Source organism: Lolium perenne, chromosome 1 (assembly GCF_019359855.2).
Source record: "Lolium perenne isolate Kyuss_39 chromosome 1, Kyuss_2.0, whole genome shotgun sequence".
NCBI classification, from domain to species: Eukaryota; Viridiplantae; Streptophyta; class Magnoliopsida; order Poales; family Poaceae; genus Lolium; species Lolium perenne.
This window is the reverse complement of record NC_067244.2, coordinates 171,607,492-171,677,898: the sequence shown is the minus strand read 5'-3', so window position 1 is coordinate 171,677,898 and position 70,407 is coordinate 171,607,492. Positions and strand designations below refer to the sequence as shown.

General features: G+C 44.7%; 7 protein-coding genes across 9 annotated transcripts; 4 read left to right on the top strand and 3 right to left on the bottom strand.

The window, feature by feature from the left end:
- Nucleotides 1-22,981: 22,981 nt before the first annotated feature.
- Nucleotides 22,982-23,944, top strand: LOC127303850 (uncharacterized). Its single transcript, XM_051334587.2, has one exon. It carries the CDS (start codon nucleotides 23,305-23,307, stop codon nucleotides 23,800-23,802), a length of 498 nt encoding a protein of 165 aa, XP_051190547.1. The 5' UTR covers nucleotides 22,982-23,304; the 3' UTR covers nucleotides 23,803-23,944.
- Nucleotides 23,945-28,157: 4,213 nt separating this feature from the next.
- On the bottom strand, nucleotides 28,158-29,261 carry LOC127312734 (probable calcium-binding protein CML11). The gene has a single exon (XM_051343281.2). It carries the CDS (start codon nucleotides 29,040-29,042, stop codon nucleotides 28,452-28,454), a length of 591 nt encoding a protein of 196 aa, XP_051199241.1. The 5' UTR covers nucleotides 29,043-29,261; the 3' UTR covers nucleotides 28,158-28,451.
- Nucleotides 29,262-33,850: 4,589 nt separating this feature from the next.
- LOC139833322 (uncharacterized) lies at nucleotides 33,851-37,844 on the top strand. Its single transcript, XM_071823565.1, has 6 exons — nucleotides 33,851-34,348; nucleotides 34,456-34,962; nucleotides 35,068-35,697; nucleotides 35,983-36,093; nucleotides 36,931-37,395; nucleotides 37,725-37,844. Exons 1-6 carry the CDS (start codon nucleotides 33,851-33,853, stop codon nucleotides 37,842-37,844), a joined length of 2,331 nt encoding a protein of 776 aa, XP_071679666.1.
- A 583-nt stretch (nucleotides 37,845-38,427) lies between these two features.
- LOC127312708 (uncharacterized) lies at nucleotides 38,428-39,390 on the top strand. Its single transcript, XM_051343250.2, has 3 exons — nucleotides 38,428-38,722; nucleotides 38,805-38,852; nucleotides 38,948-39,390. Exons 1-3 carry the CDS (start codon nucleotides 38,524-38,526, stop codon nucleotides 39,046-39,048), a joined length of 348 nt encoding a protein of 115 aa, XP_051199210.1. The 5' UTR covers nucleotides 38,428-38,523; the 3' UTR covers nucleotides 39,049-39,390.
- A 4,418-nt stretch (nucleotides 39,391-43,808) lies between these two features.
- On the bottom strand, nucleotides 43,809-44,676 carry LOC127312717 (uncharacterized). Of its 2 annotated transcripts, none has more exons than XM_051343262.2 (3): nucleotides 44,499-44,676; nucleotides 44,279-44,389; nucleotides 43,809-44,156 (listed from the first exon to the last, which is right to left on the bottom strand). In XM_051343262.2, exons 1-3 carry the CDS (start codon nucleotides 44,620-44,622, stop codon nucleotides 44,044-44,046), a joined length of 348 nt encoding a protein of 115 aa, XP_051199222.1. In that variant the 5' UTR covers nucleotides 44,623-44,676; the 3' UTR covers nucleotides 43,809-44,043. The 2 variants fall into 2 exon arrangements, with proteins under 2 accessions (XP_051199222.1, XP_051199225.1); XM_051343265.1 differs by having other exon boundaries at nucleotides 43,809-44,117; nucleotides 44,499-44,673.
- A 103-nt stretch (nucleotides 44,677-44,779) lies between these two features.
- On the top strand, nucleotides 44,780-46,733 carry LOC127312720 (NADH dehydrogenase [ubiquinone] 1 beta subcomplex subunit 10-B). Of its 2 annotated transcripts, none has more exons than XM_051343268.2 (3): nucleotides 44,780-45,168; nucleotides 45,263-45,333; nucleotides 46,482-46,733. In XM_051343268.2, the coding sequence occupies exons 1-2, from the start codon at nucleotides 44,883-44,885 to the stop codon at nucleotides 45,292-45,294; spliced, it is 318 nt and encodes a 105-aa protein (XP_051199228.1). In that variant the 5' UTR covers nucleotides 44,780-44,882; the 3' UTR covers nucleotides 45,295-45,333; nucleotides 46,482-46,733. The 2 variants fall into 2 exon arrangements, with proteins under 2 accessions (XP_051199228.1, XP_051199235.1); XM_051343275.2 differs by having other exon boundaries at nucleotides 44,781-45,168; nucleotides 45,263-45,328.
- A 2,610-nt stretch (nucleotides 46,734-49,343) lies between these two features.
- LOC127312697 (inositol-tetrakisphosphate 1-kinase 5) lies at nucleotides 49,344-50,951 on the bottom strand. The gene has a single exon (XM_051343240.2). It carries the CDS (start codon nucleotides 50,884-50,886, stop codon nucleotides 49,840-49,842), a length of 1,047 nt encoding a protein of 348 aa, XP_051199200.1. The 5' UTR covers nucleotides 50,887-50,951; the 3' UTR covers nucleotides 49,344-49,839.
- Nucleotides 50,952-70,407: the final 19,456 nt, after the last annotated feature.

Sequence of the window (70,407 nt, the reverse complement as noted above, 5' to 3'; positions counted from 1 at the left end):
AATGCATCAAAACGATATAAAGTGTGAACAAAACATGTAGGTAATGTCATAAAACTAGCATGGAACATAAGAAATTATAGATACGTTGGAGACGTATCAAGCATCCCCAAGCTTAGTTCCTACTCGCCCTCGAGTAGGTAAACGATAACAAGGATAATTTCTTATGTGACATGCTACCAACATGATCTTGATCATTACTATTGTAAAGCATATGAGATAATGAAGTGATTCAAAGCAATGGTAAAGATAATGACTAAACAACTGAATCATATAGCAAAGACTTTTCATGAATAGTACTTTCAAGACAAGCATCAATAAGTCTTGCATAAGAGTTAACTCATAAAGCAATATATTCAAAGTAGAAGGCATTGAAGCAACACAAAGGATGATTAAGTTTCAGCAATTGCTTTCAACTTGTAACATGTGTATCTCATGGATAGTTGTCAACATAAAGTAATATAACAAGTGCAATAAGTAAACATGTAAGAATCAATACACACAGTTGACACAAGTGTTTGCTTCTAAGATAGAAAGAAGTAGGTAAACTGACTCAACATAAAGTAAAAGAATGGCCCTTCGCAGAGGGAAACATAGAAACAATTTTGTCAATGGTAGTAATAATTCATATGCGTTATGCATAAGACATCCTATAAGTTGCAAGCCTCATGCATAGAATACCAATAGTGCTCGCACCTTGTCCTAATTAGCTTGGATTAACACGGATTATCATTGCATAACATATGTTTCAACCAAGTGTCACAAAGGGGTACCTCTATGCCGCCTGTACAGAGGTCTAAGGAGAAAGTTCGCATTGGATTTCTCGCTTTTGATTATTCTCAACTTAGACATCCATACCGGGACAACATAGACAACAGATAATGGACTCCTCTTTTAATGCTTAAGCATTCAACAACAGATAATATTCTCATAAGAGATTGAGGATTTGTGTACAAACTGAAACTTCCACCATGATTCATGGCTTTAGTTAGCGGCCCAATGTTCTTCTCTAACAATATGCATACTCAAACCATTTGATCATGAAAATCGCCCTTACTTCAGACAAGACGAACATGCATAGCAACTCACATGATATCCAACAAAGGTGTAATAGTTGATGGCGTCCCCAGAAACATGGTTATCGCTCAACAAGCAACTTATAAGAAATAAGATACATAGCAACATATTCAATACCGCAATAGTTTTTTAGGCTATTTTCCCATGAGCTATATATTGCAAAGACAAAGAATAAAATTTTAAAGGTAACACTCAAGTAATGTACTTTGGAATGGCAGAGAAATACCATGTAGTAGGTAGGTATGGTGGACACAAATGGCATAGTTTTTGGCTCAAGGATTTGGATGCACGAGAAGAATTCCCTCTCAGTACAAGGCTTAGGCTAGCAAGGTTGTTTGAAGAAAACACAAGTATGAACCGGTACAACAAAACTTACATAAGAACATATTGCAAGCATTATAAGACTCTACACTATCTTCCTTGTTGTTCAAACACCTTAACCAGAAAATATCTAGACTTAGAGAGACCAATCATGCAAACCAAATTTTAACAAGCTCTATGTAGTTCTTCATTAATAGGTGCAAAGTACATGATGCAAGAGCTTAAACATGATCTATATGAGCACAAAAATTGCCAAGTATCAAATTATTCAAGACATTATACCAATTACCACATGAAGCATTTCCTGTTTCCAACCAAATAGCAATTAATGAAGCGGTTTTCAACTCCGCCATGAACATTAAAGATAGAACTAAGAACACATGTGTTCATATGCAACAGCGGAGCGTGTCTCTCTCCCACACAAAGAATGCTAGGATCTGATTTTATTCAAACAAAAACAAAAACAAAAGCAAACAGACGCTCCAAGTAAAGCACATAAGATGTGACTGAATAAAAATATAGTTTCACTAGAGGTGACCTGATAAGTTATCGATGAAGAAGGGGATGCCTTGGGCATCCCCAAGCTTAGATGCTTGAGTCTTCTTGAAATATGCAGGGATGAACCACGGGGGCATCTCCAAGCTTATACTTTTCACTCTTCTTGATCATAGTATATCATCCTCCTCTCTTGACCCTTGAAAACTTCCTCCACACCAAACTCAAAGCAAACTCATTAGAGGGTTAGTGCATAATCAAAAATTCACATGTTCAGAGGGGACACAATCATTTTTAACACTTCTGGACATTACCCAAAGCCACTGGAAGTTAATGGAACAAAGAAATCCATTCAACATAGCAAAAGAGGCAATGCGAAATAAAAGGCAGAATCTGTCAAAACAGAACAGTCCATAAAGACGAATTTTTATGGGGCACTTAACTTGCTCAGATGAAAAAGCTCAAATTGAATGAAAGTTGCGTACATATCTGAGGATTACGCACGTAAATTGGCAGATTTTTCTGAGTTACCTACAGAGAATTCTACTCAAATTTGTGACAGCAAGAAATCTGTTTCTGCGCAGCATTCCAAATCTAGTATCAACCCTACTATCAAAGACTTTACTTGGCACAACAATGCAATAAAATAAAGATAAGGAGAGGTTGCTACAGTAGTAACAACTTCCAAGACACAACAAAACAATAGCAAAATAAAGACATGGGTTATCTCCCAAAAAGTGCTTTCTTTATAGCCATTAAGATGGGCTCAGTAATTTTAATGATGCTCGCGCAAGAAATAAGAGTTGAAGTAAAAGAGAGCATCAAGAAGCAAATTCAAAACATATTTAAGCCTAACCCACTTCATATGAAAAGTAATCTTGTAAATAAACAAGTCTTGTAAGCATAATGCAACAAGCGTAGGAAGGCAACACAAGCGCAACTTCAAGATTCTCAACACAAAGAGGGGAAACTTAATATTATTAAGATGCATATAACCATGTTTCCCTCTCTCATAATAACTTTCAGTAGCATCATGAACAAACTCAACAATATAACTATCACATGAAACATTCTTATCATTAGCTACATGCATAAAATTATTACTCTCCACATAAGCATAATCAATTTTATTAGTAATAGTGGGAGTAAAACTACCATAACCATCATTGTAATCATCATAAATTGCAGGCATGGTATAATCATAATAACCTTTATCCTCCATAGTAGGTGGCACCAAAATACCACTATCATTATAATCATCATAAATAGGAGGTAAAGTATCATCAAAGAAAATTTTCTCCTCAAAACTTGGGGGACTAAAAATATCATGCTCATCAAAACCAGCTTCCCCAAGCTTAGAATTTTCAATAGCATTAGCAACAATGGTGTTCAAAGCATTCATACTAATAACATTCCCATTAGCATCAATATAAAGTTCCATTGGTTTTTTTAATTCTCTCTTCAAACACATCATGTCCTAATTCAAGATAAAGTTCATAAAGATCTCTTATTTTGTTGTTGTTTTCCATTAAGCCTAACTAGTGAAAACAAGAAACAAAAAGATATAATTGCAGGATCTAAAGGAAATATCTTCGAGCACTCACACACTGGCAACAGTGCTAGGAAATAGCTTAGTAGTCGGAGGATGTGAATACCTTTTACCTTACCTCCCCGGCAATGGCGCCAGAAAATAGCTTGATGTCTACGCACGCTTCTATTCCTGTAGACAGTGTAGGGCCTCCAAGAGCAGAGGTTTGTAGAATAGCAGCAAGTTTCCCTTAAGTGAATCACCCAAGGTTTATCGAGCTCAGGGAGGTAGAGGTCAGAGATATCCCTCTCAAGCAACCCTGCAATTACGATACAAGAAGTCTCTTGTGTCCCCAACACACCTAATACACTTTTCAGATGTATAGGTGCACTAGTTCGGCGAAGAGATAGTAAGATGCAAGTGATATGGATGAATATGAGTGGTAATAGCAATCTGAAATAAAGATGGCAGCGAGTAAACATGCAACAGAACAGTAAATAAACGGAGTTTCAGTGCTTGGAAACAAGGCCTAGGGATCATACTTTCACTAGTGGACACTCTCAACAATGATCACATAAATAAATAAGTTCTTTTCTCTTATGCTACTTTCAAAGACTCTATTGTTGGATAACAAACACCATTCATTGTGTAGGGCTACGAGAGCACCCTCAAGCCGGAGTAAACAAGCTCCACAACGTCATAAAGGAATCACACAAGATGCAAACACTGTCACTGTCACACCATAGAGAGTAATTCCGGAGTTCATATAAAGTAACTCTAGAGTGCATATTAATAGTTAACTTCACAATCTACAAGAGATCACGATCATAACCTACGCCAAGTACTACATGATGCACACACTGTCCACATTACATCATGAAGGAGGAATAGACTACTTTAATAACATCACTAGAGTAACACATAGTAATAGTGATACAAAGCTCATGATCACATAAAGATCACATGGGAGAGAGAGATGAACCACATAGCTACCGGTACAGCCCTTAGCCTCGGGGGAGAAGTACTCCCTCCTCATCATGGGAGACATCAGCGTTGATGAAGATGGCGGTGGTGTCGATGGAGATGACTTCCGGGGGCAATTCCCCGTCCCGGCGGCGTGCCGGAACAGAGACTTCTGTCCCCCGAATCTTGGCTTCGCGATGACGGCGGCTCTGAACTTTTCTCGTATCGTGGCTTATTCCTTTAGGGTTTTCGCGACGGAGGCTTTATATAGGCGAAGAGGCGGAGTCGGAGGAGTCCTGGTGGAGCCACACCATAGGGGGGCGCCCCCCCTTGGCCGCGCCGCCTTATGGGTTGGGGCCCCCTGGCTCCCCTCTGGCCCCTCTTCGGTGCTCTGGAAGCTTCCGGGAAAAATAAGATATTGGGCATTGATTTCGTCCGATTCCGAGAATATTTCCTTTCTAGGATTTCTGAAACCAAAAACAGCAGAAAATAGGAACTGGCACTTCGGCATCTTGTTAATAGGTTAGTTCCGGAAAATGCATCAAAACGATATAAAGTGTGAATAAAACATGTAGGGTCATAAAACTAGCATGGAACATAATAAATTATAGATACGTTGGAGACGTATCACACAACAAAACAGTAGCAAAATAAACACATGGTTTATCTCCCAAGAAGTGCTTTCTTTATAGCCATTAAGATGGGCTCAGTAATTTTAATGATGCTCTCATGAAAATAGAAAATGAAGAAAAAGGAGCATCAAGAAGCAAATTCAAAACAAATTTAATCCTAACCCGCTTCCTATGCATAGGAATCTTGTACACAAATAAATTCATGAAGAACAAAGTGACAAGCATAGGAAGATAAAACACGAGTAACTTCAAAATTTTCATCATGTAGAGAGGTGTTTTAGTACCATGAAAATTTCTACAGCCATATTTTCCTCTCTCATAATAATTTCCAATAGCATCATGAACAAACTCAACAATATAACTATCACATAAAGCATTCTTATTCACAAGCATAAAAGTATCATTACTCTCCACATAAGCATAATCAATTTTATTAGTAATAGTGGGAGTAAAACTATCACAACCATCATTGTAATCATCATAAATTGCAGGCATGGTATAATCATAATAAACTTTATCCTCCATAGTTGGTGGCACCAAAATACCACTATCATTATAATCATCATAAATGGGAGGCAAAGTATCATCAAAGAAAATTTTCTCCTCAAAACTTGGGGGACTAAAAATATCACAACCAGCTTCCCCAAGCTTAAAGTCTTCCATAGCATTAGCAATAATAGTGTTCAAAGAGTTCATGCTAATAACATTGCTACAACTATTTTGCAAACAAAGTTCCATGGGTTTTTTAATTATCTCTTCAAACACATCATGTCCTAATTCAATATAAAGTTTATAAAGATCTCTAATTGTTTTGTTGTTTTCCATTAAGCCTAACTAGTGAAAACAAGAGACAAAAAGATAAAATTGCAGAATCTAAAGGAGATACCTTCGAGCACTCACACACCGGCAACAGTGCTAGGAAATAGCTTAGTAGTCGGAGGATGTGAATACCTTTTACCTTACCTCCCCGGCAACGGCGCCAGAAAATAGCTTGATGTCTACGCACGCTTCTATTCCTGTAGACAGTGTTGGGCCTCCAAGAGCAGAGGTTTGTAGAACAGCAACAAGTTTCCCTTAAGTGGATCACCCAAGGTTTATCGAACTCAGGGAGGTAGAGGTCAGAGATATCCCTCTCAAGCAACCCTGCAATTAAGATACAAGAAGTCTCTTGTGTCCCCAACACACCTAATACACTTGTCAGATGTATAGGTGCACTAGTTCGGCGAAGAGATAGTGAAACACAAGTAATATGGATGATTGTAGGTAGTAATTGCAATCTGAAATAAAAATGGCAGCAAGCAAACATGTAGCAGAACTTGTTAGAAACGGTGTTTCAATGCTTAGAAACAAGGCCTAGGGATCATACTTTCACTAGTGGACACTCTCAACAATGATCACATAACTGAATAAATAAATACTACTCTTAAACACTCTCTTGTTGGATAACAAACACCATTCATTGTGTAGGGCTACAAGAGCACCCTCAAGCCGGAGTAAACAAGCTCCACAACGTCATAAAGGAATCACACACGATGCGCACACTGTCACCGTCACACCGTGGAGAGTGAATCCGGAGTTCATATTAAAGTAACCTCTAGAGTGCATAATAGACCGTTGCAATTTAGACCGAGTACTAACATAGCATACACACTGTCAACAATAGAAAGGGGGAATAGATCACATCAATACTATCATAGTAATAGTTAACTTCATAATCTACAAGAGATTACAATCATAACCTACGCCAAGTACTACATGATGCACACACTGTCAACTTTACATCATGGAGGAGGAATAGACTACTTTAATAACATCCCTAGAGTAGCACATAGATTAATAGTGATACAAAGCTCATGATCACATAAAGATCACACCATGGGAGAGAGAGATGAACCACATAGCTACCGGTAGAGCCCTCAGCCTCGGGGGAGAACTACTCCCTCCTCATCATGGGAGACAGCAACGACGATGAAGATGGCGGTGGTGTCGATGGAGATGACTCCGGGGGCAATTCCCCGTCCCGGCGGCGTGCCGGAACAGAGACTTCTGTCCCCCGAAACTTGTCTTCGCGATGGCGGCGGCTACGGAACTCTTCGTGGAATATGACTTGATGTCTTAGGGTTTTCGCCACTGGAAGAATATATAGGCGGAAGGGCGGCGTCGGAGGGGTCCCGAGGGGCCCACACCATAGGGGGGCGCCCCCCCTCTTGGTCGCGCCGCCAGGTGGGGTGGGCACCTCGTGGCACCTCTCCGTCTCTGCTTCGGTGTTCTGGAACAATCCGTGGAAAATAAGGCCTGGGGCTTTTGTTTCGTGCAATTCCGAGAATATTTCCTGTGTAGAATTTCTGGAACCAAAAACAGCAGAAAACAGGAACTGGCGCTTCGGCATCTTGTTAATAGGTTAGTACCGGAAAATGCATCAAAATGATATAAAGTATGGATAAAACATGTAGATATTGTCATAAAACTAGCATGGAACATAAGAAATTATAGATACGTTTGAGACGTATCAAGCCGTAATGGCAAATCTTGCCATATGTCCTCATACCTTACCCAAGTGGTTTGAAACCTTTAGAAAACTCAATCTAACCCTAAATGGTCCCTAGACCATGCCTAAGTGAAGCAAAGAAAAAGAAAAGAAGAAAATAGGAAAAATGCATTTTTATCACATGCATGTGCTTTTGGTCATTTTGCAAAACTTTGACCTAGTCCATTTTGGCTTGTGCCATTGCTTGTAGAATGATACTAAACACTTAATAAAACTTTTGGAATCAAAGAAACTCAAATCACATCAATTTTGAAATCAAATTGTGCTCACATGCACTAATGGTCAAATCTGCCATTTTTAATCTGATCCCTACTTTGAGCCTCTGTATTAAGAGATTTTCAAACCAAACAAATCTAACTCTTTGCACCTCATCCAAGACCACATCAAAGTGAACAACTTTGGTAAAGACCACCCCTGCAAATTCATCCTAGATCAAAAGTTATGCTCAAGCCAAGATGGGACTTTGAAGCAAATTCAAGATCATCCCATTTTGGAATTTTTGCAAATCTTTTTATTTTTGAATGCACCACCACCAATGTGTGTTGTTGATCATTTGAAACAAGTCCAACCAACCTCATTCAAAATTTTCAAATTGCATTTCATGCGGCCATTTTTGCAAACACTTGGTGAGCAAATCAAATCAAATCCAAATTTCACTATTGGAAATAGTGCCTAGCCCAATTCTGGTTACCACTTGATTTAGCCTTGTCCCCTGGTCCCCTTTCACACCAAGCCAAGGCATTAAAGCCCTAGAGAAGGGCTAGACATGGCCTAGCCATGGCCATGCCGGCCATGTTCCCCATGGACATGCTCCCCCTCTCTCCTCTCACCTCCAACCCTGGCCACCTTGCCAAAACCCTCCACCTCACTCTACTGAACCTACCTAGCATGGACATTGTCGCAGAGGAAGGCCACAGAGGCCAGCACGCGTCGCACCCTCGAGGCCCAGGCATGCCGACGATGGCATGGGCGCCGCCCACGGACACTCCCAGTGCACGTGTCGCCTCGTCGACTCACGCCACCCCCGGACCCCATCTCTCGCCCAGCGCCTCGCCACTGCACCCTGAACACCGCGGACATGCTTAATGCGCCGACCCGCACCCGCCGTCGCCGGAGACGAAGACCGAATCCCGTCACTGCCGCGCAGTACCCCGCGACCGCCCGACCGAGTTTGGCACCGCCCGACCGCGCCGTTGCCGCCAAGAGAACCGCCTAGACACGCAGCACAGTGCCACGCCCTCGCCTACCTCCCTACACCGCTGTAACCCTCGCGCCCTTGTCGACCTCGCCGCACCCCCGCAGACCTCCTCGCCTCTATAAATAGAGCATGCCCCAGCACGAATCCCACAGACCCCTCGCTTCCCCTCTTCCTACTGAGCATCCTCCACTCCTCTCCCATCCACATTGATGACCGGAGCCCGCCAATTCGTTACCGGAGCCCTGCCAGAACACCTGCAAGCCGCCGTCGATTGCGACCACCGCAGCTCCTCCCACGACCACCGCTGAAACCGCCGTCGTCGACAACCTCGAGCACCGTCGACGCCCTGCCTCGCTGATCGCCGGTGAGCTCGCCCACACCAAACCCTCGCCGCCAGTGAGCCCTCTCTCGCTGGAGAAGATGACGCTTCTCGCTCGTCCGATCTACTTCTAATCCAACGGCTCCCACACGCGCGTACCGTTTCGGGTTTTATGACCCGCTAACAGGCGTGCCCCACTGTCAGGCGGCCCGCTCGCGCCAGACGTGTAGTTGGGCCAGCCCAACTCCCTCTCCCCCGTTTTGGCCCGGTAGCTTTCCCGCGCGAGCCCAAGCATTTGAATTCAAATTTTGGATTAAAAAGAAATTGCTTGCAGATGCCTTTTTCAAAATCAAATAACTTGAAATATGCTCCACCAAATTTGATGAATTGCATTTGGTTGGAAAGCTAGAGAAAAGATCTATCCAACCCCACTGGTCTCATCATGATATTCTTTGTAGAATTAAAGTGACAAAAATAACAAGGCAGGGACTTTTGTAACTTCAAACAATTATTAAAAATCAACCAAAAATGATTTTGAGTTGTTTCCAACTCTCATAAATCACATTTCACATACTCTACATCTTTATGCAAAAATATGACATGGTTACTTTGTGTGATCATGGCCTAGTTTAAATAAATGGCTCTATGGCTATTTCTAGTCAATTGATATTGTCCAAAACTATTTAATAAATCATATGAGATGTTCTCCCTTATTTAAATCTTGTCTCAAGTAATTCAATATGAGGTAGTAACCATGTTCTACATAATCTCATATTGACTTAGGTGATGATATTAACTTATGATCAAAGTAGTGTTAAATTGCATGAGGTACTCTACCTCATTTAAATCATTTTCTCAAATGATGATGATGAATGGTTGGCCTTGGTCAACATGGATTCATGCATGATTTGTTGGAGGAAATTAAATCTTAACAAGATTCAATGAGAGGAAATTATTTCCTCAAAGAACTAAAGAGAAGCACTAGTTAATAATTGTAATGAGAGGAAATTATTTTTCTTCAAGTAAGAAAACAAATTCAACCCACATGTTATGTATGTGATGATGCTAGGATAGTTTGTGTGAACCCCTTTTGTGTGCTTAGACTAGGTCTTAAGCTTGTTTGGTGATTGTTATCTCGTATCCGTTTTTAGACGCTAGTACCGAGGAGTACCAGGAGGAGGAGGTCTACTACCAGGAGGAAGAGGACCACTTTGATCAGTACACCAACCAAGGCAAGCTAAATATTCTAGCAAAGTGCAAAGTTCTACCAGAGCAAGGCACACTCACTTATTACTTTATGTTTCATGACCCCATCCCAAGTTTTATTCTTACAAAGATTTTACTTTGATTATTTCAAGCTTCTTTTTATAGTTAACTTTGGTATAAGTATAGAGTACTACAAGAGTATCAAACTTAGCCTAAAGCAATCAAAGCTAGTTAGCACCCCTCATGGCTAGTTGCTAGTGCTAACAATTAAAAATGACTACTCTAGATGGGAACATGTGAAATGAAATGATTTTGAAAGGTTTGAAGGTGAAGGTGACTTGAATGACATGATGAATTTGATAAAAACTGATGGTTGGGTTCGGATGCGATACCATTCCAATTTACAAGTACCACCACTACCTGATTATGGGTAGGGCTTAACTAGAAGTTTATGTGTCTTAGTATGGGTTCCCTCTAAACAAGCGTCATAGGGGTTATGCCGAGGCTGCCTCCGTTGAAAGTGAACTGATGTGAAATGACGTGAAATGAGGTGAATGTCCGGCCCAAGCCCTGTGCAGTTCCCATGCTGACGGTTTGTCTTCACTGGGAGGCCAAGCTCATGGGGAGAGGTGCCTATACTAGGATATGTAAGTGAAAGGTTATGGTTGATGATCCGCATACTGAGTTACGATTATTCAGGGCTACCCCTGACGGATGTAATCAAATGTTGTGGCACAAGTGTGCAACCTCTGCAGAGTGTAAATCTATTCGAATAGCCGTGTCCACGGTTACGGACGATTGGAAAGGCCATACTGTTCCGTCGTCAGATGTTTTCTGAACTGAATGGTGAAATGAATGGTGAACTTGAATTGAATCACAACTGAGTTGTGGGAATGACACTAATGTTCCCACTTGAGTTAGTTAGCAAATGAAGAGTCTTTTATGAAATGCTTATGAACTAAAATTGGCTTTATGCAAATAACCCTAGAGCTTAGCAACCCCTTACTAAAATTGATGGTACTTACATTAGTATTAGTTTGCGAGTACTTTAAAAGTACTCACGGCTGTGTCCCTGGCTATTCAAATGGCCAGACTATGAAGAGGAGCAGCAGTACGAAGATGACGGCCAGCAGGACGTCTACACCAACTAGGAGTTCTTCTAACGTCAAGCGTTGGCCTGTGGACTAGATAGTCCGCTACTACTTCGCTTCCGCTATTTGTGATGTTCGTTGATCAATAGATCAACTATTGTTGTATATTGGATCATGTGATCTACTTTTGTAAGACGATTATGGGTTGTAATGAATGATGACTTATGATATTCAACTGTTATGTCTCGCAACAACAATCATCCTGGGATTGCGATGTATGGCATAATAGGCATCTGGACTTAAAAATCCGGGTGTTGACACTAATGCAACCTCATTGAGACAAGTACTGAAAGAATATTGTGCAAGTTCAGGGCAGATGATAAGTGAGTCAAAATGCAGCAACTTTTTTAGCCCTAATGTTGATGTGAATTTATGGGCAGATATTTGCACAGAACTCAATATTATGATAGAGGCAATAGCTGAAAAATATTTGGGCTTACCATCAATGATTGGTCTTGATAAAAGTGAAAGTTTCTTGTCCTTCTTGAGAGAATTATAGAGAGACTTAAAGGTTGGAAAGAAAAATTCTTGTCACTGGGCGGGAAGGAAATCCTCTTAAAAGCTATTATTCAATCAATCCTGGTCTATGCTATGGGGGTATTTAAAATCCCAAAAAGCCTATGCAAAGAGATGAATGATGCCATGTCTACGTTTTGGTGGGGTGATACGGAAGAACAAAAGAAACTTCATTGGTTTGCTTTGTGGAGAATGTGTATCCCGAAGAAGAGTGGATGAATGGGCTTCAGAGACCTATATTCCTTCAATTTGGCTATGCTCGCCAAGCAGGTCTGGCGATTGGTTACAAATCCGGATTCTCTATGTGCTCAAGTTTTGAAGTCAAAATATTATCCACATGGAGACATTTAAAAGCAGGTCCTAAATAGGGGTCCTCTTATTCTTGGCAAAGTATTATTGCAGGTTTAAAAACTTTCAAACATGGGCATATATGGAGAGTGGGCAATGGAAGTCGAATAAATATATGGGAAGATCATTGGATTTTTGATAATAAATCAAGGAAGGTGTTTTCAAGAAAGGGCCAAAGTATTCTCCGAACAGTTGATGAGCTCATAAACCCTATCACGGGTGAGTGGGATGAAGATATAATCAGAGAAAATCTGCTTGCTATAGATGCTGAAAAAATCTTGCGAATTCCGCTCACTGACTTACTAAATGATGATTTTGTGGCGTGAAATAATACAAGGACGTATACGTTTACTGTTCGATCGGCATACTACACAGAGTGGGAACATCAATTTGGAAATAGAGTCCGCATAACAGATGGACAAGGAGGTGCTAGAAATAACCCAATGTGGGAGAAAGTATGGGAATTGGAAGTACCAAGCAAGATTCGGATTTTTATGTGGAGATCCCTACATGGAGTTGTCCCTGGAAGTTCGATTCTGGCTGACAGACACATGAAAGTAAACCCTGAATGCCCTGTATGCCGAGGTGGAGCTTAGGATATGAGACATCTGTTATTTACTTGCTCTCGGGCTGGGGATGTATGGAAGTCTCTGGGTTTATCTGACTACATGAAACAGGCGGTAACATGTGAATGGTTCGGTTCTACTATTCTGGAGGATTTACTTTGTCGACAAAATTTGAAGTCTCCAATTCTCGGTAATGTAAAGTTAAAGGAAACTATAGCTATCACATGTTGATACTTATGTTGGCAAAGAAGGGAGCTTGTGAAGGGAGAGCGTGTTGCAAAACCTAGGCACACTGCTTTTGCGATCCAGGCTCTAACTTCAAATTTTATTCCTGCAGCTTCTGCATCTAGTGTGGTGCGTGATATTTCATGGAAAAAGCCCTCTCATGGAACTTATAAATTAAATGTCGATGCTGCTTTTCACTCAAATGGTACAGGTGCAACTGGGGCGGTTTTGAGAGACGACCGAGGCGATGCAATTGCCGGCCTAGCATGCCCATTGTCGCATGTACATGATGCAACGGCGGCGGAGGCTCTAGATTTACACAAAGGACTGGTATTTCTTCTTGATATTGGAGCGGCAAGAGTGACAGTTGAGTCTGATTCCCTAGAGGTGATCCAACCTTGTAATGCGGAGGTGGAAGTCTGGAGTCCATACCCGGCCATTCTCTACGATTGCTTCTCAAAGGCGCAAGAATTTGATTTTATTGAATTTACTCATTGTAATAGAGAGGCTAATCATGTGGCACATGAGCTAGCCAGATATGTTTTCACCTCAAATTCTGTAGTTAGATGGGATGAGTCCCCTCCTAGTTTTATTCTGTCTTTTGTTCTGAAAGATGTAACTTTGAACTGATCAGGAGCAGCAGGTACCAGACGCACTCTTTTCCTTCCAGGGTACCTAAGGGGGCTGGAAGGTTTTTAATAAGACGGCCTGCTGGCTCAGTTTATTAATATATATGATGTTAAAAAAAAACCTCCTCCGCGCGCGTGAGGACTCTGCCATACGGGCCTTGGCGCTAGAATTTCTCTTTGGGCCGCGAGCTTGCTAGAATCAGCGAAACTCTGAAGTTCGATCTGCGCTTTCTATTTCCGATAGTCCCACCTTGATCTCTTATATGGATTTTCACCGGTTTATATACCTAGTGTTCGGAATTAACAACATGCAGTTCTTGGGAAATACTCCGTAACAAGCAACAATACCGGGCGGCCCTAGCTGGCGCTCGCGCGCCAGGTTCTTATGGAGCGGTCAGTTTCCAACCACTTTTTTCTTTCCATTTTAGGCAAATTTTGGACTCTAGTGCATGCTATTGAGGGAAAGTTTTGCATGCATACACAAACAGACGAATTTGCTGATGTCAGCTAGAATATTTCCCAATTTCATATATTCAAAACGTTTTATCTCCTAAATGAAAACTTAGATTTAAGATCCGCTTTCACCAACAAATCCGTCTCGACGAGATCTTCAAAACTAGCACCCATGTTAATATGTTTCGACAAACTTTTTTTCTGGCTAATAGTTATCAACCCTCTCTGTTTGAATAATCAACCCCTCCGTACTTAAGTGATCAACGGTGAATGTATAAAATTATCATCCTCTTGCAGGCTATTGAGGGAAAGTTCTGCATGCATGCACAAATAGACGAATCTACTGATATCAGCGGAATCTTTTCCAAATTTGAAAATTCAAAACATTTTAACTTTCAAACGACAACTCCAAATTAAGATTCGCTTTCACCAATAAATCTGTCTCGACGAGATCTTCAAAACTAGCACCCATGTTGATATGTTTCGAGAAACTTTTTTTCGGGCTAAAAGTTATCAACCCTCTCTGTTTGAATAATCAACCCCTCCGTACTTAAGTGATCAACAGTGAATGTATAAAATTATCAACCTGGTGCAGGCTATTGAGGGAAAGTTCTGCATGCATGCACAAATAGACGAATCTGCTGATGTCAGCGGAATCTTTTCCAAATTTGAAAATTCAAAACATTTTAACTTTCAAACGACAACTCCAAATTAAGATTCGCTTTTACCAATAAATCCGTCTCGACGAGATCTTCAAAACTAGCACCAATGTTGATATGTTTCGAGAAACTTTTTTTCGGGCTAAAAGTTATCAACCCTCTCTGTTTGAATAATCAACCCCTCCGTACTTAAGTGATCAACGGTGAATGTATAAAATTATCAGCCTGGTGCAGGCTATTGAGGGAAAGTTCTGCATGCATGCACAAAATAGACGAATCTGCTGATGTCAGCGGAATCTTTTCCAAATTCGAAAATTCAAAACATTTTAACTTTCAAACGACAACTCCAAATTAAGATTCGCTTTCACCAATAAATCCGTCTCGACGAGATCTTCAAAACTAGCACCAATGTTGATATGTTTCGAAAAACTTTTTTTCGGGCTAAAAGTTATCAACCCTCTCTGTTTGAATAATCAACCCCTCCGTACTTAAGTGATCAACGGTGAATGTATAAAATTATCAACCTGGTGCAGGCTATTGAGGAAAAGTTCTGCATGCATGCACAAAATAGATCTGCTGATGTCAGCGGAATCTTTTCCAAATTTGAAAATTCAAAATATTTTAACTTTCAAACGACAACTCCAAATTAAGATTCGCTTTCACCAATAAATCCGTCTCGACGAGATCTTCAAAACTAGCACCCATGTTGATATGTTTCGAGAAACTTTTTTTCGGGCTAAAAGTTATCAACCCTCTCTGTTTGAATAATCAACTCCTCCGTACTTAATTGATCAACGGTGAATGTATAAAATTATCAACCCCAAAGTTAATTTTCTTTTAAACATTTTAGCGAATCTTTTTTAGTTTAGAAGCTATCAACCCGGTGTCCTGTTATTTATCCACAGTAAATATATTTAACTATCAACCCTAAAAATCTAACTTCATTTCGAATATTTTGGCGACTCTTTTTAGTTTACAAGTTATCAACTCGGTGCCCCGTTATTTATCAATGGTAATTATAAAAAACTACCAATCCTAAAAAGTATTTCATTTAGAATATTTTAGCGAACATTTTTTTATTTTACAAGCTATCAACCCGGTGCCTCGTTATTTATCAACGATAAATATAAATAAATAATAACCCTAAAAAGTATTTCATAAATATTTTAGCTGCTCTCTTTTAGTTTAGAAGCTATCAACCCGGTGACCCGCTATTTATCAATGGTAAATATAAATAAAAATCAACCCTAAAATTTTAATTTAATTTAAAATATGTAGCGACTCTTTTTTTGTTTACAAGTTATCAACCCGGTGCCCCGTTATTTATCAACGGTAAATATAAATACCTAGCAACCCTAAAAAGTAATTTTCATTTAGAATATTTTAGCAAGTTTTGTTAGCTTACAACTTAAAATAGTACTTAATTTGAGTAGCAAGTGGTAGTTCATTTGAGTTGCAAGTGGATCTTCCCACCCGTTATTTTCCCCCTTAAAAACCACTGGCCCGAAAAAGGGAATTGCAAAAGGACCCCATTAAAATATGAATTACCGTACGAAAAATAAAACCCAAAAGGAAATTGCAAAAAGAGAATTGAGAGTCTGCCTCGTGCTGAAGAAAAAGAGTGAGATGCTATGTGTATGCATGCAACAACTTATGAAAGAGTGCTGAAAAGTTGGCTCATTAAATGCAAATCCATGAGATGCTCTGTGCATGTGCATGCATGCAGTGTGAACGCTCTTGGCTGCATGCAATTTGCAAAGTAGTAATACAAGCAGTTAGTGTGAACACGTGTGAACGCAATTAAAACACTACGTGATAAAAAGGGAATTGAGTCGCGCTTTCGCGCGAGCGCTCCGCGCCGACAGAAACCGATCGCTCGAGCGAGCGATTGCCAGGGAGGGGATTCGAACAATACCATTGTTTGGCATAAGACCGAGGATTATCAGGAAGGGAAAAAAGGAATTGAGCGCTGCTCTGCCATAAGGGCATCTCCAGCGGCGCGACGCAAACAGACGCTGAGCGACCGTTTGCGTCCGCTTTCACCAAAAATGCAGCGCCATGGGGAGGAAGAACAAGTTCAGCGGCAACAAGAGGGTGCCGCTCCCCGTCACGGTGGGGAGGCTCATGCACGGCAAATGGGTGTCGTGCGATGACGCCTGGTCCGGCGTGCAACTCCCTGGCGGTTGGCGGCTCAGCTGCCACCGGGTGCCCATCCCTCCCGTCCCTGCGCGCGAGCCAGATCGGAACGCGGAGATCTGGCGACGGAGGCGGTACCTGCTGCCGGACCTCCGCGCCGATCCGGCGTACGCCATCGACTCGTCCAGTTGGCGTACCTATCTGTCGACGGACACGGATAGGAGAAGGAGGGCAGGCTTCATGGGCGACAAGGATTTTCCCTTCGCGTCTACACCGCCGGCCCGTCCACGAAGACAGGAGGCGGCGACGCGTCGTCAGCAGGCGGCGACGCGTCGTCAGCAGGCGCAGTACATCGACGACGATGACCGCGACGAGGAGGACGACGACTCCTACGCTGCCTACGACGATGATGACGACTACATTGAGGCCCTCGCCTACCACAATGAGGAGGTGAAGGACGACAGCGACGACTACGTCGCGGCCGTCTTCCACGAATGGCAGCAGGCCATGGCGGAGGGCCGCAACTTCAACTTCCCGGAGAACATGACGGACGAGGAGATGGCGAAGGTCGGCGCCCTGGTCTCCGAGTACGACGCGCCTGTGCAGCCGCCGCTGCCGCGCTACGCCACCGGCGTGATGCCGCCGGGCCTGTCGGAGGATGAAGCGCTTCGGCTGGTGCTACAGGACTCGGTGGCGCCTCCTCCACCGCCACCACAGCCGCAGCCCTGGGCGCCACCACAGACGCAACCCTGGGCGCCACAGCCGCAGCCTCCTCCACCTCCAGCACCGGCGGCGTTCCCGGCGTACGCTCCCCCGGATGGCCACTGGCCGTGGGCGATACCGGAGCTCGTCGTGCTCGACAGCGACGAGGAGCAGCAGTAGGCGTTTAAGGTTTTTTTAATGTTTTAACTATGTAAATTATGTTTCATGTTTAAAAAAAATGATTCGACCAAAAAATGCGTCGCGTCGCTGGAGCCACCCCCGACGCAAACGGACGCGCGGTCAATTTCGACCATTTCGACCGACGCAAACGGACGCGCGCGGATGCTAAAATGCGTCGCGCCGCTGGAGATACGGACGTTTTTCGTCCGTTTGCGTCTGCGCGGACAAAAAATGCCCTCCAGCGGGGCGACGCAAAACGTCCGCAGTGTCCGTCCTGACGCAAATGTGGACCAAATATGCGCCAGGAATGCGTCTCTGCGGACGCGTCCGCGCGTCCGTTTGTGTCCGGTTGGGCTGCATGCAGCCCTCTCTCTCCTCCTTTAATCACGCATGCGCTTATTCCTAGCCACACAAACAGAATCTTTCCCTCTCTCTCCTCTCTAATCACGCATGCGGTCAAATAAATGCGTCTCTGCCGCTGGAGAAGGGGCAGACGCATGCGGACATGCGGACGTTTTTTATGTCCGTGCCCGACGCAAACGGACATAAATATGCGTCGCCCCGCTGGAGATGCCCTAACGCTGGATGGCGTGGGCCTTGGCCTACCTTGTGGTTGCTAGGAATTTTTGTCCGTCCTATTCCTAGCCAAACACACGCGGCCCAAGCCTAACAAAGCAACAACAACAACCTGTCCCTTGCTCGCCCTGGCTACAAACATGAAACAAGGCCGCAAGCTGATATGTACAAACGTTTAGTCTCACCCTACTTCCTTGCAGTGTCCCCCGCTTGTTTATATATGTTTGCAAATAGCCTGGACTATCAGCAAGGAGGCGATGCTCTTAGTTTCCGACCTATATAGGCAACGCTTTGTTCAGTAGCCACGTATGACGCTTTTATCTGCAACTTTTTTATGTGGCGAGCGAGTTCAAGCTCCGGTGGTGCCGTTGCCATGCTGGCCGACATGGGGAGCCTCTCTGATGGGCAAGGACCATTATCGCGGTGATTGTGTTTTTTAGGTTTCTTCCCAATTAATAACATAAAAATAATGAAGACAATGGACAATCTTTTGATTAAAGTGTATGGTAGAATTTTGTTGCTACAGTACAGTAACAATGCAACTGTAGAGGAGTATCCCATAACATGCAATGAGGTTATAATTAGACAAGATTTCCTACGTGGTGTAAAAATAGAGGGAAACGACACAACTATGCAATGTAACCTCGTCAGTGGTGTGCCCTAGCATGAGTTAACCGTAGCGAAGCACCCACATTGTCCTAGTCAATTCTTAAGCATCTATGATGTTTGTAATGAAAAACAACCATCAGATAATCGTGTGAGGTTGCCAATCTCCTTACGAGTTCAATATTTACAGGTTTTGGCGCTGTATTTTTTTTCGTTTTGCAGTCCATTTGGTGGGACAACTTCTACAATTTTCACAAACCTTGGCAGAATGTATCATCTAGAAACTAATGATCATCTGGAAAAAAAATGTTAGATCAAGTTAACATAAAGGGAAACTAATGAGCGCATTTTTCCGGGAGCCGTAAGGGCAACCTGGAGGGCTTCACTCCGTCATCGTACCCCAACGAGGATGGTGGTCACACTGAGACGGCTGAGGATGCAACCTTGTCGATGGGAAGATGAGAAAATCAAGCGCTCTGAAGCTGCTGTGACCGCCCTACGACTCTCTTCAGATTGTTTCTCTAATATGTGTCTGTGATTGTGGGTCACCATAAAACTGCCCTAGTTCTTTTCGTGCAGTTTTGTTGCAGTCTTGCAGATCATGTAGTTCAAATATAATTTGATGTAAAAAATATTTTGCTGCAACACATTTAAAAAATAGACAAATGGATTGTTTCTTCTGCCGAGTAGATTTGATATTTGGTTGCCAATTGAATTATGGCTTTCCAAAAATGTCCAAATGATCGATGTGTATGTACATTGATTTGACTTTCACGGTCCGCTCCTCGTCACGGTCAGAGGCACCACTTCACGGTCCGCTCGGGGCGTCCCCTCCAGGGCGACTAGGGGCGTAACCCTAGCCCCCACCGCCGCCACCTTCCCCTCCCCCTCCCCCCTCCTCCTCGTCACCGGAGGCCGCCGACGGCGAAGCCTAGCGCGACCGGTGATGGGGGCGGCGGGGATCCTCGCGTGGTCCCCTGGTGCGGAGGATGGAGGCTTGCCTCCGCACGGGGGGGGGGAGGGGGATGGACCCAGCTCTTGGAGGATGATGGCGGCGCGGCCTTCTCGCCGGGCGGGCGGTGATGGCGGCGGCGTGGCCCTGGTCTGGTGGCGCGGCTTCTCGCCGCGGCCTAGTCGGGTGGGTGGTGATGGGGGCCTGGCGGCACGGTCCTCCCCTTCCGTCCTCGCCTTGGCATCGCCGGGCAGGCGGTGATGGGGACGATCTCGTACTGCTCCTCCTCAAGGTCTGGGACCACGGCACCAAGGGTGGCGGCCCTGGATGGCGGGGACGGCGTCAACCTGGTGGCAGGTGGCGGGCGTCTGGTGCCGCTGACCGTGGCACCGTGGTGGTGGTCTTCTCTCTCGTTGGAGGAGATCGGCTAGTTGTGTGGCTAGCCGTGGCGGATCTTGCGATACGTCGCCTAGCTCCCGATGGTGAGGCGCAGCTGCCGGTGAAAGCCGGCCCGGACTTCGGTCATGGCGGATGATGGCGGCGTGTTTCGTCGTTACCTTGTTGAAGGCATTGTCTCTGCAGTCTGCGTTCTTCGCCTGGGCTGCTCCAGGGGAAACCCTAGACCCGGGTCTCCCGGATCGGACGATGGCGGCGCGCAACGCCGTTCTCCCTGCTGGGGCATCGTTTTTGGAGCAGACAACGGATGGCGGTGGTGCTGAGGTGGAGCGGTGTGCTTTTGCTGTGTCGGCGTCGTCCTGTCGCTGCGGCATGGTGCAGTGGTGTCTCGGGACGGATGCAGTGTGATGGCCTCGCGCAGGATGGTGGAGTCATCTGGCGCCGTGGCGGCATCGATGGCAGGCCTGGCATGGTCAATGCGATGATCTCTCTTGAAGATGGAGTCGAGAAAGACGGCGGTAGCAACTTCTATGGCGTGTGCGTTGGCGTATGCTGAGAGTCTGCTTGACTGGATGTGCTTCTCATCTGCTATTGGACGGCCTGGGAAGGCATTTGGTTTTTTGTTGATGTGAGTTGGTGAATTGTCACCTCCTTTATCCCTCTGTAGGTTTAGCAAGGTGGCTTCGAGTTTGATCTTTTGTATTGATCTTGTAAGGTGTTGTGAATAATCTAATAAAAAAATCCGTGTATATCCCTTGGATGCAGAAGCTGGGGCGATATTTCCCCCATTTTGAAAAAAAAAACATTGATTTGACTGCCCTGTCTAGATATTGATTTGACAGTCAGATCAATGTACATACACGTTTTTTAATCTTCTTGCTACATCATTTTAACAAGCAACCAATAGCCATCTTTCCAGACATGATTGTGAGTTTTTTTTTTTTTTTTTTTGAAGGGAGTTCGTGTACAACATCAGCAACAAGAACGCACACGCACGAACAGAGGAAGGAAACACACACCACACGGCGAGATCGGAGCCACCACGCCGCACACCTCCTTCGAGCTCCAGCAGCAAGCCACCGGAGAGGAAGAAGGCGAGCTTACCTCGCACCGAAGACGACGGCCCGACCAACCTTGTTGAAAAGCTGCATGATCCAACCGACGCAGGCGCCGGCATCTGAACGGTGAACAACCATCAGCTCGAAGCCGCCGCCAACACCACCCTTCTTCCACAACGCCATCCGAGCCCGCCGTCGAGGAGGAGCTTCCCGCCTGCAACTCCCACAGATCTTGAGCAAAAGCACCGCCTAGCACCGAGGTGAAGGCCGAAGAACCCCACGAGCAAGAGCCAGCTCCGCCGTCACGAACGCCGGCTCGGGGGGAGGCACGCCACGGCTCCAAGAAGCGGCGGACGCGCCGAGGACGACGGATCTGCATCGAGCCTCCACCGGAGCACCTCGAGCAGAGGAGAGAACCGCCGACACCAAAAGCCTCTCCGGCAACGCCACCACCTCCACAGCGCCGCCGGCAAGCACCCCACGCACACCTAACTATGTACACGCCGGGATCCATCGATTCTCCACCCTCCCGCCGCCGGAGCGGCCGCGGAGGGCGAGGAATCAGCCGGATCGCCGGCGGCGAGCTGGGTAGCACGGAGAACGCCCAAAAATCGCCCTTTATCACTGTAGACGGGGATAAGGGAGGAGGTTCCGGTGTTCTGCAGACATGATTGTGAGTTGCTGCAATACTATCTCCACTATGCATCTTCAGAAGATTGATTGTCCTGTTTTGCTTAATTTCCATTCAGAGATATCATGAGAATCATTCAGCGCAACACTTACAAGCATGTCTTCCGGAAGCTATAGCAGCAACGGAAATAATATGTTCATTGCGGACACTGAGTAAGACAGGGAATTTGTCCTTCAAGGGAGTTGATCCACACAGGCATCCTACAATCAGTTCTTTTACCATTCCTACTAATCATCACTCTCCCCTCCCGATATAATTGTTTGACTTACAGCAGGTAGCAGAGATAGAGATAGATCGAGAAAAGGAAAAGTGCGGCTCTTTTCTTCCCCCTAAAACAACAACGGTTTTCTTCTTTTACGAGCTTGTATCACCTTCATAACTTCTTTAAGGAAGACAAAGTCAAGACTGTCAAAAGCGCACTTGACATTTCTACGGTTGGTAACTAAACTTGAACGGCGTGGCCGACAAGCTGCATATGTGCTCCGACTTCCAGTCCGCCGTTGATCCGTTTTGACTCGATGTCTTCCCACCCTATGAGTAATTTTTCAACGAGGGCGACATTAGCACACTGACCGGCATCTGAATCCTGACTTCACCACTGTCTAAGCGTTTAGAGTCAAAGACACTAGGATCGGAGACCATTATAAAACCGCCGGAATCATGTGCACACAACATATAAAATCGAGAACAAGGACGAGCATCGTACTTTCTCCGACTAAAAACAGAGATATATGTTTGATTTTCCAACAGACATCTCCCTATCCCACGCATAAAAAACAGAGAGCCTGACACACCCTCAACAGACCACTCTCGTAGAATCCACCCATAATTAACCACCCTGCACCGACCTGTTACCGGACCAACGATCGAGCTGGAAAACCACGCAGCTCAAACCGTCTAACCATGGTAGCTTAGTATAAATTAAGCAGCTAACCCCTCGCCATGTGGTATATAGTCGTGTGCGGGAGACAAGGGGTGAATATAAATTTCTGCCCAAATCTTGGATACTTTCTACAGGGCTCACCAGCTCAATTGTCCATGATCTTGTCCTACTAATCAGCACCCACACGAGCTCCCTGATTACCAGCTCCATTTTGCAAACAGCTTTCACCTCTCGGGCTACCAAGGCATCAAGAAACCAGATCCAACCAGAGTTCTGCTAGCCAGGCATTCGAGATGCATGGCTACTCCAACCTCGGCTCCTCCTCGCCTCCGGTGGCGGTGGTGGCGGCGACCAATGGCCCCCGAGCCAGGCGATCGCTGGAGCTGACCAACACCAAGGAGACCAATGCGTGGGAAGGGCTGGCCCTGGGCGCGGTGACCCTGGCGAGGACCTTCTCCACCGGGTCCCAGAGGCTCTGCAGGTCCGGTGAGAAAGCCAGGGGCCTACCGGGCGCGATGAGGCGGGCCTTCTCCATGAGGAGGCACCCGGCGGCTCCCGGCAAGGGGGACGGCTACTACTGGAGGATCCACGACATGGACGGGGACAGCGACCACGGCGACGTCGTCGGCAATGCCGTGGTCGAGGAGCGCGACGAGGAGGAGGAGAAGGGAGAGAAGAAGAAGGCGCAGCGTGAAGAAGGTGGTGACAAAGAGGAGGCTAAGGGGAGGACGACAAAGAAGAAGCGAGGTAACAACGTTATCAGGGCGTGCAAGAAGCTTCTCCGGTTGTGATGGCACCTTCCCGATCGATCGATCGATCAAGCTGCTTCTACAGTTCTACTGTAATGCAAGTAGTATGAAAGCTGCTTCTATACTTCTTCTTCGTCTCGTGGTTATTGCGGTGTTCATGTTGCATCAGTTTGGCTGAATTTGATTGACGAGGAGCAAAACCAGGTGATCTCGCGCATACTTCTTTGTGCGTTATGTCGGAACTGTTAGATCTTGATTAGATGGCAATATGGGCCACAGACCGTGTCGCATGGGAATTGCCAGTCCTGATGCCATCAAGTGACGACCACCGTCCACCGGAGACCGGAGTCAAATCGACCCCGGGGGCTCCTGCGCAACCTTTCTCGTCGGGTGGGAACCGCACATGTCGGGCCTGAGTGGTGTATGCATGGGGCATACCATCCGAGAACACCAAGGTCGACCTGACAACGACTTTGAGTTCAGCTTGACATGGGTTGGCCAACCACTGTAGCGAGCGAGCACCGGGTCGGGCCCATTTATCGAGGTTGGTTGTTTTCTAGGTTTTTGTAGTTTTTCGATTTTTCTGGGTTTCTCGGTTTCTGCTGGTTTCCTTGCTATTCACCGGTAGTTTTCTCTTTACATTTTAAAGTTTGAACAAAATTCAATTTTCACATGTTGTCAATTTTAATTTTTAATTTTGAAAATTTTAAAATTTTAAAATTTGAATGGAACCCAAGCCCGAGGAGTTACTCGAAATGCTGCCAAGATATCAGAATTTTTTTATTTTGAAACAATTTGAAAATTTGTCCATTTATGAGTTCAAAAAAATTCGTATTAAAACAAAAAAAAAGAGTACCTTTTGTTGGGCCGCGTTTGGAGCGGCCCATGATGAAATCCCTTTAGGCAGGGTGGATGCTCGCTCCCGCTTAAGGCAGGGCATAGGAGCTTTCACATTTATGAATACTTTTGAACTAATGGACATTTTTGAATCCATGTATATTTCGAAAATTCATGGACATTTTAAAAATCGCGAATTTTTTAAATTTGTAGACATTTTTCAAATTCATGAACATTTTTTATATTTATGTTTTTAAATTCATGAAGATTTTAAAACTCATGGAGTGTTTTAAAAGTTCGTGGACATTATAGTTTGCTAGCATTTAAAATTTGCATACATTTTTCAAATTCATGAACATTTTTATTTTGTTAATCATTTTTAAAATGTGTGAACATTTTTTTATATGTGTGACCGTTTTTTAGATCTAAAAATAATTTGCGATTTCTAATTTCACCGAAATTATAAAAACTAACAGAAAAAACAGTACCTGATCCGACAACAACAAAAAGCGAACAAGAAAAACTGCAAGAACCAACCTAGAGTTACCTAGGCTAGCCCATCTGGGCTAGCGCGTTGGGTTTGTTGTGGATGCAGCGAGCGCTCTATAGGAGTTCCCGCTTCATGCAAACATCGTGCTCGCATGGAGAGAACTATGTTACTATGTCCATTTTACTCGTTAAACTCAATTTGGCTTAAAGCAGGAAGGGATGAGTGCATCTAGATGTATGGATCCTTGGAATAATCCATCAAAAATCTGATTGAGCTCATCCAACAAAATCTAATGGATGCGGGAAACTATCATGTTTCTCTACACTCGTCTTAGTCAGTGAATTGTTTTTCCGCTCTTGCCTTTTCCCAAATTAAACCCCTCATGAATCTTCTCTCTTCTCATCTTGTATATACCGTCTTGGGCGACAATATATCATGGTGTGCGCCTCAAGTGACGGTCAAACCTAGGACAAAAGCTACTTGGTTGTTTCCTCTATCATCTCCTCACTCATGTTTCTCGTATTCTCTCTCTCTCTCCCGTGCATGCTGAAATGGCTTCCAGCAGCGGTAGAGGTTCCACGGTGCGGTGCGACGACGGATGAAGACAATGCCCTACTACAGCAACCCAACAACTCTCTATAAGCTTTGTGCGCTAGAAATTATCTCGAAATCCAAAAGAGTGTTGTAGTCCACACAAAAAGGTGAAAATTAAGGAGTTTTCAACACATCCCACCAACCTATCATTATGATGCGAAAATTGATTCGGGACATAAAACAGTGTACAATAGTCTTATAGACCATAAGAATGGCCAGAAAAGCAAAAAACGGCGATTGTATGTGACTCGCAATACATGTTTTCTAAGATCGACCTGTGCTGCCACGAAAACGAACATAAAACCCAAACCACAAGTGTCCGGGTAACCGTTTACTTGGATCCAGCGGACGTGGCACCTTTTACAAAAAAAAAGCAGAGGAAACATGAAAACAAGGATTTCTCGGGACATCTCTCTAATAGGTTTTGGTTGATCGAATTCCGTTCATTCCAGCACTCTTAAGTAATGTGATTGTCATGATTATATCGATAGCGTAGGTATGTGGAAATCTAACTTAAAGTGTCACCATGCGGGTCGAAGTAAACATCGTTCAAATCAAACAACTTTGTGATTGAGACGAAAAAACTAAGGAAATTATTTAGGAGGTTATTACGTCCACTAGTAGAAAAAGGGTCTTCCGTCTAAGCCTTTAGTACCGGTTTGCTTACGAACCGGTACTAAAGGGTGCATTAGTACCGGTTGCAATGTCCACACCTTTAGTACCGGTTCCAAAGGACTTTTAGTACCGGTTCGTGACACGAACCGGTACTAAAGGGTTAGCGTCAGCCGAAAAACCTTTAGTACCGGTTCGTGACACGAACCGGTACTAAAGGTTTTTCTGCTCCCCCACGCACCTCCACACACACACACACACCCCCCCCCCCGTGGATCGCCTTTTTTAACACTGTAAAATAGAAAAGAAAATGATAGAAAATTCAAAAAATAAAATATTTTCAGATTCTTGTATGTTATGAAACCTACTATTAGGGAAAATTAACAAATTTGAATTTTCACTTTTTTTGCAAAAAAGTTTTGAAAAATGGTATAACCGCAATAACTTTTGCATACGACGTCGAAAAAAAACGTATAATATATCAAAAAAATCCTGGGTACCAGGGTTCACCCGGTTGGCCAATTTTTAGATTCTCAAAATTCCAAATGAAAATATGAAAGCAGGAAGATTTTAGTTTTTTTTCCGGAAATTTAGAATTTTATATATTTTTAAATTTTTAAAAATTTTAAAATAATAATTATAAGATTTTTTAATCCAGAATATTACTATTACTTTTAGCAAATTATAATATTTTCAAATTTTCAGGTTTTAGGTTTGGCAAAAAAATATTAAAAATTTAAAAAATAATTAAAAATAATACAAATTTAAAAAGTTAATTTTATTTATTTATTCAACATTATTATTACATCATTACTTTTGTTTATTAAAAAAATTATTTAGAATTTAAACAATAAAGAAGTGTGACATCGACCAACATGTTAATAGGATTGATATGATACTACTATCACATACATGCGCGCGAAGCACTTGGAAGTGAAACGGGATGGAACTCGGAAGTTAAGCGTGCTAGTGCGGGAGTAGTGTGAGGATGGGTGACCGACCGGGAAGTTTGACCACGGGTAAGTAATTTGACTAAAGATTAAGTGTAGTTAGAGACTAACGGAAATATTAGAAATTGTGAAAAAAAGGAGTGAAAAATAATTAGAAAAAAATGGACAAAAAAAAATAAACGAAATAGCCTTTTTGTGAAAAAAAAAGAAAAAAAAAGAAAAAATAGCCTTTAGTACCGGTTCGTAAGGAACCGGTACTAAAGGTGGGAGGCCTTTAGTACCGGATCTTTAGTACCGGTTCAAAATCCGGTACTAAAGGCCATTTAGAACCGGTACTAAAGGGTGGTTTTTCTACTAGTGGTCCAATTTAGTTGGACAAGGAATAATTCACATTAAAAAAATGTCTTAATTATTGCGGCTACGTGTCATAGTACGAAATAGGGACTGGAAGACAGCTATATATCTAACCAAATCGTAGTGGAGAGTGGAGACACGTTCAACTTTTTCATTTGAAATCTGACCAGGCGATGAGGAACATCCCCAATCTAACGGCAACAGTTGATAACCGTGTTTATCACAAAAAAAAAAAAACTTCAAAAGCTTAAACAAAACCTGATCAAATGCAATGCCTGCCAGCCATGCGATGAATTTTTTTTGGTAGTACGACAAGGTAGACGGCAACACATGAAAAATTGGAGATGCTTTTCATGGATGCTCTGCACATCAGGACGATCGTCTACTCGTCCTAGCGGCAAGGACAACATGAAACGAGTTAATGAACACAACCATTCATGGACAAATTGTCCTTATGGATGTTGACCACTTCATCGTCGTTGTGATCATCGATCAACATAAGATTTAGGACCAGCGATAGACAGGGACAAATTGATCAACGAACACAATGATGTTGCATGTATGATTCCTCCCTAAACTGATCTTGCCATTGATATGTCATTGATTTTTCAAATCTTTTTGTTATTCGCAACACACAACAGCTCATCTCATCAACACCTGCAGCCTAAAAATTATCTGATCACTGACCTTTTTTTTCGAGAATGAATCTGATCACTGACCTCACCCGAGAAGAACACAATCGATCAAGAAGCCTAGGAAATCAAGAGAGCGCGATCGATCGAGCAGCCGATCGACTATGCACGAGATCGACCGAAGCCATGGGTGGATCGCATGCAGGAGCCATGACTCGGTCATCAGGAGAAGACGTTGTCGAAGGCGGCGGCGGTGATGGCGCGTGAGAACTCCTTGAAGTCGATCCTGCCGTCTCCGTCGGTGTCGGCCTCCTTGATCATCCCGGTGAGCTCCTTGGCGGTGAGCGCGTGTCCGAGCTTGGCCATGGAGTGCGCGAGCTCGGCGGCGGTGATGAAGCCGTTGCCGTCGCGGTCGAAGATCTCGAAGAGCCTGCGGAGCTGGTCCTCGGAGTAGGGGGGGCGGTCGTCGATGAGCTCGGGCGCGACGAGGGCGACGAACTCGGAGAACTCGACGAGGCCGTTGGAGTTGACGTCGGCGCGCTGGATGAGGGCGTCGAGCTCGTCGGCGCTGGGCTTGAGGCCGAGGGAGCGGAGGAGGGAGCCCAGCTCCAGCTGCGTCAGGCTGCCGTCCTTGTTGCGGTCGAAGGACCGGAAGATCTGCCGCAGCTCCGACAGCTGGTCCGCGTCGTCGAGCTCCTCAGGCGCCGCCTGCTGTTGCTGCTGCTGCTGCTGCTGCTGCTGATTGTTGGCAGCGGCGGCGTCAGGGTCTTCTCCGGCGGCGGCGGTTGTCGCGGTCGGGGGTGCCTCGCTCATGGCGCGCGGGGATCGATCGAGAGGCTGGGAGGAGGAAGAGGAGGTGGCGATCTGGCCGTTGGGGGTTGTTGGATCGGGAGAATTTTCGATGGTGCGCCCGGAGAAGCCGGGGCACTGGCCAGGAGGACGGTGGCGCCCTGGAAAGGCGGATCGGGGAAGACGAACTCGATCGCAGAGAGGAGAGACCCGATGACGTGCTCCGCATAGTTGAATTTGCCCGGGGTATATGTACCACCGTGCCCAAGAAAGAGGAGGCGCAAAATGGCGGATTCAAATCTGACCCAGTATTTCAAACATTGAAATGCTTCCAATTATACAATACAAAGAGAAAATATTACAACCAGAGGCTAATTAAGGACTTCCTGAAAATCAAGGGTCTTTTTGTAGTCATCCGCATCATTGCGAAATAACGATATAAATGTGTTATATCATGCATTATCTTTTTGTGGTACGGCTAGCAGATAATAATTGCAAGCCCCTAAATATTTGTGGTGATTAATATTTGATAAGATATGCTCGATAGATCCTACGCGGAGCTTGATAGGAGTATCTGGCAAACAAATAAAACCAAACCAAATACTCAACAAAGTAAAAAAAAAATTGATAGATGTCCTAAGAACATATAAGCCCACTTGAAGGAGGAATGATTATGGTAATTGTGAGCCGCATAGTAGGGTCGCACGCACGGTTAATATGGTTAAGTCAGTTTGGCTAATATACTAATGTATTTTTTTAAAAAAATGGCTTTAATACTTTGGTAAATAGAGTTTGTACAAAAAAATGTGGTACGGCTTTTGCTAATAACCAAACTAACCAAAGTTGACAAGATTTTAAATAACACCTTGCCTTAATGACCATATATTTCAGTTTTATATATCATTATACGACCGGTAGAATGAGAAACAAAATACAATGAAAGTGTGGCCAAATAAAACTAGAACATTATTAGGAGTCAAACTCGCGTCCTATGCTAAACTCCATGTCCAAACTATAGCTTTGAATAATATGCAGTGTAAGCTCTACATAAAAGGTTTACATGAAGTTGGACTAGGCCTCGGAAACATGATTCTTTATAGCTAGACACAGCACCAGGACGGTGGCTAGATGGGGAGGCCACCGTCATATTTTCCTGAGTTTCTAAACAAACCTATTAACGTCCCCCAAAGTTATTTGGGACGCGCCTAACAAAAAAATGCTTCCAGCCGTATCTCACAAATCCGTTTTTTGTCCGGCGCGCCCCGATACGGTGTCCGGCGCTCCGAGCCCGTCCCCGCCCCACAGGGGATGCACCGGGGACGCCGGACACAACGAAAAGCGAGGCGAAGCGACGGGGGCCCGACCTGTCAGCGGCACAATAAATTTTAACCTAACCGTCGCCTACCTCGCGACGGAAGTTATTGGCGCGCAGCGACGGTGCAGTTCCCGCAGAGGCGCAGCGACACGTCTCGTCACACCTAGCTCAGCGTGCCGGCGTTAATGAGCGCCACCGCTCCCCCGCCTCCCTCCGGCCTATAAAAAGGGCCGCCTCTCATCGTCCCTCTCACACACAAACCCTAGCGCCTCTCTCCCCAACCCTAGCCGCCACCATCTCAACAAGAGTCGATGCCATGGCTGGGAGAGGCGGAGGCCGAGCTCGTGGTCGTGGTCGTGGTCGTGGCTGCGGCAGAGGTGCACGCTCGCCGTCGCCTGCCACGTCGTCGTCTTCATCGTCGGAGATGGACGTGGAGGGGCCCGTGCAGTTCGAGTTCGTCCTCGTCCTCAAGGGTGACCCACGCGACATCCAGAGGCTCCCTGACTCCTTCGCCGCCTACATCGCCGGCGACGACCGCCCGGGCACGCTGCATCTGCGGGAGGCTGCATGCGGCTACTACCGGTGGATCGTCGACGTGATCTACGACGCGCGCGGCAAGATGTACCTCCACATCGGCTGGGAGAAGTTCACGCGCACCACAACCTCGAAGCCGGCTTCGTCCTCCTCTTCTCCTACTTTAGCGACAGGGACATGAACGTCAAGGTATTCGACGAGACGCGCTGCCGTCGGGACTACCACGGCGACAGCACCGACGAGGAGGACGACTGATGAAGAGTGTTGTTTCTTCGCAGCGAATACGTGCACGGAGGTCTCTGGTTGTTCTTCCTCGGAAGAACCAACAGGGGCACCGTCACCAGCTGGATTTTCCAGTTTGGGTGACTGAGTGTGCCCTCGAGTGTTCTTTCTTGGCAGCGAACACACGAAACTTTCGATGCACGGCCTAGTTAGGTTTAGTTTTTTTTTGCAATATTTTATATTTGTGTCCACCATGGTTCAAACTATGTATTAGTTTATGAAAAACCATGTTCCTAATTATGTCTTCGTGTAAACCACGTTCCCAATTATGTATTAGTTTGTGGAAATTGAAATAAAAATACCAAAAAAAGTATTTTTAATGTTTGGGCGCGGCGTTTGGGGGACGCGGCTGGGAGCGACGTCCCCTAAACGCGGCACGAACGAAACACGTCCCCCAAACGCTCAATCCGACGCGGTTTGGGGGACGCGACTAGAGATGCTCTAAACAAACCAAGAAACATAGCAAAAAAAAAAAAGTCGAACGATTAAGATCGCATGCCCCTGTATTGCACGTGGATTATTTTTTGCAGTGTGCCCACACTCCGGTTATCAATGTTTGTTTGTTTTGAGAATCGGTTACTAATGGGTGGTCGCATAGTCCATTACTTGGGCTGCATCACTTCAATCTTGGGCTTCGTCATGTAGAAAAGGCCCTACTTCAAGTTTGGGTTTCCACATGTAGAAAAGGTATATCGATCACATAAACCCCATCTAACGAGCAACCGGACCTAAACGCTCTCGCGATTAGGGTTTGAGGCGACTTCGACGGCGATCTTCTCCGGCGAAGGTTCTGATCCCGATCTCCACTCCCTTCCCTCCTGCTCCTACTCGGGCTGACCAAGGGGTTGTCTTGCACAACTTCCCAGCCTTGGTGGGTGTTGTTGGGGAGGCTCGAGATCCGATCGGGAGTGCCTGACGAGATGGCGGCTGGATCGTCAAAGGAGGCGAGAGTTTTGGAGGTGGATGAGCTGCTCAGGAAACTCAACCTGAGCGAGGCGGAGAGAGAAGGAGTAGTGCTGCGGAAGGCAGACCAGGGGAACTTGCCGGAGGTGAAGTGGATGGCGGTTGCAAAGCTTCTGACCATTAAGGGATTTAGTGAGGTGTCGCTGGAGAAGACGATGAGGGCGGCATGGAATACAGCGAGGGAGGTGACATTCAGGCCAATTGGGAAGAATCTGTTTGTGATACAAGCCTTCTGCCTTGGGGATTGGAATCGCATCATGGATGAAGGTCCATGGCTGTTCCGTAACTGCGCGTTGATGCTTGAAAAATACGACGGTAGAACCGCCGCGCCATCGGTGGTGCCGAGCAGGGTTGTGGCTTGGATTCAGATACACCGCGTTCCTCATCTGTACAGAACTGAAGAAATTCTCAAGCAGTTAGCTGCGAAGGTTGGGGAGGTGGAGAAAGTTGAGGCGCGTGTGGCTTCATGTGGCAATGGAGAATTTCAGAGGGCTAGGGTGAAATTATTTGCTGATAAACCATTGCCTTGGGTTGTAACATTTTCACCCGAGGGATGTGAGAATATGCTGCTGCTGGTAATGTATGAAAAAATGCCAAAGTTCTGTGCGTTCTGCGGCATGATGGGGCATGAGCATCTGGAATGTGGTACGGGTGAGTATGCAGCAAATGAACTGCAGTTTGGCAAGTGGATGCTGGCTGTTGAGGAGTCATGGCACCCGACTACCCCACGTGTTCGTAAAGGGTATGGTGCGGCGTGGAATGGTGATCGTGGGGGGAGAAGCTTTACAGCGGATCATGGTGGTCGTACGGCTGGGCGTGGTGGTGGCCGCGCACGTCGCGGTGGTGGAAGAGCAGGTGGACGTGAGGCTGTGTGGAGAGAGAAGGAGGGCTAGAATGCAAATAATGGCCCGCGAAAGCGATCGTCGGGCGAGGCTGTTTTGGGGCATGATGGTGATGGCCTAGAAGATACAGCTAGCAGTCCGCTGAAGACTGTGATGGAAGGCACGGGTATCTGTGTGGAGAATCCGGCGGCAAAAAAACAGCTGGACATGGGCGAGGCTGCTGGAGCTATGGCGGAGAGGGTTCCCCCGCCTCCGGCGCCATACGTGAAAGATAAGAAGAAACAGAAGAAGACTCGGAGTGGCAATGGCAAGAATAAGAGTGAAGCGTCCATGGATGATACGACCCCCGGGAGATAGTTAGATCCTGTTTTGGCGGCCTCCTTGTCGGAGGACCGCCGAGGAAAATGAGTTGCCTAAGTTACAACTGTCGTGGGCTGGGAGGCGACGCGACAGTGAGGGAAGTTCGCGATTTAGCGAAAGACTACGCCCCCTCGGTGCTCTGTTTACTTGAAACCCAAATCGATAAGAAGAGGGTGGAAGGTTTAGCACGTACTCTAGGTTTTGATAATTCATTCGCTGTAAGCAGTCAAGGCCGTAGTGGTGGCCTCGGTCTCTTTTGGAATAATGAAATAAACTTGGAGGTTTTACCTTACTCTCACTATCACATTGATGCGATTATTTCCTCTCCTACTATGGAACAGTGGAGATTAACATGTGTTTACGGAGAGGCGCGGGTCAGCGAGCGTTATAAGACGTGGGATTTGCTGAAATTTTTGAGGTCATCGTCACCCCTTCCATGGGTCTGTATGGGTGATTTCAATGAAGTACTCCATAGAGAAGAACATCAAGGCGTTAATGAAAGAAGTTATGCACAGATTATGGAGTTTAGGGAGACAATGGATGTTTGTGGTTTGGCCGATCTAGGCTACACTGGTATCCCTTGGACGTTTGAGAAAAAAGTTGCTGGGGGAACTTACTGCCGTGTTCGCCTTGATAGGGCGCTTGCATCCCCGTGCTGGAGCGCACGGTACCCCATGGCGGAGGTAAAACATCTGGCTAGCACAGCGATGTCTGATCATCTGCCCATTTTGCTGGAGCTAGAACCGCGTGAACCCAGGGAACAGCGCCACCAGCATGTTTTTCGGTACGAGACGATGTGGGAGTCGCACAGTGACTTTGATCGCATGCTCGCACAAGCTTGGGCTGTACAGACTGAGGGAGAGCCGTTACAAGCACTCCAATCTAAAATGTTGGATGTCTCAGGAGCTCTCTCGGTATGGGGTAAGGAGACGTTTGGACATGTCCGAAGTGAGATAAAGAAACTTAAACGTGAGCTTGATCGTATGAGAACTGAGCCAACAAGGGTTGGTCCTTCGTACGAGGAAACAAAAGTGGTATGTCGATTAGCGGAGCTTCACCATCGGGAAGAGACAATGTGGAAGCAACGATCTCGTGTCCAGTGGTTGTCCGAGGGTGTTAAGAACACACATTTTTTCATCAGCGTGCTAATCGTAGGAGAAAGAAGAATAAAATAGAGAAGCTAAAGAAATCAGATGGTAGTATGACTGAAGATGTGCAGGAGCTCAAAACTCTCTCGCGGAACTTCTATATTGACCTGTACACTTCGGAAGAAACGACGGGGATGGAGGAGGTTCTGGCTGCGGTCGATCCTTCGGTCACCCCGGAGATGAATGCTAGATTACTGGCACCTTTTGACGGGGCGGAGATAAAAACTGCATTATTCCAGATGTTCCCGACAAAGGCACCAGGCCCTGACGGTTTTCCTGCGTATTTTTTCCAGCGTCATTGGGATTTATGCGGCGAGGAAGTTACTAAAGTTGTCCTAAAAATTCTTAATGGAGAGGACAGCCCTGAAATTATTAACAACACCTTCATCGTGCTCATACCTAAGGTGGCACGCCCAGAGGAGCTGGGCCAGTTTCGTCCTATCAGCCTTTGCAACGTCATTTATAAGATTGCGTCTAAGGTACTGGCCAATAGGCCGAAGGTAATTTTACCGGAGATTATTTCAGAAGAGCAATCGGCGTTTGTTCCGGGCAGGTTGATCACAGATAATATTATCACGGCTTATGAGTGCTTGCACTTTATGAAGAGGAATGCGGCCAAGAAACACCAACACTGTGCACTCAAACTCGACATGCGCAAGGCATATGATAGAGTAGAATGGAATTACCTCAAAGCAATCATGCTGCGTATGGGTTTCCATGGACGATGGGTTAGCTTGATCATGAGGCTGGTCTCATCGGTGTCTTTCTCGGTGTTGTTTAATGGCACCCCACTCGAGTCTTTCCGTCCGTCCCGGGAGATCCGCCAAGGCGATCCAATCTCTCCTTACTTGTTTTTGATAGCAGCAGAGGGCCTTTCAGGCCTCCTAAAAAAGAGTCGTCAGTCACTGCACCTTCAGGGAATTCAGGTGGCCCCGTCAGCCCCGGCGGTTAACCACCTTCTCTTTGCAGATGACAGCCAGTTGTTTGTTAAAGCTAGTACAGCGGGAGCAAGGGATGTTACTGAAATTCTGAAAAAGTATTGTGATGCCTCAGGACAGCGGATAAATCTGGACAAATCTTCAGTTTTTTTCAGTAAGGGATGCCCGGAGGTGGTCCGTCAGTCTGTCAAGGGTATTTTACAGGTACCAAATGAAACATTGAATGAGAAGTATCTTGGTATGCCCTCTGATGTTGGTCGATCACTTAATGGTGCTTTCAAGTACCTGAAGGATAGGGTATGGAAGAGGATACAAGGCTGGCTAGAGTTGTTACTGTCAGCTGGAGGAAAGGATATCCTTATTAAATCGGTAGTGCAAGCAATTCCAATTTTTTCTATGGCATGTTTTAAGCTCCCGAGAGGTTTATGCCACCACATCAACCAGTTGATCCGTAATTTCTGCAAAGAAGGGAAGAGAAAGACACATTGGGTATCTTGGGAGGTCATGTGCTCACCGAAAGGGTTAGGAGGTTTGGGATTTCGGGATATAGAATTGTTCAACATTGCACTTTTGGCAAGACAGGCATGGCGCATCCTGCAGAACCCGGAGACCTTGAGCGCGAGAATTCTCAAGGCTGTTTATTTTCCTACAACATGCTTCCTCGAGGCGTCTGTTGGCTCCCATCCGTCACAGGTTTGGCGGTCTTTAGTGGAGGGGAGAGATGCTATGAAGCAGGGATTAATCCGAAGGATCGGCACTGGGACAACCACACATGCATGGAATGATAACTGGATCCCCCGGGATTATCTTCTCCGCCCAATGCCGAGTAAAAAAGATAATCCTCCTACCCATGTAAGCAGCTTCATCGCGGCTGATTCCGTGACATGGAATATGGAGGCGTTGGAGGAATCCTTCCAGCCCATGGATATTGAACAAATCTGTAGGATCCCTCTCAGCACGAGGCAATACGAGGACACATGGTCGTGGCATTATGAACGATCCGGCGTGCTCTCGGTCAGGTCCGTATACCGCTTGTTGGTTAATACAAGGAAGAGGCATGAAGATTGGCTAGAAGGAAGACCAGCCACCTCAAACAAAGCAGCGGAGGAAAAGTTGTGGCATAAAATGTGGAAGATTCAGGTCCCTTCGAAGCTGAGGTTGTTTCTTTGGCGGCTGGCCCAGCAATCACTCCCTACTGGTGATGTGCGCCACCACCGAAACATGGCAACGACGAGTTCATGCTCGGTTTGTGGGGCTGAAGACTCATGGCGGCACTCGCTTATCGACTGTCCGATGTCGAAATGTGTGTGGGCACTTGTGAACGAGGAGATTACCCAACACATGTCCATGACAGAAGAGCCATCAGCAAAGCAATGGTTATTCTCGATGATTGAATCCCTCAACCACTCGAATCTGGTGGAGATGATCGTCACCATGTGGGCGATATGGTATGCACGCCGAAGACTAATTCATGAGGGAGAACAGCAGAGTCCACTCTCTACCTTCCTATTTGTTCGTAATTTTCTACAGGATCTTGGCCAGGATCCGGGGACGAAGGTGGTACAGAGGAGACAGGTCTGCACGCTCAATCAGCCGAAGTGGATAGCGCCTCCTGTAGGTATGGTAAAACTGAATGCTGATGCGGCGGTAGCGAAGACAGGAAATGGTGGAGCCCTTGCTGTTGTATGTCGCAGCGAGGCAGGAGAGTTCCTGGGAGCGTCTGCCCTCACGCTGAATGTTGGCTATTCGCCCGCTACTCTAGAGGCAATGGCATGTCGTGAGGCTCTGGCATTAGCGCAAGACCTTAATATCCAGAAGATCTGTGTTGCAAGTGACTGTCTGGAGGTGATCAAGAATTTGACGCAGCCATATGATGGAGGATATGGCGCGGTGATCCGGGAGATCAAAGATACGACGACTTTGTTTCAGTCCGTCGTTTTTAAGCATGAAGCAAGGGCTTCCAATGGAGAAGCACATCGCCTAGCTCGTAGCTCTGTTAGTGTATCGCTTGGTCGTCGGGTCTGGTTGCTTCAACCACCTGAACACCTCTGTATCCCTAGGAACTTGTTGATTGATTAATAAAGAGCGGGCGGAATTCTCAAAAAAAAAAAAAAAACATGTAGAAAAGGTTCCATGGTGACCAGGAGCTCACCGTTCATTATGGTCGGCCTTATTATTTCTTTCAGTCCACCAAGGCCACAACAAAGCAATGGCAGTCAGCTTTTTTCTGCTGGACGCCAAACAAACAAAAGCTTCTCTTTGCATTTATTTTTTGGCGAATCCTGTTTGCATTGTTAATTAAATAAATAAAGTTGAACCATCAGATATGTTCCTGGCTTCTCATGGTTGTTGCGAGGATAATTATTCTCGTGATATCGGTCTCAACTGTTACATTCTTGATAATGATGGTCCGTGCACTTAGCTCCCCGGCCATGTCGATTTGACTGTCTAGTTGTTGTTCCATCGGATACTAATGTTGGTAGTCTTATCGATATTGGTTGATTACTTCATTGACCATATGCATACACGTAGACATCGCATTGCATCTTAAATTAAAATTATGAAAGGACCTTCGTTGATATTTATAGACATGTGTTTTGTCGTCTATGTCATTATTCTATGGATGTCTAAGAAAATTAGAAGATTTATTTGAAAGAAAAAAGTTTAAAAATCTCGAAGATTTAATCCTTTATTTTATTTTAGACTCAATTTTATAATTGTTAGATATACCATGTATTATTCTCTAATATAAATATTATACTGATTGTCAAAAAACAATGAAGTGGAGCATCGGATATGTTCTTGCCTTCGCCGATCGAAAAGAAGAGTTCGTTCCTGTCGACACGAAAAGTGGCGGACTAACTCCCCAAATCGGATGGGTAACCAAAATTTTAACGGTTTTCACAGTACTCCAGCAAATTTGAGCGCAGAATGAATTACCGCGTGAGTAAACGGGGAAGCCCCGCTGTCATTTCCGCATTAGTAACACCTCGTCTCATTCCCCGCACATAAATACGCCCGCGTACGCTCAAAACCCCACCGCACCAATCCCCGCACCGCAGCAACAGAAACAAAAAAATCTCCTCCTACTCCTCCGCCGCCGCCGCCATCGCCGCCGCCGCAATGCAGCGCCTCTCCATCGGATCGCCGGGCCCGAGACCCAGCCTGGACGCCGCGGAGGAGGCGGACGAGAAGGCGACGGGGAAGGCGGCGGGCAGGGCGGCCGCGCCGGACAAGTCCATCCACCTCGTCCCGCTCCTCACGCTCCTCTGCCTCCTCGTCCTCTTCCTCTTCTCCCACGACCCGGCCACCACCGTCGCCGGTAAGCGCCGAACCGAATCCCCGCTTCAACACCGCCTCTTCCCTCGCCGGCCCCGCTCTTACCGCTGCTTGCGCGTGTGCAGATTCGCCGCCGGTCCTGGCCGTCGCCGCCCGCTCCCTCGAGGCCACAGGTAGGCGATAAGCCTCCTCGTCTGTCGTCTCCCCGTCCGTGTCCTGCTCCCCATCTCACCGTCTCACGCCGTTTGTTCCCGTTCCCTTCCTGCAGCGGAGACGACGCCGTCGGTGGCTCGCGGCGACGCGTACCGGCGGCTCAAGGCGGACCCGACGCTGCGCCGCGGGCGAAGGGTGCGGGCGGCCCGCCGGTGACGGCGCGGAATTCGGGGGAACGGTAAGGGGCTAAGGCTGGCTGGCCCCCACGTCCAGCTAGCCGTTGGAACGACCGACGCGTCATCGGCGCACGTCCCTTTCCCTCTACCCCCGTGTGCTGCTGCGTTGGTAGAACTTGAATGGCCCCGAGCGTTCGTCTTCCCGTGGCCTCTAGAATCGGATTAGATCACCCAACCCATCGCAATCATGGTCGTCATCGTGTGTTCATACTCCGTCATCAACATTTTCTAGGCTAATCTGTTCACCTGCTATTGGTTCTGTAATGTTTCTCTAGTGCTATTCGATCGGATTGATTGATGGATAGAGGTCTGGTTCAGGTCACATTATCGACTGTCTCTGAAACTTTTTCTTGTTTTTACCATCTTGATAAAATGAATGGGGCCGGGCGGGTAAACGGATGGATGAGCTGGTTCCAGCGCTCGGGGTCAGGCCTGCACAGCAGAGCAGAGCAGGAGATCACAAGAAATTTTATTGTTCTACAGCGTCGCAGTAAAGTGGCCAGGCGACGACAGCATGATGGACATTCACTGCCGCTGCAACTAGGCTTGGCGCCTGGCTCGCAACCTGAAGATGAAAACAACTCACTGGCGGCCTTCAGGTGGTCATCCATGTACCTACGATCGAGCCAGTATACGCAACTGAACGCATGTGCACCAGGCCAGATAACCTGAGGTGTTGCTACTGAACACATGTGTGCCACGACAGTGTGCAATGATATGCAAGCTGGGTACTGTACCTGGTGTACGTGACACCCAACAACAACGCTGGACGCGGCACGGTCATGTTGACACCTTCCGGGCCACAGGTATCAGCCATTTCCAATTCCCAGATCGATGGCCGACAGCAGGCACGGGGTCCATGAATCAAAAATAAGAGGCCTGGATCAAGAAACACAAACGCAAATGCGAAATTTAAGTGGCATCGTCGGTGCCGGGGAGCACAGGCAACCGAGCAGTGACAACATCACGAGATCCATCACAGACCGCAACATATGTAAGTGCTGCAACAGTAGGACAGCAGCAGGACGCCCCCATTCCCCACAAGCAGGTCATTTCAACCGACAATACTCTCCAAAAAAAAAGAGAGTCATTTCAACCGACAGGGAGCTCTAACACAGAGTGCTCATCAGGTAAACATCAAACTTGCTTCCAGGTGTAAGAAAGGAATTCCCTTAATCAAAAAAGGTGTAGGAAAGGAATATATGCGTCTTATCCCTTCTGGGAAGTATTTCCCATCTTAAAAAAAAACATATACTAACACCCCACAATCCAACTTAGCTTGATTCGGCCGTCCAACTAGAGTTCTTATGAGTTCATCCCAGCAAAGAGAGAGAGTTCTTACGAATCTTGGACCAAAAGCTGTTGTAGTTGAATGATTCCCAATTGCTAAAAACGTAGCATCATAAAAATATAGACATTATCAGTTGCCACTCGTGACTCATCCACAACATACCACAGTTTAGTCACACAATTCAAGATTTGAGCCTGAAATCTAACTCAGATACCTCAAAAAAGTGACAGGGAAAATGAAACCACGGTTATAAAAGAAAGCATTTAACATCATATTATTGCAACGCCGATGGAGCTCAAAATGAAACATTGCCACACAAAAATTAAGAAATGCCCAGTTCCTAGCAACAGCAGGGAAGCCCAAATAGCGTCTATTAACCAATATAGCAGTCTGTGCAAAAGAAGACAACAAGATTTGAAGATTTGGATCTATTTGTTTTAATGTTAAGATAAACTCAACAGAAACAGATGATAAGAGAAAAAAAACACATACAAAATTTAGTCAGCTAAATATCATAGCATGGCGATTCGGGTTTTGCAAACATTTATACCTGCATTGTAAACAAAAGGTGGCTGTAGCCTGTAATAGATAGATCATGCATGACCTAACAGAAATGAACTGCGCAGATATGTCACATTCTCAATAATCCTACAGAAAAGATATAACACATGGTGTCTAATGGAAAACTCTGTCATGCCAATCAGTAAAACCAACAGGAACATTTAGTGTATCTTCCTGAAAAATTACCATTTTAGTATTTATGATTATAGCTAACCAATTTAGATACACGCTGGATTTATCTTCAACGAAGATTTTCACGTAAGTCATTTGATAGCTTGCAGAAATTAAAAGTAGCACTTGAATTTATTCCCTAATCATTGTATAGCACTATTTAACTGAAATGAGCACAACCCACTTTACTTGACGTTTTAGTGCAGGCTGCTATTATCATCAGTTCCAAGCACTGTCATAACTGATGTTTACTCATGATGACAACCACATTCGCAAAGGCACTTTAGTGGAAAAGTAATACTGGCAGAAAACCAAGATCTTCCATGGGCACTAGCGGAAAAGTTATATTCTGAAGTTTCAACATTAAAACCATTACCTTGGAAGAAAATTATCGCCAGCGTTATTCTGATGTCATGGTTGGAATATTATCAAGGAGATTATGTCATTTCCCTCAGATTTCTAAGTTGCCGAGAAAATAATACCTAATTAGTGATTACTAGCATCTTTAGAATAGCAGTGCAAGTCTATGTTCAACATGGTGCCCAAGACAATATAGAGGCAGATGGGCAAGGTAGAGCGGCACTTCATGACACTGGCCATTTGTGTTACTACTTGGGAGAAAACTAAAAGCATGCAAATGTTACATCAAAACCCCAAAAGCATCATGCGTTCAAAGATAGCAGTCAAGAGTCTATCTTGAGTAAAAATAAATCACACCACGTTCGTCATTTGGTAAATAGTTATTCCGCAGCAATGATGCACAACCCTGATCTAAGAGTAGGATATTGGTCTTTCAGCTTAGTCCTATGGAATTGATTCAGGACCCCCACCGGCCCCAATTTCTTATACATTCAATATTGGGTGCCATACTGTTTGTTTCTATAATCTGGTATCCGCTATGTAGTATGTACCATTCTCTAGTCTCGGCGGACTCACCTACTTACCTTTCCAAGTCCTCTTCAGAAACAGATGTAGGCACTCATGTGTCCACTAAGCGGTTCTTCTTTGGCTCAATTCCTGTGATCGATTCCCTTGATTGCTAACTGCAGTGGCGGAGACAGGACCCAGGCACAAATGGCCATGGTCCGGGCCTCCGGGGTGCAGGATGTACTGTTTGTTAAAAATCAGCAGGTTTAGGTCTGCATACCTCATAATCTCTTGCTCTAAGCTCTAGTATAGCCAGTGCCCTAGGGTTTGATCATATCCTGGCTACACCACTTGTTTAGGTACTAGTGTTTCGTTTATGACCTTCTCTTGTTTATAGGTAACATGGGTATGAGCAAAGAGCAAGCAATTGGAATCACTTCTTAGTTGCATAAGAGGAGCCCCCAGTCAGGCATTCATCAGATCACAAACAGCTATGGAACAATGCCACATAAAAAGAATGGCCAAGTTGAACAAAACGAAAATATATCCATGTATCCTTTTCAGCGCCAGGCTATTTCATTTTCGGGGGAAATGGCACTGTTAGCCTCTTTGCTACAGTTCAACTTGCAGTTGATAAAAATAGGTATTCGAGATTATGATGTATTGCTGGTCAAGACTGAATACCAAAGATAGTGAGAGTGTGTGTACTATTAAAAGATTTGCATTTTTGCCTAGAAAATCAACATGTTGTATCTCAAAATGCATCTGAGAAAAATACTTGGATGAATCTGGAAGGATTTTGTGGGAAAAGGCACAAGTTGTGAACACCACCATAACCATTGGGTTAATTAAATGTAAATCCTAGCATTTACCTGAAAATGGCTTGACAAAATCATGAACAGCACCATCACACTATGGTCTGTTAAATATTCTAGCATGTAGGAGAAAATGATTTAGCAGATGCAACTAAATGTGATTGAAACAAGATGACAGCCCTAGCATAGATGGAAATTCCAGACAGCTATAAAATCCCTAGCAGTTCCTTGTCTTCTTGGGTGCCTGATCCAGCTCCGCAATTTTCCCCTAGTCATTACTACTGGAAGAAAATCATTACCTCTGGAAGAAAATCATTACCTCTGGAAGAAAATTATAGTCAGAGCACATTCTGAAATCATGCAATGAAATCTATTATCGAGGAAATTATATCATGTCCCTCAGATTTCTAAGTTGTCCAGAACATAATAGATAATACTAGCATCTTTAGAATAGTGTTTTGTTTGTTGAAAATTAGCAGGTTTTAGCCTGGCTCTCTCATAATCTCTTACTCTTAACTCTAGTATAGCCACAATGGCCCCGGGTTTGATCATATCCTGGCTCCACCACTGTGTTTAGGTAATAGTGTTTTCGTTTATGATCTTCTTTTGTTTCTAGGGAAAGTAGGTATGAGCAAAGAGCAAGCAATTGGCCACAAGTCTGGTATTCATCCGATCACAAACAGCTATGGAACAATGCCTTATAAGAAAGATGGCCAAGTTGAACAAAATGAAAATATACCCTTGGATCTTTTCTCAGCGCCAGCCTATTGCATTCAAGGTGAAAATGACACTATTAACCTCTTTGCTACAGTTCAGCTAGCAGTTGACAAAAATAGATATTTGGCATTACGATGTATTGCTGGTCAAGACTGAAGACCAAAGATAGTGAGAGTGATTGTGCTTAATAAGTTTTGCGTTTTCACCAAGAAAATCAACACGTTGTAGTATCTCGAAATGCTTCTGAGAAAAATAATTGGATGAATGCGCAAGGATTGTGTGGGGGAAAGGCACAAGTTATGAAAATCACCATCACCATTGGGTTACTTAAATGTAAATCCTAGCATTTACCTGAAAATGGCTTTTAAAAATCATGAACGGTACCATCATACTTGGTCTGTTAAATATCCTAGCATGTAGTAAAAAATGATTTAGCAGAATGCAACTACAAGTGACTGAAACCAGATGGCAGCCCATAAAAGCAGAGCCTGGATGGACATCCAGAGTTACGGACAGAGGAGCCTTCAGAAAATCTAGTCTGCTAAAAAATCCACTAGCAGTTCCTTGTCTTCTTGGGTGCTTGATCCAGTTCCGCAATTTTCCCCTGTGGCTTGCGCAGGTAAGCACCTGAGAAGCACATGCCAAGCCCGAAACAAACATAAACCCCTGTGGCCATATTACATAGCAGTACTGAAATTCTAAGCGGGTAACACTAATCACTCTTAAACTCATGTGCTCATTTTGCACCCGAAACGGGATTTATCGCGTTGCTGTGTGTTGTTACTGACCTGGCTTGGAGACGAGGTTGATGCGGGAGCGCGGCGCGGCGAACATCCAGTTGTTGTCGTCGAGGGACCTGACCTCCTTCTGCAGCGCCTCCATCACATCCGACCGGAGCTCTGCGTGCGGGGGAACCAAACCAGCCAGCCCAATTCGAGTGCTTAGCTGAGCGGAGAAGGGGAAAAAAAGGGAGCTAGGTCTTGCAAGGGGTCGAGGGGGTGGACCTACCGGTCATGGCCTCGTCCATGCGGTAGAGCGCGTCGATGGAGTCGGCGACGTCGTCCGCGGCGGGGATCGCGGTCCCGCCTCCCGCGCTCGCCGCCGAGACGGTCGACCTCGCCGGAGAGCTCATCGGAGATCGGCCGCGTTTTGAAACGCGGTACCCTTCCCTTTCCGTGAGTGGTCACTGGTCAATGTGTTCTACGATGTGAGTGGGCCGTGTTAATGGGCCTAAGGGACGGGCCGCAGTAATGGGCCGGGATTGCTACTGCAAGAGGAGTGGAGTTGTTCGTCTCACCATTCCACATTTCCCCACACACACCACCAGACCCAGCCCGAGCACAGGGGAGAGAGAGGTCGTCGGCGGCGGAGGAGGAGGAGAGGCGGCCGGAGATGGGGCGGAAGGCGAAGGTGGAGTTCGACGAGAGGCCGCCGGATGACTTCGACCCGAAGCACCCGTACGCGGACCCGGTGGCGATGCTGGAGTACAGGGAGCACCTGGTGCGGGAGAAGTGGATCCAGATCGAGACCGCCAAGATCATCCGCGAGCGCCTCCGCTGGTGCTACCGCGTCGAGGGCATCAACCACCACGTCAAGTGCCGCCACCTCGTCGACCAGTACCTCGAGTCCACCCGCGGCGTCGGTTGGGGCAAGGACCACCGCCCGGCGTACCTGCACGGTACTGCTCCCATCCGAACCCTCCTCTGTCTACAGGCTATAATAGTTTCGTCTTCTTCGCTGTCTGATGTGGTTGGTCGTTTGTTGGTACGCAGAGCCCAAGAAGGTGGTCGAAGTCGAGGAGTAGCGCGGCTGCTTCTGCTGCTGATGTTCCTGTAATGGTGAGGTCAGGCTTCCTCTTGTTCTGCTTAGAATCACCTTAATGTGTATGCACGATACAGCTTACAATGAAACGCGTATGATTTATCTTAAATGATTACCTAGTTGACCTATGAATGAGAGGTTGTTAGAACAAAATTAGTGCAGTTCACTTCAGATTTCTATCTGGGTTTGCTATGCTTAGATAGTTGGGCACTCGGTAGTCAAGATTTCTATCTTAACTGGCTGTCATTTTACGCCAGTTTGGCCTTAGAATGAGAGGATGTTCGAATAAATTTCGTGCACTCACATCAAATTTGTATTTGTGGCCAGATTACAGTGCGTAAGTATTAAGCATTTTGGTTTATATACTGGGTTTGAGTGTTATCCTGACTGTATGGGCAACTGTTCATTCCAACCTGCATTTAAATGGATTTCCCTGGATCAGATCATGATTTATTCATTAATTTATTAGCCGTCGTCATCTTATCTGGCCTAACCCAGAAATGATGCCATGATCCACACATCCATGCTACAACCTAGGTTTAGTCAAAACCCATTTTGTTCACCGTGATTGTTAGTAGCCTGAATTTCTGAGGGTCTGCTACTAGGTCCGGGTAAAACATGTAAGCGGACTAACTAAGGCAATGCTCTTCCAGAATCAAGTTATACGGGGAGTATCTTAATATTACTATGCAATTGACTTGAATCATCCATTTTGAGGAAATGGGCTAAAGCTAAGAACACCCTCTTTTTTAAAAAACTTCGAATACACTTGCGTTAATTTTTTAGCAGTAGGAAAATCTGAAAAGCTTACCTTAGCACGAAATTGCCTACACATTATCCCACTATGGAGTCTCATGGTTAATAGAGATTATGGAGTCTCTTTTGACTAGATATAATTTTGTGACCAGCAGACTGCATGAATTTAGTCGCATATATTGTTTATATTGCTTCATAGAACATAACCTTGACTTCTCTTACCATACATTTGAAATTTATCGAATGCTATATATGCCGGTTATTCTACCATATATGTTGGTAATTAATTTATTGTGATTTTCTTCTGCGTGATTGCGACTAAGTATTCTGGTGATTCTAGTCCGTTAGAACAAAGTAGAACTGGATATATATTGTTGTGAACCATAACGTTGGCCCTTATATTTTTGTGTGCAGGTTATCTTTCTGTTGAAATTGAAAGGAGTAACCTGAACTGCTGCAGCTCTTCTTTACCTCTGAAGCTGCTGATAGACCTTTAATAAATGATGCCAAAGAAACATTATGTTATTGTGTCTGTAATTTTTGTCACTTCGAGGAATTGAGCAAATCATTGCTTGGGACTTTCCTGCCTTGTTTCCAATTTTCGTTCATACAAATGGTGTTTATCTTGACCTAAAGGGTACGAAAGATGGTTCTTGTTGTGATGTATTTTATTTTTCAAGTTTATCACTGCACTGTTTTTTCCTTGCGAAAAGGAACTGACGACACTGGTCGCATCTGCATCGTTATAACCAGACTTAATCAATCATGAACCTTTTCCCGGTGTGGTAGTTTTAGCATATGACTGAACACAGATCAGCCCAGGCAGATTGAAATAGAAACGGGAAATTGGATGCCACTAGAGTCAGGTTGAAACAGAATTGAGAAATTGGATGCCAGGGGCTGTCAAAAATAGTACACCATATAGTCGACATGAAAATCGACAACATGATTTGTACGAAAAATAACTGAAAAGGGAGCGAGCAAGGAGTATGACAATTCTGATTACCTGCTACTGATTATGGTCCAAACAAAGGTACAAGTTGGTGGATGCTTATATATAGATTCCAGGTCAATTTTGCATAATGGACACTGAAGGAGTTCACCAGAACTCGTGTGACGTAGCAGCAACATACAAACAAGGTCATTTCCATTCGTCGCAGAAGTACCGTTGCTTCAGTAGCACTTCCGAATTTGTTTGCCCTAGTTATCTGTAACCTTACCTCCCAGCTACTGCATCATGTGTCATGTTTGCTCCTGTTTTCAACACCAAAACAAGAATGTGGCCTACTCTATCATGTAACCATGAACATGAACTGTTCCAGCTTGAAGCAACTGTAGAATAAGCCATTCAGGGAAAGCGAAGAAACACTAAAACAAGAATGTAACCTACTCGATCATGTAACCATGAACATGAACTATTCCAACTTTGAAACAACTGTACAGTAAGCCATTCGGGGAACGCAATGAAATTAACAGAAGAAAAACATTTCGACTACAAACGACAGACAACGAAGAATGGAAGCACAGGGATACCCTCGTTTTGTCTTTTGGTAATACCATAGTCGACGATAGTCTGGCACATGACCTTGTACATGTTCATAGGCAATGGTCCCAACAACAGAAAGAAATTGTAAACTTAAATAGGGTCATCAGTTCCACTACTACGTTTGAGCAAATCAAAACTGAATATAGACTTGAATTCTTGCAATGTAAATTTCCCATCTCTTTTTCCAACTGACAGTTCCACTACTAAGTTTGAGCAAATTAAAAATGAATATATAGCCTTGAATGCTTGCAATGTAAATTGCCCATTCTGTTCACTTAAATAGACAATGGTCCCAATAACAGAAAGAACTTGTAAACTTAAATAAGGTCATCAGTTCCACTAAGTTTGAGAAAATGAAAAATGAATATAGCCTTGAATTCTTGCAATGTAAATTTCCCATTCTGTTCACCTTTTCCAACTGACAGTTCCACTACTAAGTTTGAGCAAATGAAAAATGAATATAGCCTTGAATGCTTGCAATGTAAATTGCCCATTTTGTTCACTCATTCCAACTGAAGGTGATGAAGATAGCAGTCAGATTCTTTCCTACTACTTTGACATCCACTACAGTAAGATAGAACACACAAATGCAGTCTCATTACAAGGAGAACATGCAGCGCATCTAAAAAAACATGCTACACCTGAATATAAAGGAAACATGCCGATGCCAAGAACTTGATGTTGCACCGAGTGCAGATAAAATAACATGGAAGCATACTGGACTTTAAACATTTCACATTATGAAGGAATAAGCGAAAATGTAGTACACAAGCAACTTTTAAATGAATCTGATTCAGGTATCTAACAGGAATTTCATGTTCACACAATATAACAGATGTGGGAATGATAAATTCTCTTGTTACTGAATTTCATGAAAAGGTAGTCAAACAATCGGTGCATGAATTCAATTCCTCTGTGACCAACATAAAAAAAAACACTTCTGGTTATAGAATCTGTATCATGAACAGAAGAGCCTCAATTTTGCATGCAAATACTCAAAAAGTAGAAACAATTGCAACATCTCTTTCATTCAAAGAGGTAATAGAAGTTTCAGAGCTCCAGTACCAATTGAGAACATATCCATCACTGCAGTACCAATCGAAAACATATTCATCACTGCAGTACCACTAAGATTGGCTTGCCATTCATCCAGTATCAAGAACAAATGATTTGTACATCTAGAACAAATTTTCTTCAGAACCTGGTTTTTAGTCCCCTACTTTTGTTCTGACTAAACTGGGTGAAGCAGACAGATTCTTTCCTACAACTTTGACATCCACTACAGAAAGATAGAACACACAAATGCAGTCTCATTACAAGGAGAACATGCAGTGCATCTAAAACAAACATGCTACATGCATCTTGACCTGAATATAAAGGAAACATGCCGATGCCGAGAACTTGATGTTGGACTGAGTGCAGATAAAATAACATGGAAGTATACTGGACTTTAAACATTTCACATTATGAAGGAATAAGTGAATACGTAGTACACAAGCAACTTTTAAATGAATCTGATTCAGGTATCTAGCAGGAATTCATGTTCACACAGAATACCAGAAGAGGGAATGATAAATCCTCTGGTTACTGCATTTCATGAAAAGGTAGTCAAACATTCGGTGCATGAATTCAATTGCTCTGTGACCAACATAAAAAAACACTTCTGGTTATAGAATCAGTATCGTGAACAGAAGAGCCTCAATTTTGCAAGCAAATAGTCAAAAAGGACAAACAATTGTAACATCGCTTTCATTCAAACAGGTGATAAAGTTTCAGAGCTCCAGTACCAATTGAATACATATCCATCACTGCAGTACCAATCGAAAACATATTCATCACTGCAGTACCACTAAGATTGGCTTGCCATTTTGCATTCATCCAGTATCAAGAAGAAAAGATTTGCACATCTAGAACAAATTTTCTTCAGAAGCTGGTTTTTAGTCCCCTACTTTTGTTCTGACTAAACTGGGTGAAGCAAACTAGGAAGAAGAGAAAGATACCTAAAGAACCAGTATGAAAGGAGCCAGGAGAAGGGATTTACACCGCAGGGCCTCCGCGCGGCACCGCAGGTTGAAACCCAAGTAAATCCATGACCTGTTAATAAACGTAGCTCCCCATCCTAAATTGCTGCTCATTATTCCTCTCAAGTCTTGCAATGTCACCCTCGCATTACCCAGACATCCAAGAATTGCAAGTCTGCGACCATGGCATCCTGAATCCATCATCTCATTTCACGACAGTGGGCTTCTCCTCCTTGAGTGGGGTCACATCATCGTCCTTGTGAACCATCTCCCAGAAGAAATCGGTGAGTGCAATCTCGTATCCTGGCATCTTGGCGTACCCGGGGAAGTAGTTGATGTCAATGACGAGGTAGCGGTCCCCAGCGCGTACATCCCTGATCATGTCGAAGTTGAAGAGCTGCAGTCCGAGCGCGCGGCGGAGCCCGCCAGCGATCTCGTTGACGAAATCGGTGGGCGGCATGACGGCGTCCTCGAGCCGCAGGTCCTCGTAGTACTCCTCGGCGTTGCGCGCCGTGGGGAGGTTGGACACCTGCGAGAAGGAGACGGTGCCCTCCGCTGCGGTGTCCTCGAGGATCTCCTTGGATACGTCCGGCAGGCTGCGGCGCTTGACGCAGGTGACGTGGCCGCCGACGACGTAGACCTTGAAGATGACGCCGCCGTGGTTGACGAACTCCTGCAGGACGAGCGGCGGGCGGAGCTTGCGGAGGCCCTCGCCGTGGTAGACGAGCGACATCTTGTGCGACTTGGCGCTGCCGTCGGCGACGAGGGGCTTGGCGATGAGCGGGAAGCGCAGCGCGGCGAGGAGGCCCGAGTCGGTGAGCGCGGCCGCGTCGTAGACGACGACCTGGCTGGGGATGCCGAAGGTGTGGCGGTGGTGGTGGGCGTCGGCGTCGGAGGCGCTGGGCGGGACGTCGAGCTCGGAGACGACCTGGAGCATGGAGATGCGGTTGTGGAGGCGGTCGATGGCGTGCGGCGGGTCGACGACGGGGACGGACGGGTAGCGGGCGGAGAAGGCCTGGAGCTGCGCGCGCCAGTCGTGGCCGTAGAGCTTGTGGATGACGAGGTCGAAGGGGCCCTGGTCCGCGAGGGGCCGCGCCTCGTCGACGGGGACGAGGTCCATCCCGCGGGCGGCGGCGCGGGAGAGGAGCGAGGACTGGATGAAGCTGTTCTGCTTCTTGGGCGCGAGCGCGTAGCCGACGACGTAGCGGCGGGTGTCGGCGGAGGAGGTATCGGCGGCGGCGGCGGCGGCCATGGCGTCGTGAAGGGTGGGAGGAATCGGGGATTTGGGGTGGGTGGATAAAGGTTGGGGAGGGATGTGATGCCCTTGCTTTTATAACCGGATCGCTCGATCTGGATTAATTTCTCAGGAGACGGTGAAAAGAATCCCCTCTGTCCTCGTGGACCAGGTCTATCTATGGCCCTTGGCAGGCTGGATTAGTTAACATCGTACGATGCTAAACCTCACTACACCATGTCACCATCTGATTTGGTTTTGGGTGTTGATTAACCACTGATATGCTAAATTTTCAGTCATGTGTAAAAAATTATACGGAGTAGCTACGTAAGGGGCAATTGATAACAAGGTTATTGGTGCCGGCTCCATAATCTTGCTTAAGGTAACAAGGGAAAGTGCTCTCACATCTAAACTATATCCCCAACTAATCAACTTGTATGAAGCATGTTAAGATTAGAATGTCACAATCAAAAGTCCTCATGTCAAAAAGAAGAAAAACAACCACAAGTGTTCTTTTCCATAATGTTCACTAGGGACGTGTTTGTTTCCATCAACGTTAACATAAACGGCAAGGGAATCAAGTTACACTGGGTTTGCGGCGTAATAGGACTTTAACTTATTTTGTTTGGTTCGGCCTGGATACTAGTATTGATTACCTTACGGTATTGAATAGAATCAGTGGTCGCATCTGCTTCTCACATAGTGATGTTGGTGCTCTTCCCACCACATAGTTGGTGCTCCTTCCCGCTGATTCCCTTCCTACTGTGAGCAATAGAGGAAGTCGATCGGGAGATCGGGAGCCAACAATGTCATTCAATTGGTGGACGCCGCCGCTCTTCAGGCTACTGCTCCTCCCACAGAGAGTTACAAAGAGGAAATTGCGGGGGAGATGTGCCTCCACGGTGATCAATGTCGGTGGTATAGAGAAGACCTGGGATAGAGCAAGAGGGAATCGGAGGCAGGGGCTTCATTCGGGCCATCAATGGGTCCATCGGTAACGATCTCTTTACAGAATGGAGTGTGGGTCAAAATTAAGTTGGGCCATAGTTTGTTTGCAGGGTATCCGATTACAGGATGAGCAAACCATTCATCTTGAACAAATCATATTACGATGCAATTTGGTAACGGGAAAAAGGTTAAACCAAACATGTTCTAAGAATACAAAGGTTAGGGTTAAAGCAATGATGAGTAAATCGTTATGAACTTTCAAAGAAATATTTATGTTCTTGGCATATTTTGGTAAATCGAATTTAAAACTTTAGAGAACCTCATGAATATGGTTTCAAAGAGAATTCAATGGTGGAAGGAGAAGACCTTCTCGAGAGCCAAGAAATAAAATTTGATCAAGCGTTTTACACAAGCAATCGTGACTTTTGGTATGTGTTGTTTGACCTCACCAAAGGGCTATTTGACCAGATTAGCTCACTCATATGTGGATATTGGTGGACCCATGTAGAAAATGAGAACAAGGTGAATTGCGTCAGCTAGGATAACTTAATACTCCCAAAGAAAGATGGACATCTTGGGTATAAAGATTTGAAAGTTCAGAGATGGTAAACCTAGAGGGGGTGAATAGGTGTCTACAGATTTTAATTCTTTCTTTGCAATGTTAGGCTTTTCGGAATATAAAGGTGAGCCTAATGCAAACTAGGTGAGACAACCTATATGAAGATACAAGTAACTCGAGCACGAAGGCTCTCACAGGCAGTTATAACACAAGTAAGGAGTTCGGTTCGAGATAACCGATAGCACGCGGAGACGAGGGTTTATTCATGTGTTCCCTTCCTTTGCAAGAAGGTACGTCATGTTTGGAGGGGTGGAGGTCCCACGAAGGATTCCCCACGCCACGAAGGCTCACCCTATTCTCCGGAGTCTATCCCACGAAGGAATAGCTCACTCACTTGTGGTAGACTTTGAGGTAGCCTCCAAACCTTCACAATCTTGTCAGGAGCAAATCCACATCTCGGATGCTTCCAGACCACTCTTGCCCACCTAGGGTTACCAAGGAACCCTAGAGAGCAAGCTTCTTGATGAATACAAGGGGGGATGAGATTTGGCTTGGTAGAACAGTAGATCGGGTCCTCCTCTAACGTTTCCCCTGAGGGATTTGAGTTTGGATGGAGGAGGAAGGAGATCTGAGGCTTTTGGTGTTTCTAGCAATTGAGTATGAGAGAGAGAGCTCAAGAACAGCTTGTAGTGTAGTGCCTACCCCTTCAGAGGTAGAAGAAGGGGTATTTATAGTGTCACTTGAATTCTGGCCGTAGCTCACTTGCCATGTCATCATGTGCCCGAGAAACCCGGTCAACCGGACCACATACCGGACCGGACGGCGCATGGCCCGGTCAGACCGAGCCAGGGACCGGACCCTCCGGTCCAAACCGGGCGGCAGACCGGACTGACACCGGAGCGTCGAAATGCCTCTCAGTACTCCTCCCGGTTTGCGTCAGAGCAGAGCTCGATCGGCGCCGGGGCGCCCTGTCCTGCACCCGGTCCGACCAGGCCAGGGACCGGACCCGCCGGTCCAAACCGGGCGGCACACCGGACAGAAACCGGAGCAGCCCAGAGGCTTCCAGTAGCCCTCCCGGTTGGTATGAGCGCAGGGGCCGATTGGCGCCGGGTGATACGTCTCCGACGTATCCATAATTTCTGATGTTCCATGCTTGTTTTATGACAATACTTGCATGTTTTGCTTGCACTTTATAATGTTTTTATGCGTTTTCCGGAACTAACCTATTAACAAGATGCCACAGTGTCAGTTCCTGTTTTCTGCTGTTTTTGGTTCCAGAAAGGCTGTTCGGGCAATATTCTCGGAATTGGACGAAATCAACGCCAAACATCTTATTTTTCCCGGAAGACCCCAGAACACCGAAGGAGAGTCGGAGGGGAGCCAGGGGGCCCACCCCACAGGGCGGCGCGGCCAATGGGGGGGCGCGCCGCCTACTGTGTGGGCCCCCCAGAAACCCTTTTGTGCCGCATCTTCGCCTATTTAACCCCTCGCGACCTAAATCTTCGATACCAATTGACGAAACTCCAGAAAGACTCCAGGGGCGCCACCGCCATCGCGAAACTCCAATTCGGGGGACAGAAGTCTCTGTTCCGGCACCCTGCCGGGACGGGGAAGTGCCCCCGGAAGCCATCTCCATCGACGCCACCGCCTCCATCATGCTCCGTGAGTAGTTCCCCCATGGACTACGGGTTCTAGCAGTAGCTAGTTGGTATTCTCTCCTCTATATACTTCAATACAATGATCTCATGAGCTGCCTTACATGATTGAGATTCATCTGATGTAATCGGTGTTGTGTTTGTTGGGATCCGATGGATGATACATTATGATTAGTCTATCTATAAAGTTTGTGAAGTTATTGTTGCTGCAATCTTGTTATGCTTAATGCTTGTCACTAGGGCCCGAGTGGCATGATCTTAGATTTAAGCTCTATACTTATTGCTTAGATTGTATCTACAATTTGTATGCACATGTCTATGTCCGGAACCAAAGGCCCCAAAGTGACAGAAATTGGGACAACCGGAGGGGAAGGCGTAGGTATGAGGATCACATGTTTTCACCAAGTGTTAATGCTTTGCTCCGGTGCTCTATTAAAATGAGTGCCTTGATATCCAGTAGATTCCCTTGAGGCCCGGCTGGTAGGACAAAAGATGTTGTGCAAGTTTCTCATTGCGAGCACGTACGACTATATATGGAAAACATGCCTACATGATTAATAATCTTGATGTTCTGTCTTAATGCTATTTCAATCCTATCAATTGCCCAACTGTAATTTGTTCACCCAACACTTGTCACTTGTTATTGGAGAGTTACCACTAGTGTAGATCGCTGGGAACCCCGGTCCATCTCTCATCATCATATACTCGTTCTATATGTCATTAGAAGTAGTATCAACTATTTTCTGGTGCCATTGCTCCTGTGTAACTGCTGCTGTGTTACTGTTACTATTGCTCTCATATTACTGCTGCTTTCACATCACCCCTGTTACTAGTGCTTTTCCAGGTGCAGCTGAATTGACAACTCAGTTGTTAAGGCTTATAAGTATTCTTTACCTCCCCTTGTGTCGAATCAATAAATTTGGGTTTACTTCCCTCGAAGACTATTGCGATCCCCTATACTTGTGGGATATCAAGACTGTTTTCTGGCGCCGTTGCCGGGGAGGCATAGCTCTACTCATAAGTTCACCTGGGGAGTACACTCTACCTCTCTCTCTATTTTTATTTTATTTTATTTTGTTTTGCTTAGTTTACTTTTGTCTAGTTTATTTGTGCTTAGTTTATTTCTGTCTAGTATTATTTTGCTTAGTTTACTTTTGTCTAGTTTCTTTTTGTCTTGTTTTATTTTTCTCATATACCCAAAAATCCATAAAAATTTGAAAAACCAAAAAAATTAAAAAACTGCTGTTATGGGAGAACCCACAACCTACTTGGAGCTTATAGAATATTATAATAATTATAGAGAATCAAGAACGGGTAAAGTAATGAGTGCTATGATAGAAAAATTGAATACAATTGCTAAAATTTTGCTTAAACGCCATGATATAAATTGTTGCTCTAAAGGGGATACTAAACATCTGAAATTTCAATGTGGCTTTAGTGAAGAAGTTTTAATTAAGAACTACAATTGGAATAACTATATTCATCTTGGGTTCGAAGAGGTAGAACAATTTGTCTTATTTATGGGAGCCTCTGAGATAGAATCCTTCATGGTTAAAAATTATGAAACTTGTGTTGTTTGTAAGGACCTTAAAGATTATGTCTCTTCTATCCTTAATTTTTGCAATGAAAGTTACAGTGATAATCCTTATATCATTGATTATAAAGAGAGACTCATTAATGCACAAGAATGCACTCACAATTTGCAGGAACCTGTGGAAGAACAAATTGATGAACCTGAAAGCTCATTGGATGAAAAAGAGGAGGAAATTGATGAACCTGAAAGCTCATTGGATGAAAAAGAAGAGGAGAGTGATGAACAAAAGGAGGAAGAATGGATTAGCTACCCATGCCAACCTTCTAATGAGAGTAACTCTTTATCTCTTACATTATTTGATTGTCCTCCATGCTTACCGAAAGAGGTTGAATGTTATGTTCCTGTGGATTCTCTTGAAATATTACCTATGAGTAAAACTTGTGAAAATAATTATGCTACTGTTATCTATGATAATCCATGCTACTTTGATAAATCTTATGATAATGCTTTGTTTGTGCCTGATGTCGAAATGCATGGTACTAAAGAGTTTTGCTTGGCAAATGTTTATGATAAAGCTCTAGATGATGGTCCTATGTTACTTGATAATATTAATTGTACTACTAATGAAAATGGGATTGGAGAAGTTTTGACTTTATCTATGAGTCCCATATCTCTTGAGATTGATCAATCATCATGTTATATTATTGATAAAAGTGATTTGAAAGTTTTGATCCCATTATTTTTGAGATTGATAAAAATTATGTGTTTATGGATCATGAAAAGCATGCTTTATGTGATAGTTATATTGTTGAGTTTGTTCATGAAGCTAATGAAAATTATTATGAGAGAGGAAAATATGGTTGTAGAAATTTGCGTGGTACTAAAACACCTCTCTATATGCTGAAAATTTTGAAGTTACTCTTGTTTTATCTTCTTATGTTTGTCACTTTGTTCTTCATGAATTTATTTGTGTACAAGATTCCTATGCATAGGAAGAGGGTTAGACTTAAATGTGTCATGGATTTGCTTTTTGATGCTCTCTTTTACTTCAACTCTTATTTCTTGCGAGTGCATCATTAAAATTGCTGAGCCCATCTTAATGGCTATAAAGAAAGCACTTCTTGGGAGATAACCCATGTATTTATTTTGCTACTGTTTTGTTGTGTTTTGGAAGTTGTTACTACTGTAGCAACCTCTCCTTATCTTTATTTTATTGCAATGTTGTGCCAAGTGAAGCCTCTAATCGAAGGTTGATACTAGATTTGGATTTCTGCGCAGAAACAGATTTCTATCTGTCACGAATTTGGGCTGTGTTCTCTGTAGGTAACTCAGAAAAATCTGTCAATTTACGTGCATGTTCCTCAGATATGTACGCAACTTTCATTAGTTATGAGTTTTCTAATTTGAGCAACGGAAGTATCTCTTTAAAATTCATCTTTACTGGCTGTTCTGTTTTGGCAGATTCTGTCTCTGTTTTTTGCATTGTCTCTTGTGGACTTTAAGCAAGGCTTTCTAGACGTGGAGAGCTGTAGCTAATGTTTTATTGAGTTCTTGCAATGAGTCACTACAGGACTAAAAGTGGATTCAAATTTTTTGAGTACTAACCCCTCTAATGAAGTTTATGAGAAGTTTGGTGTGAAGGAAGTTTTCAAGGGTCAAGAGAGGAGGATCATATATGATCAAGAAGAGTGAAAAGTCTAAGCTTGGGGATGCCTCCGTGGTTCATCCCTGCATATTTCAAGACGACTCAAGCGTCTAAGCTTGGGGATGCCCAAGGCATCCCCTTCTTCATCAACTTATCAGGTCACTTCTATTGAAACTATATTTTTATTCGGTCACATCTTATGTGCTTTACTTGGAGCGTCTGTGTGTTTATTTTGGTTTGTGTTTGAATAAGATCGGATCCTAGCAATCCTTGTGTGGGAGAGAGACATGCTCCGCTTTTTCATATGAACACTTGTTCTTCATTTTACTTTTAATGTTCAATGATAAAAGTTGGAAGCTACAATACTTATTGTTATTTGGTTGGAAACAGAAAATGCCTCATATTGTCTTGGATAATTTGACACTTGGAAATTGTTTTGAGCTCTCAAATAGGTCATGATTAAGTTCTTGCACCATGTAGTTTAAACCTATTAGTGGAGAACTACCGTAGAGCTTGTTGAAATTTGTTTGCATGATTGGTCTCTCTTAAGGTCTAGATATTTTCTGTTAAAAGTGTTTGAGCAACAAGGAAGACAGTGTAGAGTATTATAATGCTTGCAATATGTTCTTATGTAAGTTTTGTTGTACCGGTTCATACTTGTGTTTGCTTCAAATAACCTTGCTAGCCTAAGCCTTGTATTGAGAGGGAATACTTCTCGTGCATCCAAATCCTTGAGCCAAAACCTATGCCATGTGTGTCCACCATACCTACCTACTATGTGGTATTTCCTGCCATTCCAAGTAAATACTTCGTGTGCTACCTTTAAACAATTCAAAATGCTTCTCAATTTGTGTCAATGTTTTATAGCTCATGAGGAAGTATGTGGTGTTTGATACGCGTACAGCACGCGTCCGTTGGGAACCCCAAGAGGAAGGTGTGATGCGTACAGCGGCAAGTTTTCCCTTAGTATGAAACCAAGGTTTAATCGAACCAGTAGGAGCCAAGAAGCACGTTGAAGGTTGATGGCGGCGAGATGTAGTGCGGCGCAACACCAGGGATTCCGGCGCCAACGTGGAACCTGCACAACACAAACCAAGTACTTTGCCCCAACGAAACAGTGAGGTTGTCAATCTCACCGGCTTGCTGTAACAAAGGATTAGATGTATAGTGTGGATGATGATTGTTTGCAGAAAACAGTAGAACAAGTATTGCAGTAGATTGTATTTCAGTATAGAGAATTGGACCGGGGTCCACAGTTCACTAGAGGTGTCTCTCCCATAAGATAAATAGCATGTTGGGTGAACAAATTACAGTTGGGCAATTGACAAATAGAGAGGGCATGACCATGCACATACATATTATGATGAGTATTGTGAGATTTAATTGGGCATTACGACAAAGTACATAGACCGCTATCCAGCATGCATCTATGCCTAAAAAGTCCACCTTCAGGTTATCATCCGAACCCCTTCCAGTATTAAGTTGCTAACAACAGACAATTGCATTAAGTATTGCGCGTAATGTAATCAATAACTACATCCTCGGACATAGCATCAATGTTTTATCCCTAGTGGCAACAGCACATCCATAACCTTAGAGGTTTCTCTCACTCACCCAGATTCACGGAGACATGAACCCACTATCGAGCATAAATACTCCCTCTTGGAGTTACTAGCATCAACTTGGCCAGAGCATCTACTAATAACGGAGAGCATGCAAGATCATAAACAACACATAGACATAAATTGATAATCAACATAACATAGTATTCTCTATTCATCGGATCCCAACAAACGCAACATATAGAATTACAGATAGATGATCTTGATCATGTTCGGCAGCTCACAAGACCCGACAATTAAGCACAATGAGGAGAAGATAACCATCTAGCTACTGCTATGAACCCATAGTCCAGGGGTAGACTACTCACTCATCACTCCGGAGGCGACCATGGTGGCGTAGAGTCCTCCGGGAGATGATTCCCCTCTCCGGCAGGGTGCCGGAGGCAATCTCCTGAATCCCCCGAGATGGGATTGGCGGCGGCGGCGTCTCTGGAAGGTTTTCCGTATCGTGGCTCTCGGTACTGGGGGTTTCGCGACGAAGGCTATTTGTAGGCGGAAGGGTAGGTCAGGGGGCGTCGCGAGGGGCCCAGGAGACAGGTCGGCGCGGCCAAGGGTGGGGCCGCGCCGGCCACCCTCCTGGCCACCTCGTGGCCCCACTTCGTTGACTCTTCGGTCTTCTGGAAGCTTCGTGGCAAAATAGGACCCTGGGCGTTGATTTCGTCCAATTCCGAGAATATTTCCTTACTAGGATTTCTGAAACCAAAAACAGCAGAAAATAGCAACTGGCTCTTCGGCATCTTGTTAATAGGTTAGTTCTAGAAAATGCACGAATATGACATAAAGTGTGCATAAAACATGTAGATATCATCAATAATGTGGCATGGAACATAAGAAATTATCGATATGTCGGAGAGGTATCAGCATCCCCAAGCTTAGTTTCTGCTCGTCCCGAGCAGGTAAACGATAAACAAAGATAATTTCTGGAGTGACATGCCATCATAACCTTGATCATACTATTGTAAGCATATGTAGTGAATGCAGCGATCAAAACAATGTATATGACATGAGTAAACAACTGAATCATATAGCAAAGACTTTTCATGAATAGTACTTCAAGACAAGCATCAATAAGTCTTGCATAAGAGTTAACTCATAAAGCAATAATTCATAGTAGAGGCATTGAAAAAACATAATGGAAGATGAAGTTTCAGCGGTTGCTTTCAACTTGTAACATGTATATCTCATGGATAGTTGTCAATGCAAAGTAATATAACAAGTGCAATATGCAAATATGTAGGAATCAATGCACAGTTCACACAAGTGTTTGCTTCTTGAGGTGGAGAGAAATAGGTGAACTGACTCAACAATAAAAGTAAAAGAATGGTCCTTCAAAGAGGAAAGCATCGATTGCTATATTTGTGCTAGAGCTTTGATTTTGAAAACATGTAGAGAGCATAAAAGTAAAATTTTGAGAGGTGTTTGTTGTTGTCAATGAATGGTAGTGGGCACTCTAACCCCCTTGCCAGACAAACCTTCAAAGAGCGGCTCCCATTTTATTTTATTTTTGTGTGGCACTCCTTCCAACCTTTCTTTCACAAACCATGGCTAACCGAATCCTTCGGGTGCCTGCCAACAATCTTATACCATGAAGGAGTGCCTTTTTATTTTAGTTTTATTATGATGACACTCCTCCCCACCTTTGCTTTCTCAAGCCATGGCTAACCGAATCCTTCGGGTGCCGTCCAACAATCACATACCATGGAGGAGTGTCTATTTTTTTTGTTAATTAATTTGGGACTGGGAATCCCATTGCCAGCTCTTTTTGTAAAATTATTGGATAAGCGGATGAAGCCACTAGTCCATTGGTGAAAGTTGCCCAACAAGATTGAAAGATAAACACCACATACTTCCTCATGAGCTATAAAACATTGACACAAATCAGAGGTAATAAATTTTGAATTGTTTAAAGGTAGCACTCAAGCAATTTACTTTGGAATGGCGGAGAAATACCATGTAGTAGGTAGGTATGGTGGACACAAATGGCATAGTGGTTGGCTCAAGTATTTGGATGCATGAGAAGTATTCCCTCTCGATACAAGGTTTAGGCTAGCAAGGCTATTTGAAACAAACACAAGGATGAACCGGTGCAGCAAAACTCACATAAAAGACATATTGTAAACATTATTAGACTCTACACCGTCTTGTAAACATTATTAGACTCTACACCGTCTTCCTTGTTGTTCAAACTCAATACTAGAAATTATCTAGACTTTAGAGAGACCAATTATGCAAACCAAATTTTAGCATGCTCTATGTATTTCTTCATTAATAGGTGCAAAGTATATGATGCAAGAGCATAAACATGAGCACAACAATTGTCAAGTATCACATTTATCCAAGACATTATAGCAATTACTACATGTATCATTTTCCAATTCCAACCATATAACAATTTAACGAAGAAGAAACTTCGCCATGAATATTATGAGTAAAGCCTAAGGACATACTTGTCCATATGCTACAGTGGAGCGTGTCTCTCTCCCACACAAAGAATGCTAGGATCCATTTTATTCAAACAAAACAAAAACAAAAACAAACCGACGCTCCAAGCAAAGCACATAAGATGTGATGGAATAAAAATATAGTTTCAGGGGAGGAACCTGATAATGTTGTCGATGAAGAAGGGGATGCCTTGGGCATCCCCAAGCTTAGACGCTTGAGTCTTCTTGATATATGCAGGGGTGAACCACCGGGGCATCCCCAAGCTTAGAGCTTTCACTCTCCTTGATCATGTTGTATCATCTCCCTCTCTTGATCCTTGAAAACTTTCTCCACACCAAACTCAAAACAACTCATTAGAGAGTTAGTGCACAATCAAAATATACATGTTCAGAGGTTACATAATAATTCTTAACACTTCTGGACATTGCACAAAGCTACTGAAAGTCAATGGAATCGAAAAATCCATCAAACATAACAAAACATGCAATGCGAAATAAAAGGCAGAATCTGTCAAAACAGAACAGTTCGTAAAGACGAATTTTATTGAGGCACCAGACTTGCTCAAATGAAAATGCTCAAATTGAATGAAAGTTGCGTACATATCTGAGGATCACTCACGTAAATTGGCATAATTTTGTGAGTTACCTACAGAGAATTTGGCCCAGATTCGTGACAGCAAAGAAATCTGTTTCTGCGCAGTAATCCAAATCTAGTATGAACCTTACTATCAACGACTTTACTTGGCACAACAAAACACTAAACTAAGATAAGGAGAGGTTTCTACAGTAGTAAAAAACTTCCAAGACTCAAAATAAAAACAAAGTACTGTAGTAAAAAACATGGGTTGTCTCCCATAAGCGCTTTTCTTTAACGCCTTTCAGCTAGGCGCAGAAAGTGTGTATCAAGTATTATCAAAAGATGGTGCATCTACAGCGGGGTGTGGGGTTTTCTCAACCATGCATAGTATGTTGGATACATAAGTTTTAGTGGCTCCCTTTTCATTAGTTTTGGGTTTGCTACTCTCATCAAACAAATTTTCAGGAACAAGCCAAGCATAGTTATTTTCTAGTGCGTCATTCATTGCTAGGAGCTTACATGGTATTGGTGCTTTGATCTCCCCACCATCATTAATATTATTAGTGTACCTTATTCTCTCCATGTCCATCTTTTCAAGGATACTAACAAAATTGGTGTAAGAACCAAGCATCTTGTATTTAATAAAGACCTTTCTAGCTTCTCTTGCTATACCACCAAATTCTCTAAGAAGGGTTTCTAAAACAAAATCTTTCTTTTCCCCTTCTTCCATATCACCGAGTGTAAGAAACATGTGTTGGATTATAGGATTGAGATTAACAAATTTAGTTTCCAACATGCGAACTAAAGCAGCAGCAGCAATTTCATAAGTAGGAGCAAGGTCTACCAAGTGTCTATCTTCAAAATCTTCAATGGTACTAACATGATTGAAAAATTCTTCTATATTATTTCTCCTAATTATAGACCCTTGTCCCATAGGTATATCTTTTACAGTAAAATTAAAAGGAAACATGTTGAAATAAGTAAAGCAAATGCAAGTAACTAATTTTTTTGTGTTTTTAATATAGCAAACAAAATAATAAATAAAGTAAAACTAGCAACTAAATTTTTTGTATTTTGATTTAGTGCAGCAAACAAAGTAGTAAATAAAACTAAGCAAGACAAAAACAAAGTAAAGAGATTGCGATGTGGAGACTCCCCTTGCAGCGTGTCTTGATCTCCCCGGCAACGGCGCCAGAAAAAGAGCTTGATACGCGTACAGCACGCGTCCGTTGGGAACCCCAAGAGGAAGGTGTGATGCGTACAGCGGCAAGTTTTTCCTCAGTATGAAACCAAGGTTTAATCGAACCAGTAGGAGCCAAGAAGCACGTTGAAGGTTGATGGCGGCGAGATGTAGTGCGGCGCAACACCAGGGATTCCGGCACCAACGTGGAACCTGCACAACACAAACCAAGTACTTTGCCCCAACGAAACAATGAGGTTGTCAATCTCACCGGCATGCTGTAACAAAGGATTAGATGTATAGTGTGGATGATGATTGTTTGCAGAAAATAGTAGAACAAGTATTGCAGTAGATTGTATTTCAGTATAGAGAATTGGACCGGGGTCCAGAGTTCACTAGAGGTGTCTCTCCCATAAGATAAATAGCATGTTGGGTGAACAAATTACAGTTGGGCAATTGACAAATAGAGAGGGCATGACCATGCACATACATATTATGATGAGTATTGTGAGATTTAATTGGGCATTACGACAAAGTACATAGACCGCTATCCAGCATGCATCTATGCCTAAAAAGTCCACCTTCAGGTTATCATCCTAACCCCTTCCAGTATTAAGTTGCTAACAACACACAATTGCATTAAGTATTGCGCGTAATGTAATCAATAACTACATCCTCGGACATAGCATCAATGTTTTATCCCTAGTGGCAACAGCACATCCATAACCTTAGAGGTTTCTCTCACTCCCCCAGATTCACGGAGACATGAACCCACTATCGAGCATAAATACTCCCTCTTGGAGTTACTAGCATCAACTTGGCCAGAGCATCTACTAATAACGGAGAGCATGCAAGATCATAAACAACACATAGACATAAATTGATAATCAACATAACATAGTATTCTCTATTCATCGGATCCCAACAAACGCAACATATAGAATTACAGATAGATGATCTTGATCATGTTCGGCAGCTCACAAGACCCGACAATTAAGCACAATGAGGAGAAAACAACCATCTAGCTACTGCTATGAACCCATAGTCCAGGGGTAGACTACTCACTCATCACTCCGGAGGCGACCATGGCGGCGTAGAGTCCTCCGGGAGATGATTCCCCTCTCCGGCAGGGTGCCGGAGGCGATCTCCTGAATCCCCCGAGATGGGATTGGCGGCGGCGGCGTCTCTGGAAGATTTTCCGTATCGTGGCTCTCGGTACTGGGGGTTTCGCGACGAAGGCTATTTGTAGGCGGAAGGGTAGGTCAGGGGGCGTCGCGAGGGGCCCAGGAGACAGGTCGGCGCGGCCAAGGGTGGGGCCGCGCCGGCCACCCTCCTGGCCACCTCGTGGCCCCACTTCGTTGACTCTTCGGTCTTCTGGAAGCTTCGTGGCAAAATAGGACCCTGGGCGTTGATTTCGTCCAATTCCGAGAATATTTCCTTACTAGGATTTCTGAAACCAAAAACAGCAGAAAACAAAGAATCGGCTCTTCGGCATCTTGTTAATAGGTTAGTTCCAGAAAATGCACGAATATGACATAAAGTGTGCATAAAACATGTAGATATCATCAATAATGTGGCATGGAACATAAGAAATTATCGATACGTCGGAGACGTATCAGTGTTTTATCTTTCAATCTTGTTGGGCAACTTTCACCAATGGACTAGTGGCTTCATCGGCTTATCCAATAATTTTGCAAAAAGAGCTGGCAACGGGGTTCCCAGCCCCAATTAATCACAAATAGACACTCCTCCATGGTATGTGAATGATTGGTGGGCACCCGAGGATTCGGTTAGCCATGGCTTGAGAAAGAAAAGGTGGGGAGGAGTGTCATCACTAAATAAAACTAAAATAAAATAGACACTCCTTCATGGTATGTGATTGTTGGAAGGCACCCGAGGATTCGGTTAGCCATGGTTTGTGAAAGCAAAGGTTGGAAGGAGTGTCACCCAAAAATGAAAACATCATGGGAGCCGCTCTTTGAAGGTCTGTCTGGCAAGGGGGTTAGAGTGCCCACTACCATTCGTTGACAACAACAAACACCTCTCAAAATTTTACTTTTATGCTCTCTATATGATTTCAAAACTTAAAAAGCTCTAGCACATGATTTAATCCCTGCTTCCCTCTGCGAAGAGCCATTCTTTTACTTTATGTTGAGTCAGTTTACCTACTTCCTTCCATCTTAGAAGCAAACACTTGTGTCAACTGTGCATTGATTCTTACATACTTGCTTATTTGCATTCATCATATTACTTTATGTTGACAATTACCCATGAGATATGCATGTTGAAAGTTGAAAGCAATCGCTGAAACTTATATCTTCCTTTGTGTTGCTTCGATGCTTTTACTTTGAATCTATTGCTTTATGAGTTAACTCTTATGCAAGGCTTTTGATGCTTGTCTTGAAAGTACTCTTCATGAAAAGTTTTGCTATATGTTATCTATTTGTTAGCAACTATAGATTATTGCCTTGAGTCACTTCATTCATTTCATATGCTTTGTAATAGTATGATCAAGGTTATGTAAGTAGCATGTCACTACAGAAATTATTCTTTTTATCGTTTACCTACTCGAGGACGAGTAGGAACTAAGCTTGGGGATGCTGATACGTCTCCGACGTATCCATAATTTCTGATGTTCCATGCTTGTTTTATGACAATACTTACATGTTTTGCTTGCACTTTATAATGTTTTTATGCGTTTTCCGGAACTAACCTATTAACAAGATGCCACAGTGCGCCTTCTCGTTTTCTGCTGTTTTTGGCTCCAGAAAGGCTGTTCGGGCAATATTCTCGGAATTGGACGAAATCAACGCCAAACATCTTATTTTTCCCGGAAGACCCCAGAACACCGAAGGAGAGTCGGAGGGGAGCCAGGGGCCCCACCCCACAGGGCGGCGCGGCCAAGGGGGGGTGCCCCCCTACTGTGTGGCCCCCCCAGAAACCCTTTTGCGCCGCCTCTTCGCCTATTTAACCCCTCGCGACCTAAATCTTCGATACCAATTGACGAAACTCCAGAAAGACTCCAGGGGCGCCGCCGCCATCGCGAAACTCCACCCGGGGACAAGTCTCTGTTCCGGCACCCTGCCGGGACGGGGAAGTGCCCCCGGAAGCCATCTCCATCGACGCCACCGCCTCCATCATGCTCCGTGAGTAGTTCCCCCATGGACTACGGGTTCTAGCAGTAGCTAGTTGGTATTCTCTCCTCTATGTACCTCAATACAATGATCTCATGAGCTGCCTTACATGATTGAGATTCATCTGATGTAATCGGTGTTGTGTTTGTTGGGATCCGATGGATGATACATTATGATTAGTCTATCTATAAAGTTTGTGAAGTTATTGTTGTTGCAATCTTGTTATGCTTAATGCTTGTCACTAGGCCCCGAGTGGCATGATCTTAGATTTAAGCTCTATACTTATTGCTTAGATTGTATCTACAAGTTGTATGCACATGTCTATGTCCGGAACCAAAGGCCCCAAAGTGACAGAAATTGGGACAACCGGAGGGGAAGGCGTAGGTATGAGGATCACATGTTTTCACCAAGTGTTAATGCTTTGCTCCGGTGCTCTATTAAAAGGAGTACCTTAATATCCAGTATTCCCTTGAGGCCCGGCTGCCACCGGCTGGTAGGACAAAAGATGTTGTGCAAGTTTCTCATTGCGAGCACGTACGACTATATATGGAAAACATGCCTACATGATTAATAATCTTGATGTTCTGTCTTAATGCTATTTCAATCCTATCAATTGCCCAACTGTAATTTGTTCACCCAACACTTGTCACTTGTTATTGGAGAGTTACCACTAGTGTAGATCGCTGGGAACCCCGGTCCATCTCTCATCATCATATACTCGTTCTATATGTCATTGGAAGTAGTATCAACTATTTTCTGGTGCCATTGCTCCTGTGTTACTGCTGCTGTGTTACTGTTACTATTGCTCTTATATTACTGCTGCTTTCACATCACCCCTGTTACTAGTGCTTTTCCAGGTGCAGCTGAATTGACAACTCAGTTGTTAAGGCTTATAAGTATTCTTTACCTCCCCTTGTGTAGAATCAATAAATTTGGGTTTTACTTCCCTCGAAGACTATTGCGATCCCCTATACTTGTGGGTATCACCGGGGCAGACCGGAACTGTCCGACGCACAGGCCGGTCCGACCGGGCCTATGACCGGCTGGATGTTGTAGCCCCCTTTTTGATTGTAGTTGAAGTGGGGGGTCTCCTTTAGCCTTCTTGTTCCTTTGATACACCATTTATGCCTCTTTGGCTAATACCTAGGATTCTCCTTACAAACATGTATTAGGCCAAATACTCTAGCACGGTGTCATTGTTACCAAAATAATGGATAAGGGTAAAATACCCTTACAAGATTTATATGCATTTAATCTTTCTATGCTAACAAAAGGGTGTTGAGTCTTGACTAACTGAGATTCATTGTCTGCTCGGGTCCTAAGAGTAAAGTGCTACCTAGCTTGATATAGATGAGCCAGAAGTAATGCCAAAGGATGGACTTTCATACATGTTGAGAAGTATTATGAGAGTAGTTGAGCTCGTGATACTAGGTGTGATAAAAAGGGCATGGCATTTTGATATGCATGGTTGTTTCTCAATTAAGTTAACCTATAAGCTATACCAAAGCGAGGATGAGTATGTCATGCCATTGTGCAACAATGTTGCACAAGATCAGGTTGTTGGCGTCCGAAACTCACCGGCGAGCTACGGCTGGCAACACGAAGAGCCGGGAACAACCTAGGGCTGCGGCTGGCCCTGGTCCCTCCGAGCGACGGCCCGCAAAGCTCCTGGCACACACGTCCCGATGCTGGTGCAAGGGCGTGCCACCTGATCTATACCTGATCAGGAAGGTGATGGATTTGCTTCGCTAAGTTTCCTGCATGGCATACACGTAAACATTAAATACGAGCCTCGATCGGCTCTCAGGTTGTCCCGTGAATCGGCTCAAGGAGCCGATCCACCCATGACTCGTATAGGGTTTACGATTGCATGGTGGTCCTGCTTGATCAATATGAAGCTAAAATGACCTACGACGATTTAGGGTTTTCACCACATAATCGGAACATCCTACTCGTGATTGAGCCTGGCAGCCACGCACGGTGATAATAAACCGACCCTAGACAAGGCCTAAAAACCAACGTTAAGTTGATCCCCGGAACATCTTGTCTAGGGTTAGCAAACTACACCCTACGCGCTACTGGATCATTCAACCCATTTGTAAGGCCTAACTATGCAGATATTAAACTAATCCTTGAGGAATCAAGGAGCAATCATAACGGATCGGATCTACTAAACAATGATCAAGCAAGGTGCCGCCCTTACACCTAAGAAAGGTGTAAGGACGGCTAGATGTCTAAGGGTTGCATGGACGGAAGCATGTAGCACGGTAGAACAATGCTAACCCTAACACATCTATGATAACTACGTTGCTCGCCATCAAAAAGGCTTCAGTACGAGCAACGCATGAACAATGAATAAACGTATACTGCCTAGATCGCAAGATGCGATCTAGGCAGCATGATGCTTACCCGGAAGAAACCCTCGAAACAAGGGGTCGGCGATGCGCCAAGATTGGTTTGTGATGAACGTGATTGTTGTCTTTCTCAATAACCCTAGATACATATTTATAGTCCGTGGACTTTCTAACGTGGGAACAATCCCAACCGTGCACGAGCTAAACTCTAACTAACCGACACGTATCCTACTATATTTACAGATACAAGGGCAAACTGCCCAAACTTCGTATACAAGGCCGGTTCACGTATTTCTTCCATGTATATTCTTCAAGCCCAATCTTGATCGCGGCCCACCTCTAATCCGGTCAAATTCTGGTGATAACACATGCCCCCCTGGTTTTGGAATTGATAATTCCAAAATCACTCTGCTTTTTCTTCGTCGGGTCATGTCGTGGCAGAGCAGAACCGTCGCAGCATCCTTCATCATGATGCCCTGCCTTCTCAACTTCTCCGCGTGATTTGACCGTTGTTTTTTTTTTCTCTTTGGGCACCACCTCCTCGGAAACTGTTGTGGCATTGAATCTCCACTATATCCCCTTTATTTAACCGCTCTGAACAGTTCGCCACTTCATCCCCTTCCTCTGTTCTGGCCATCGGCACCCAAAAAACCCCAATCCAGAGCAATGTCTTCCTCCTCTTCCTCCTCTGCCTCATCGGACCTCTCCTCCCAGTCCTACTCCTCTTCGTCCTCCTCCAGCTCGTCGGTATTCTTCGATTCTTCCTCATCTCGTGAGCCGACGCCGGAGTGGGACCCGGTGGCTGCTCAGATGGCGGCGCACAACAAGCGCGCCCCAGAAGAGTGGGACCAGGAGGACCACGCCTCCTCCGTTTGGTCCGAGGACGACAAGTCCTTGACCAGCGGAGACGAAGAGCTCCAGTTCCTCGCCGACGGGGAACTGGAATCGGAGAGCGAGGATGACTCGTTCTCCTGGGACTGGTACACCTTCTCCGAGGAAGAGGAGGAGGAAGACGACGACACCGACTCCCTCAAGGATTACCCGCCGGCGAAGCGGTTCCGCGCCGGGTCATATGATGATGACGACGACGACGACGTCGACGATGAAGATGATGAGGCCCCCCCTGGGGGCCGATGGAGCAGTGACGAGGAGCCCGCCGGCAGCAGCGCCGACGAGAGCTCCGACGACGACGAGGGCAGCAACGGCCCGTAGACTAGGATCTACTAGTATAGGCCTAGTAGTAGTAATAGATTGGCCAATAGGCCCTTCTTTTGTTCTTCCTCGCTTGAGCAATCGGCTCTTTCCTTGTAAGAAATCTCTTATTAATGAAGAAAATATTTCCCCATTAACTTTGCTTCCTTGTTGATTTTGCCGATTGTCAAAACGAAGTTGCTGCACAAAGAGCCGATGGCAGAGCATCGGCTCCTACCATAACACGCATTTCAAGGCCCAAATCGGTTGCTTATGCAGTCAAACAGATCCCATCCGTATCCATGCCATCCTCAAATCTCAAGCGCACAGATTCAAGAAATCCAACGAGAGAATCATCTCAAATGCCATGGGTTCTGGCTTGAACTTGATCTGTTAACCTGCTCAATCGAGCTTGTTCGGTCTAGAGTCGATGGTAATGCATCGGCTTTTTCATTATTCTAAAGTCGATGTCCATGCATCGGCTGTACTGATATCTATATTTCTCAAGTCGATGTCTGCGCATCGGCTATGATTTGTATATAAATTTTTCTTTACTGGCCGATTTCATGAATCGGCCCCCATATTTCATTTACTGGTCATCCCACATGCTTGGGAAATATTTCTTGAGATGTTGACCGTTGACAGCTACTGGGAACTTAGCACCGTCCAGCTGCTCTAGCATGTATGCATTACCCTTCA

Coding starts and splice junctions, on each gene's coding strand:
- LOC127303850 (XM_051334587.2), top strand. CDS start 23,305: ATGCATGGCTACTCCAACCTCGGCTCCTCCTCGCCTCCGGTGGCGGTG.
- LOC127312734 (XM_051343281.2), bottom strand. CDS start 29,042: ATGAGCGAGGCACCCCCGACCGCGACAACCGCCGCCGCCGGAGAAGAC.
- LOC139833322 (XM_071823565.1), top strand. CDS start 33,851: ATGGATGTTTGTGGTTTGGCCGATCTAGGCTACACTGGTATCCCTTGG. Junction 35,698..35,982: donor TCAAGTACCTGAAGGATAGG/GTATGGAAGAGG, acceptor TTGGCAAGACAG/GCATGGCGCATCCTGCAGAA. Junction 36,094..36,930: donor TTGGCTCCCATCCGTCACAG/GTTTGGCGGTCT, acceptor AATTTTCTACAG/GATCTTGGCCAGGATCCGGG.
- LOC127312708 (XM_051343250.2), top strand. CDS start 38,524: ATGCAGCGCCTCTCCATCGGATCGCCGGGCCCGAGACCCAGCCTGGAC. Junction 38,723..38,804: donor CCCGGCCACCACCGTCGCCG/GTAAGCGCCGAA, acceptor GCGCGTGTGCAG/ATTCGCCGCCGGTCCTGGCC. Junction 38,853..38,947: donor CCGCTCCCTCGAGGCCACAG/GTAGGCGATAAG, acceptor CCCTTCCTGCAG/CGGAGACGACGCCGTCGGTG.
- LOC127312717 (XM_051343262.2), bottom strand. CDS start 44,622: ATGAGCTCTCCGGCGAGGTCGACCGTCTCGGCGGCGAGCGCGGGAGGC. Junction 44,390..44,498: donor CATGGACGAGGCCATGACCG/GTAGGTCCACCC, acceptor CCCCGCACGCAG/AGCTCCGGTCGGATGTGATG. Junction 44,157..44,278: donor CAACCTCGTCTCCAAGCCAG/GTCAGTAACAAC, acceptor ATATGGCCACAG/GGGTTTATGTTTGTTTCGGG.
- LOC127312720 (XM_051343268.2), top strand. CDS start 44,883: ATGGGGCGGAAGGCGAAGGTGGAGTTCGACGAGAGGCCGCCGGATGAC. Junction 45,169..45,262: donor CCGCCCGGCGTACCTGCACG/GTACTGCTCCCA, acceptor GTTGGTACGCAG/AGCCCAAGAAGGTGGTCGAA.
- LOC127312697 (XM_051343240.2), bottom strand. CDS start 50,886: ATGGCCGCCGCCGCCGCCGCCGATACCTCCTCCGCCGACACCCGCCGC.